The following is a 72089-nucleotide window of genomic DNA, read 5'->3' as shown; positions in this document are numbered from 1 at the left end:
ACAAAATGAATTGAAATGTCTTCAGTTTTTCACTGCACCTGAAGAAGTATAACACTAGGGAGAAAAACTTTCTCTAAAATATAGTACAAAAATACAGCATAAAAATATAGCAGCCACAGGAACTTGAATGAAGGCAGTTTCAGTCAAAACAAGTATGGTTCTCAAGGATCTTGCATGGTAAGAAACTAAGGAACCAGTCCTTTATTATTATTATAGCATATTTCTGTCACGACATAAAGCTTTGCCATCCTTCTTTGAATTATTTCAACTGGGTGTATTTATCCATGCACTAAAGGGCTCACCAAGCAGTATATATACAGCTGAAATGATAAAGCAATTATTTATTGGAATGCATCAAAAACATAAATAGGTTTAATGAGCTACTTATTAGGTTAAATATCAGTATGCTCACTACACCTGAGAAGGAACTAATAAATGTTCCCTGCCCAAACAAGCATCAATGTAGAGGGAAAGGATCAGCCTCAGCTGCTCCCTAGAATGTTAAATTGTTAAGTTTTTCTTTGGTGCTGCTTTATCACTGTTACTCAACTGCCCCCCACAATGATACCATGATATCAGCAGCAGACATTAAAAACATCAGCCAGTTCCTTGTTGCTTTGAATTTGTTTTATTGTTTTGGTGACAGCTGAGATTTTGTTTCCCATCTTAATATTTTCAGCTACTATGACTCCCTGTATCTTTAACTGCAACCCTACCTATAATTTCACCTTTCATGTCCTTCATGGCTCTACTGCTTCTGCTTTCTTAGAGGTTTTTCTCACAGCTTAGCAGTTTCCTCAAAAGTCTGAATGAAGCTTGCTGAGATACACTGGAACCAGGCCAGGGGTTATTATAGTGTAGATGGCTGAGCTGGGGAGGCAGGAGAGGAAACAGCAGAGCTTGGTGAGAGCAGCTTAGAAGGGGGAATTTCCATGGCTGTCCTGGACACATGCAGTTGAACTGATTACATGGCAACTTGGCTTCAGCCCACTTGGCTGTGACACGTAAGTTAGGTGCCTAATTACTGGAAGCTTCTATCCTGCCAGGAGAGACAGAGAAGCTTCTCCAGGCAGAGAATTAGACCTTAATGGGATAAATAAATATCTGTAGATGCCATTCTCTCTTCTAACTATCTCTCCCCAGAGGGGAGCTTTTCAGCAATTGAAGTTTAGTAAGGAATTAAGTAAAGAAACTATCTGTTCTGCTGAAACCAGGTATTTACTCACAATAATATCTTAATGAAACGAATATGTTTATGAAAATAAGTTTTTTCCAACATTTAATGATAAATTATTGATCTTCATACCTTTTTTTTTTTTTTTTTTTTTTTTTTTCCCCTCCTGACTATCTTTAAAATCATTCAGAAATCTTACAGAAGTACTTTATAAATGCATCCATATTATTTTTAACAAAGCTAAAACACATTGTGATTGCTCTGGGCTCAGAAACCAACACTGCTGCTCACATTTTGTAAGGCACAGAGCTGATCCAAGGTTTCTGAGAAGCATGGGCATGGTTAGGAGAGGAGTAAAGGGATTAACACTAAAAGAGTTAACACTATTTTGTTTTAACCCTGGCAGTCAGCCCAGTACCACAGAGCTGATCACTCATTGTCCACACAATGGGATGGGGATAACAATCTTATAGATAAAAAAGACATAGATCAAGATTAATAGATGAAGGGAAAAGTGTGTGAGCAAACAAAGTAAAGTGAGGAATTTATTTGCTGCTACCGATCAACAGACATATGTTCTGTCATTTCCAGGAAAGCAGAGCTCATCATATATAATGGTTAAGCGAGAACATAAATGTGACACCTAAATTTCCTCTCCTCCACCTTTCCCACAGCTTTTATTACTACCTGCAACACCATTCAGCATGGGATCCTTCATTCAGTCCAGATGAGCTATTCTTGGTGAGTCCCCTCTTAGCTTCTCTTGCACCACTGACCTCCTCACTGGCAGTTCAATATGAGAAGCAGCAAAGGGCAGGAGTGTGCAAGTGCTCCTTAACAAACATTGGTGTGCTACCAACAGTCACCCAAATTCAAAACGCAGAACTATGCTACTGAGAAGAAAACTACACCCCAAACCAGTAGAGACTGAAAATTCTTTCCAGCATTTATAGTAGCAAGGATTTTTAATATTTATTTTTGGAACTTTATGAACTGCTTCTCTTTTAACTTGCAACTCACTATGGTGTAGTTAACAAAATACGGAAGAGGTATCCCTCGATCTGAAAGACATTACACACCTGATAGATTGTGCAGAGCAACGGGAATTGAAATCACTCCTCACTTTAAATGCATTAGAAATCCTGACAGCATCAAGCCTTCTCTTTCCTCATGTAACAAATCTGATGTGCATGGTGCTTAAGCCAGTGCAGTATGCATTGTGGGCATCAGAATGGTTTCTCTTCAGGGACAGGTGGCCAGATTGAGGCCTGGAGAACAAGCAGTTCCATATAGCTGGTTTGTGAGAGCAATGCTCTCAAAGCCTGAGACATCTGCCTTGATATTGAACAAATGTTTGTCATTTTTGAGGTGCATTCCAACAGGTACCTAAGACAATGTTGGTATATATTGGGAAAGGTTGTGTTTGTACAAGGATCTTTGTAATTTCATACTCATAGTGCCACTAGAGCTATCAGCAATCACTCTAATCTCTAACCTCACTGTCTATAACTTTACTAGTATTGTAGGATGTGGCTTTAATTAGTGTCGGTGACATCACATCAGTTCTTGCAGGATAATTATACGGTGATTAAAGACCTATCACCTACTCCAAGTGGGATGAATCTCGTTTTGGCTTACCAAGGAAGGACATTGGTAAGGAAGCTTTTGCAACATGATGACCTGCACCAGTTGCTGAAACGTGTAAGAGATAATGGACAGAAAACCTTGATCACCATTCACCATGACACAGAAGAGATACATCGTGTCCTAGAGAGAGTAAAGAAGGACGGAGAACACCACTGATGGGAAGTGCTTCTGGGATGGTCCACCAAAGCAACGAGAATGTTTAAATCTGTTTAACTCTATTCGTTATTCAGTTATAGTTGTATTAGGTATAATATTAATACGCTTTACACTTATAGTCATATTATATATATAGGCATATAGGTATATTACATTTATGAGTATGGTTTAAGACATTAGGGTAGGATTATTTGGCGAATCGCGATGTAACGGGGCAAAAGGCTTAACCAAGAGGACAATGGCATGTATAGGCGCAATGCGGGGATTTCGGGGTGTACGCGGTTAGGGTCCTCTCGAGTTGTAGTAGATTTGCTTGAGCTTAGGGAGGGGGAGATGTAGTTAACAAAATACGCAAGTTAGAGGTGTAGTCAACGAAATACGTAAAGTGGGGGCTGTCAAGGTCACCAGGCGTAACCAGGCGTAATCTGTGTGGGCCCCTTGCGTGGTTAGTTAATACGTGAAAGGGGGGCTGTAACAGTCATCAGGCTCTGCGGGGGCTCCTTGACTCATGAGAAACCATGATGAGACATGGCAAGACAAGACATGCCACATGTCTATTGGACACAGATAACCGTAGCAAGGGTGATTGGTAGCACTGTGATATAAGGGACAACTATAAGAAGAGTGTGTTGCTTGCAATAAGTGCCATTTGCCGCTCACCACATTGGTGTCATAAAGCGTGTGATTTGGCCGGGGCTGTCTGAGCACTTCACGACGGGACATTAATCAGAGGTTGCCGAAGCAAAGGCAACACTATGGTTTAGAAGCACTTGGAATAAACCACATCTTTCACCCCCAACAGAAAAGGAAACCCAGCCAAGCCCCATGTACAAATAGTGGAATCCCTGCTTGGTGGGCCAAGAATGGTTGTGGCAAGCAGAAGGACGCTGACCCTGTGCTGCCTTCACCCATGGGTCCATGGGTGGCCCATCTGCTGCATTTTTCACTATTTACTTGAGGAAGTAAAGGATATAGTACATACAGGAATTTCCTTCTATTTTGTGCATGTCTTGAAGGAAGACATATCATGCTTCATCCCTACTACTTTTTTGCAGGCCTCTGGCTGTGTCAAATCCCAGGACTGAGCCTCCATGAGCAGCTTCGGTATACTCAGGGAAGGATGGATACCCTGAGAATACTCTGTTTGGTGTCTCTTCCTTTGGAGTCTGCAGCCCACGCGTGCTTTTTTCCCCTCCTTGTCTCATCAGTTGTCTCTCCTTGTTTGCTTTTTGTTTGTTAGGTTCTTTTGTTTATTCTTTTACCATCTCAGGGAAATGTTTTGTTAAAATTTATCTCTAAAATCTCTACTAAAATTTTGTTAAAAATTAATTCTGAATGCATTAGAGCTACCCTGCTTTGGCTGAGCTCTGGCACAAAGCATACCTGAACCCACTTTGCTACAACCAGGCTTCACAGAATCACAGAACTGCCTTGTTTACTCTTGGCTGCCCCTACCTAGCTATGTTACAATCAGTTTTTTTAAGCCTTTGCTGAGTATTTGTTTATAAGCTTCATTTACTGCTGAATAGGCATACTCTTTGTAAATCTTAGTCATGAAAAAGGTTTGAATGATTGTAAGTAAAAATTAGGTGAATGAGTAAGGTTTGCAGGATCAGACCATTAATTAATGAATGTCAGTAAAGTACTTATGATGAAAGATGTTGTGGGAGTACAGCATATTCTAATTAAAATGTTAAATTTATTTCTGCAATTTAGTCATGGACTGTATAAAATGTCAGTATTTCCAGAACTTTAGAAACTTGGTATATGTATATTTTTTTCACATAAACTTTAAAATACATGGAAAATTTCTGACCTGTATATTAAGCACAGGTAAAGCAAACTTCCAAAACAATGTTAACTAGCTTAAGGTTGCCTGAAGGAAATGTATTTGCATTCTATCATTTTATATTGCAATTTACTGTACACTGTGCCAAAATCCACTTATTTCTGACTCATAGGAGATTCAAAGTAGTGATCAGTGCCATAAAAGCTCTAAAAATTAGTAAAAGTAAAAAACTTTCTATCCAATGAAATATTTATTAATGATAGATTTTTAGGGAAAATATACCTTAAAGATAAAGTGATCACATCTGATTTCTAATATATGCACTTAACTACTGAAACACAAAAAAGGGAAAAGAATTTTTTTCTCTTGCTCTTGGTAGCAATTACTCAGGTGTGATTTCTGCGTGTGCTGGCATAAAAACAGAAAGTAAGAGGATCGTGGTTTAAGTATTCCCCCTGGATAAAAAATAAAATGTTATTTTGTCACAAAATCACACCATTTGCAAAATATTAGGCTTGGTGAAATATTCAGATTCCCAGAAGAGTATTTTAAATGCTTTTGTAAAATATGCTTTCCTCTTCTCTCCCAGCATTAGGAAGAGAGATTGTCAGATTAACAAAAGAGAAGGAGGAGGAGTACTGTATACATTTTTTTCTGATGCTAAGAAATCACTACACTTTGGTTGTTTTTTTTTTTGGTCACCGGAAAAGCAGTTTGTTTACGCAATATTTTAGAAACTTTATATCTATGCACATTATAACATATATCTTTGTAGAGCAGCTCTCCAATTTATACATTTTTATGGTCATTTTCTATTTTTTCTTCTTTTTCCTATTTTAAATAAATAATCTGAAACTCACACCCAGTAGTACTTCATGAACAGTGACACCACTATCAGCAGGTCTGTTTTAAGAATGAAGTACCACTTAAGAATCTAAGTTGAAGAACGTTTTTTGTTGTTGTTTTGTTTTGTTTTGTTTTGTTTTAAAGCAGAAAAATAATATCTGCATGTCAAGTGAGGTTTTAGAGTCTTTCATGGCTTTATTCTACATTTCTCATTATACAAGCATAGTTCCCATGGTAACTATGACATCACTTGGCACACATCTACCTGAGAAAAACAGAACAATTCAATAAAGAAACATATTCACCATTGTGCAATGTGGATTGATTTACTTACATCCTAATTATGTTTCCTAAAAACAGGTGACTATTTCAGTTTTCATTGTCAGCATGACCACTTGCCTGTCAGGATTAACATTTTTGCTCCCAGTTCATTGCAGCTCCAACTATTCTCTTCCATCCACTTATAAATCTTGACACTGCACTACAACTGTAGAAAAAAGTAAACCTCCTACTCTACCTCTGCCATCTCTTCCTGCATGCTTAAGTTCTCTACTGGAGTTTTCTATTGAAATAAATAAGGAAAATAATTTATGCAGACATCTTAGAGGTGATTTGCTTAGAGATGGTTTTGCTAAGAGCGTCTGCTTTAAAATTATTTTCATATACCTATTTATTTCCTTGCTTGACAATTTATTTTATAGGATGCAAAGGACAACCACTTTTGGTGTGCATACCTTCTTATATGTTATTTTCACAAAATCTATACATATAGTACCAAGGAGTAAAACATCAAAGATGTGTAAGCAAGGGCAGATGTTATCCAATGGCCATCTTCTCCTATTGGTCACTTTATTTTCTTCTCTTCTTCCTGATTTTGAAGTTCAATGTGTTTTCATTTAATTTCTCCTTATAAAACTGGAATCTCTCCTGAGTACCAGTCTCAGTTCCATGGAATTTTAAAAACCTCTTTCTTCCTTTCCTAACAATTAATTATTATCACCTATTATCTATGCCTAACCTTGAAGCAATTCTCTTGACTCCTTTTTTCTTAATTTTTTTGTTGCAGTATGAGACTCTGCTTTTTGATAAAACAAGAAAATCCTTCTGTCCTTTTGATTTATAATTTCTCTAGTGGTTATTTGAATTCTGACTTTATTTTACTAAATAAAGTTGGGACTATATTAGGATATGCTGGTACTTGCCAGTGTGGAACAAAAGTAGTGGAGCTATCTGTGTTAACCTTCATAACTCAAGCAAAAAGGATATATTTTTCTTCAAATTAGACCAAGACACGCTAATTCTAAAGATTTAAACCACAGTTTTGGATCATTAAAATGAATACACATTGTGCATACAAACAATTATTCCTTAACAACACTGCACCTATTCCACTACTGTCTCCTTAAGATAAACGCTTTTTAAATTCATTTATTCCCTGGGAAATGATTTTCTGATCTATCAAGGTAAATAGGTACTGAGGGATGTAAAAATTAATCAAGAAAAGGGAAATGAGGTCTTTTTATGTTGCTTTCTATCAAAGAAGTCTCTCATTATTACAGCAGACTAAAGTGAAGTCAAGTGGCCACAGATAAGCAAGGGAACAGAACTTAGAAGCAACGAGAAAAGGACTTGGTTGGATAGCTCTTTAAGAAAATGGAAGAGAGAATATTCTCTTGTGGAGGACTGAATTTCACAAACATAAATGATACACTCTGCAGAATGTTCTTTTCTGTTTGTTTTACATATTGGAATTGATAAGGAAATTGACTGGAAAAAAAAAAAAAACCAAAGCAAAACAAACAAACAAAAAAAAGCACAAAGGTAGCTCCTTCACTCTTCAGAGAGAGAGATCTTCTGGTACATTGAAATTCTTCAATCCTAGCACAGATCAGTTTTCCAAAACTGCCACTTACATAAATTTGTTTCAATCTGTGTATGATGGTGTACTAGAAAATGTCCAGTCAGATTCTGCTTTCTGATTATTGCAAATCCTTTACATTGCACTTAAGTTTTAGAAAAGGTAAAGACTTAATTTTAAAAGCTTTTATTTCCCTTGATATTTTTTAATATAATTGTTTAAGTTGGAAGACACCATAAAAGGTCACCTAGTCCAACTTCTCTGCAATTAACAGGACACCTACAGATAGATCACGTCTAAGTTTCTCTCTTTTAGTTTGAAATCATTTTCCCTTGTCCTGTCAGAGCAGACTGCTAAAGAATCTATCCCTTCTTTCTTATAGCCCCCTTTTGATAGTGAAAGTCTGCTCCCAGGTCTCCCCAGAACCTTCTCTTCTTCAGGCTGAACAGCCCTAGCTCTTTCAGCCTTTTTTCTATAGTTAAAAACAATTGGACATCTTTTTCAATTTCATAGGGAAGTTTATAGGAATATAGTATGTTAAAATACTCTTTGTTTTGCTGTTTAATTGCTTGTATTTCACAATGCTTATTTGTGACTTTTCAATCTGGAGAGAAATTACACCTAAACAGACCAGCTCCTCAATCTTCGGAGAAGCATTTCCTCTCAGAATTGAAGTGAAAAGAAAGTTAAGTGGAGGTACCTGAAGATTTTCATTACTTTTATAGGTCTTCAAATCTGAAGTGCTTTCTTAATGAAAAAGGATTTTCCTTATAGAGGTTTCTCTGCTGAAATTCCTGGTCATGCACTCATGTGCCTGTAGTGGCACTCTTTCTCTTCAAATAAAAAGATCCATTTGCTATTTAGGAAGACAGCTTAACTCTGCTGTTATTATCCTACTATGCATGCTGATACTTGACAGCATGACTTTGTCACAGGCACTGAATATTTTGATGTTTATTTTTTCCTCTGGTTCTAGCACTGGGACCTGTGGATTCTTGCATCTTACGAGAGGATTTAAACAGGGAATGTGCCTGTGAGATCTCCTTAGTCTGAGTGTAAACCCATAAATGTGTGTCTCTACAACCACCGTGTGATGGACAAGGCAATAGGATGCTGACCCCACGACTATTCTGTCACTCTAATCCACCATAAATCTGTACTGCATTTGAAAGAAACAGTTTGATTCTCATACCCACACAGAGTAGGAGCATTCTTCCAACCAGATGGCCAAACAAACATATCATGTTACTGATCTCCTGCAAAACTGCTTCTTTGGTTTGTCGTTTGGTTTTCTTTTCTGTATGTCTGCTTGCCTTAATCACATAAAGTAGATCAACTGCAATCGCTATATTAAAGCTTTTGCTGATAAATGGGAGTGTGTGGCTGGGTGCAAGGAGAATAGTGTGACCATCCTTATGAATAGTAGAATGAATTTGTCAGTTAAAAATGGCTAGGTGCTTCTACCCTCTCTGTGACCTGAAAGGGCAAAGCTTCTAATTGTCATCCCATAGACTGTATGAAATCACATCTATTTAACATAAACCACTGTTTATATTCATCCAAAGATTAGTGAGAACAATTAAAGAGCACTCAGTAACACTGTCCTCCTTAAGTTTCTGTCACCCAAGATACTGCTCTGAATACTACACAAGAGTTAGTAAACTGAACTCATACTTCAATTTAAAAGAGTTAGCAAAAATCTAAAGTGAAATTCAATGTGCAAAACATTCAATCAAAAACTAAATTGCAATCTCAATTGTGGAGCAATTCCAAGAAAATGCAAGTCAGTCTGATAACAAGAATGCAGAGTGATACAGGCTCAACAATTTATTTTTCTTCTTGAGGGATAAATGAAAATTATGTTCTCAGTGCCAGGCACATTCTGTTACAAGCATAATTAAGACATTGATTCTGACTGAAATTTGGAAAATAAAAATAAGGAAAAGTGAAGAATAGGAGATTTGCCTTTGACTTCACTACAGTAAGTAATTAATTCTTATTTTTTAATTATTATTATTATTATTTTTTATTATTTCCTTTGGTGGGACCACGGTGTGAGATGGGGAAGAGTAGTGGTACAATACCCTTTCTCCCACAGTCCTAAAGTACAAGAGATGCAAGCATTTTAAGGTGAATTCAAACACAGTCAGAAGTACTGAAGAAGTGCATAAGCCTCCATCACCCCTTTGGTGCATGGGATTCAGTAATATTTCCTATATCTGTGTCCCCTACACCTTCTGTCATAAATGTGACTGCATGCTGGAATGAATCAAAGGCAAACAGTAGTCATCCAAAACATCCTAAAGAAAAGTCTGTCTAGAGGGACAAGGCTGAAGCGTGCTTCAACAGACTTCAGGTGGACAGACCTGCACACTTCCTATGCAGAGGAGATACCTATGTGAGACAAACTTTAAACTAATGCGGAACTTAGTCTGTGAATCGTGGAATCATAGAACTACAGAATTGTTTGAGTTGGAAGGGACACTTAAAGATCATCTAGTCCAACTCCTTTTACAGTGAAAAGGGGTATCTACAGCTAGATCAGTTTGCTCAAAGCCTAGTCCAGCTCAACCTTAAACATCCCCAGGGATGGAGCATTCATCACCCCTGTTCCAGTGCCTCACCAATCTTTTTTTTTTAAAAAAAAAACAACTCTGCCCTAGGGAGACTGACTGTACAGACTTTCCTTTTCTGGTTGATGTACCTATAGTGGTCTTTCTTATTCTTCTTTACACCCTGTCAACGGTTTATGGGCTGGTCCGGCCCAGTTCCGTGACCAGCGGGGCGGAGGGATCTGCGGATCCGCGCCTCTGGGAAAGGGGAAGCAGGGGACCCCAAAATACTTGAAAACAACAGCACTGATCTGAGGTGAAACAAATGATTTTACTAAATATAGTATTAGTAAAATACAATGAGAGAGAGAGAGAGAGAGAGAGAGTCTGTTTGAATTGTATAGACCTCACCACAATGCTGGGGTGAGAAGTGCAGTCCAGTTGAGTGACTGAAGTACAGACGGCGAAGCGCAGGCGGCGAAGCGCAGGCGGCGAAGCGCAGATAGCGAAGCGCAGACAGCGAAGAGCAGATAGCGAAGAAGAAGGATCAGGTGACCTTGCTTGGAGTTATATCCCCTTGCTGACCGCAAAGTCTCCTGGGGAAAAGTAGTTCTTCTCTGACGGACGAACATTCGGCAGATATCAAACCCCACCCCCAATGCATTACATGATGTTATGGTGTGGAATACTGATGACCAAAAATCATAAAACCATGACACACCCCTTGCCAAATCCTGTTGCAGCTGGACCTTAGCCTTCCTGACCCCATTCCTAAAGATTCTAGCAGCAGCATCATAATCTTCTCAGGCTACCAGAAATATCAGGAGCAGGTAATAATTAAAGACCACACCAGTCTAGGGAGCTTCCTAGTAATGTCCCTGTACGAAAACTTCTGAACCACAGCCTGAACCTCTGACTGACCCCCTGAGGCAAGCAATGAGTCAGCCCTGGGAGCACAGGTGAAGACAATTCTCCTGTGCTACTGGAAGGGGCAGAGCCTGGCTCCACCTTTCCTAGACTCCATTTAAGAGCTGACTACCACTGAGGAAGGATCTTTCTTGGAGATTGCTCTTCCTGGGGTCTTTTCAGTGAGCCCAGGACAAGGGTAAGCTTTCCATCCATTCTTCTTTAGCATGATAGCCTGTTTAGCCTAATTTTCCTGTATATTTCTTAATTGTAACATCTGTATATTCACTGATTATACAGTCTCTTACCTGGGTCTCATGAAAGCAGTAAACTTCCCTTTGAGTAGGGTCTGGTTTTCAAATTGGGCTCTCAGTCTTGCTCAGAAGAGAGACTCCTCTGAAAATCACTCTTCTTTTGTACTTGACAGAGTCTGTCTGGAGACAAGGTAACAACTGCCTTGCTCTAGACAGACTGCCTTGCTCTACAGAGCTGTCTTGAAGGGCTATCTTCTGTTTTTTAATTTAGCTGTCCTTGTGTCCCAGGGCCTCATACCTCCTATGCAATGACAGCTGAGAAAGTAAAGTAGGTCAGGAGACAGGTCACCCTCCACACTGAGCAGGATCTGTCTCCATTCCTCCTTGCTTCCCAGGTTCCTTCCCTTTGCCTGGTTACAAGAGGGTGATCAGCTACTACTTCTGCTGTGTCCCTTCACTGCCTCTCTTGCAAGAATGCCAGGGAATAGCTCCATCAGTCAATCTCCTTTTCACACTCCCTGATACCTCTTTGTTTCTCTTTCCTCATTCAGTTACACTACCAGAGCAGATAACTTATCTACTCACACTGCAGGCAAGTGATATGCCCACTACCCTCAGTACTTGTGCCAGTCTAAGGCACTCTCTGCTGCCAGAGACCTGGACAATCTCAGAGTATCACATTCCATAGGTTTGCAGAGAAGCATGGGGATCATGTGAACTCAGTGAGTCTCCTTCACCTACCTCTACTGTTAAATCCTCTCTTGTAATCACAACCACAATTACTTCTATCTCTTTTTTGATTTTTTTTTTCAGCACAACAAATATTTAAGTCTTAAAGAACTTTCATTCATCTGTCTGCAACAAAAACCCTATATCTTTCTTCTGATAGAGTTTTTAGACTTGAATTCAGTTGAATTTCCCATTTTACTTGCTATTCAAGCAAAATTAAGCATCCACAAAACATAGTATTGACACTAAAGCATAAAGAATAAAAGAAACAACTATGTAAATATTTATTTCCATTATTTCATGGACTTTCTCTGTCCATGATCTCTGTTCTTATGTATTTGCTTTCCATGTTCATTTGTGCAACTGTTTTTATTGGAACAAATCCTCACAGAAAATAAAGTTAAAAGTCATGAGTATTTACAGAGACCAAACACTTAATTCAGACAAAAATACTTATGGCAAAAATACTTCCAGATTCATTGTGTGAGAGATCACAGTAAGACATACAAAAGAACCACAAAAAAAAAAAAACAAAAAACCAAAGAATATTAGACTATTTTAAATTCCAAATAGTAACCACACTTAAAAGAATGTATGGTCAAAGATGTTAGATTTACTTCTTTATGTTTTCAGTCATGCAGATCATAACGTTCACTGATGTATGGCACTTCCTTAGGAGAAATGGGATTAGCCAAAATCTTCAGTTGAAACTAACTTTAGAGGTAAAACTGCATTTTGAACTTAGTTTTTGTTGTTTAGCTTTTTTTTTTTTTTTTTCCTTTGTTAGTCAGTAGCTGTTTTGGGCGAACCTTGAAATGTTTCAGGATGTGAATTGTTTAGATGCTGTGAACGCTTAAAAATTAAAATTGCTGCATCTGTTAGCTGCCATATTCATGGCAAGATAACATTTTGATTTTTGGAATGGAAAAATCTTGTAGAGTATTCATATTTAAGTTTGATATTTTCCTCAGTGAGGAAAAGTGATCAAGTAGTCCTAATTAGATATGAGAGGAAAATTCTTTACAGCTGTTATCTCACTATCTTCCCCAGTACTCTTATAAGCAGACCAAGCTTCTCTTATTGCCAAGCTTTTCTTTCACCTGGAATATCTGATGAGTATTGATTCACTTTATAAATACAGGTTTGTGGTGCTGAAAAATTAAGCTTTGTCATTTAGTACAATCCAATTCTGTGATGTATTTTTTTAAGCTTTTTTTCAGAAGAAGAGCTTTACTCTGAAACAGTTCAGACAAAATCTAAATCTTTCCTCCTAGCAAGAAAGGGATCATAATAAAAATAGTAAAAAAAAAAAAAAGCTTTTTGTTAGTTTTACATTACATTAAAATATTTTTTGTACGTATTTTCTTCATGGCCTTCTATACTTCAAGGTCTTCTTGTGTATATTTTTTTTAGAGAAATGCACATACAGAAACAATACATATGCAAAAACTGGAGGAAAAAAAAACACAAACAGTAATTAGATCTGATTCCTGCGAACTCTCCTTTCCCCCTTTCTAAGAGTTGAAAACTCAGCCTCGTGAACTGGCAAGGTAATTGACACATGGAAAGACTAGCTGGTTAACTATATGCCTGCATAAAACAACTATCTGTAATTCAAGCTTTTTCGTTGTTGTTGTTGTCCTTCTTATATCTGTCTCTTTAATTATTTATTTAGTATTACTGTATTAACACAGTAGTACTGTTTTAGGTCTATAACAAATCTTCTGCCAGCAGAAAGTGTAAGGCCAGTACAGTACAGATACCATGCATACTATGTAAAATAGCACTGTAAGCAGACAAATTAGATTACTTTGAACTTGCTGATTTAATTAGAGAGGTACCAGCAGGAATTTAAATTCTGCACCTTCCTATCAGTTATCTTAAATAGCTTAATACAGGAGTTCAGTATTGAGATGTGACAGTGTTTCTTTGAATTACGGTATTTGCTTCAGTGACGTAAGATTTGTTAGAATGTTCCAGTGATTTGATACATTTATTGCTCTTGTCTCTCACTGAGCACCTGCAATATGTAACTGGAATACATGTTTTGAACTTTTTCTATATCTTAAAATTGGATTATCTGATTATTTACTACTGATATATTTGCTTTTTAAGGAGTTTTTTTCCTTTTGTTTTGGTCATTTTCTATGGCCTCCCGAAGACTGTGTTACGCTAACAACTAATCTCCTGCAATTCAGATCCTGAGCATCTAAAACAGGGCACACTCACAGGGTAGAAATCCACATCTTTAAGAAGTGGTGCCCTAGGAACAGTAATTAGATGTGCATGATTACCTCCTAACCTGCTAAATGGCTGGTTCAGATCTCCTGCTGTCAGTAAACAACCAGGGGCTGATTAAAAATCTTGTTATCGTTCCAAAACCCTTTGATGTATTCATGTGCCAGTTTTGACCTCTTTTTTTTTTTTCCCCAATTCTGTGTGTTCCTCGAGTAGGTTACCAATTTCAATAGTGAGAAGAAAATAGCAGTTCAGTATTCCTGACCTACAATGGAATATCCCAGTTGAATACAAAAGACACAATGTCTTATCAGACATTATTTCATATCCCCTTTCTCAACTCCCACAGCATACTCACTTTCAAGTTTTCACATGGAGATATAATGAAAGTTTTTTTTATGGTTCGCTTAAACAATATAAGTATTTACAAGAATAAACTGTCATGGTCAAACAATCCATAATACTGTAATGAAAATGTTTTATGTTCTCTACTTATTTAACTCCACTCTTAGCTGAGTTGCACTGTGAAGTAGACATCAGTCCAGTTCTAATAATTTTGTAGCTAGGCAACTTTTATGATACGTATATCTTGTCCCTCATGAAGTAAATGGGAATGTTCAGTTCACATATCCCAAAGAGCATATAGTTTGTAAAGTTTCTAGTTTCTAACAACACAGAGTAGAAACTATGACCTACATGGATTATTTTCCAGGTTTAATATCAGTTTCCTACACTTGTTGGTCTGATAATAACCTTTTGCTTAGTGATAATCTGATGAAAACACATGTCGGGAAACTGTTGTTCTTATTACTCTTATTGGATTTTGAGATAAGAAGTTAACAGCACAGAATAATATTTACTTAAAATTTCCAAAGCAACTTGCACAGAGAAAGCAAGAATCCTTTTTCTTAAACTGCAAAATGGTTTATATATGATAAATCCTATTGATTTTTTTTGTGAAAGGCAGGTATTCTGGCAATTCTGCATCCAAAAAGCATTGCAGCTTTGGTAAGATCACGCCTTTACTGTCATACTTAATTCAAGCCCTGCTCAGATTCATCTAATGCTTAGAAATGATCCTAAGGACATAAGAAATGTCCTGCTGGGTGAGGCTAGCTCAGGTTCATCCAGGATATGTTCTTCAGGGAAAGCATGAAAGTGTAGCCTTGTTTTTGAAGTCCAATATCCTTTTACCTCCTCAGTGTGAAGAGTGCTTATATTAGAGATGCTATAGTACATCCCATGCTAAGTTCTTTTAACATCCATCAACACATCTTCTGCCTGTGAACTTACCTAATCCCTTCCTGAACATCCTAATGTTCTTTGTTTCCCCAGCTCCCCATGGTAGACTCTCCAGAAGTTTAATGCTGTGTATGTGTTTTAAACTAACATCCTGCCACCTTTAGAAAATATCACCTGATTTGTTACTGTAAGTCTGTGGTAAAGATATCAAAGTTAGAAATGGTTAAACTCGGGCATAAATCACTTGAATTTCCATCTGGAAAAGGAATGCTGTGCACTGAACTGCCTAAGTTAAAATCTGCAGACTCAAGAAGTAGAGTGATAGCTGTAGAGAGGGCTATCCATCTGCTACAAGACAATGTGAAGAACAATAGTTACCCTCTATGGCAGCCTGTGTGTGACCATGGAAGTGACCACTGAAGGTGAGAGGTGAAATTTCCTAAAAGGAAAGCAGAAGAGTTCTCAGAACTCTGCCCAGAGCCACAGCATGCAGCTATGTCTCTGCAGGAAAACAGTTTAGGAAAACAGGTTAATGCATTCTCATATCATTACTACATCAGGCCTGCCTCTTAGTCTATACTATACAAGGAAATTTAAGCCAGGTGAAAGATTTTTCCTATTAATCAAACAAGCAAGCCACAGACCATAATTCAGAATGCTGAAAGCAAAATAAAAAGAACCCTGGCCAACTCCTTTCCCCCTTACTCAAACTTAAGAATTGGAATTTGTGATTGTCCTATTATGGTGAAAATCTTCATAATCAGATTGAAAATACACCTGTGCAGAAAACAGTTCTTCAAGTTCTCTAGGGCTAAAGTCAGAGCAGCAAAAATTCTCACAAAAACAGATGATCTTTATGGTTTTGAATGCAGGGCACATTTATTTAACCTTGCCATCTTTAAACAGTAGCAGTATTTAAATGTTAAGGGAAAAAGGTTAAAGTAGGCAAATAACTTCAAAAACAAGATACTTCATGACACATGCTATTCACACAGGAGAGAAGATGAAAGAACAATCTACCTGATTGATGTTAGTCAAGTGTTTGATGTTAGTCAAGATGCTCAGATAAGATGACAAGTACAGTATAAGAATTCATTTAAAATCAAATACATATGGAGTCTGGTGTAGTAGATGTAATGACATGTTTCCATTCACCACAAACATAGAACAGATAAAAACTTGGAACAGACCTGCAATTCAGAAACCCAGGGGCTCCTACAGCATAGCTTGATAGCCAACAGGAAGTTTCCTCACAGCAATACTCTTGGTTATGCATTCAAACAGTTTAGTCGTTAAGTTCAGTTTAGATTTAAAACAACATTGACAAAGATGCTTTATACCTCTTTCACCGATTCATTTCTCTTCACTGATTTCTCACATTCCAACTTTCTAATTTCTTCTCTTTGCTCAGTTAAAAAGAACTGTTACAAGTTTATAGTAAACATTTCTCAGTATCTTGTTTCCAGTAATTAATTAATCACCTCCAGCCATTAGAAATTCTGCAAATAATCTTTTTAATGTACTTTTGGTTTGTTTGTTTGTTTTCTTTAAACCTGCTATTCACTCTCTATTTCAAACTGACAGTTGTGCCTTCAGAATTCCTGTTCTTTGACTTGAAGGGGGAAAATTACTTTCCACTGTGTATAATCAATGAATATACAGATGTTATAATTATGAACTAAACCAGATAGTTTGGCAAAGCAGATTATAATAACAAGGAAAATAGAATGCTTACCCACATCCTGGGCTCACTGCAAAACTCCAGAGTAGGGATCTCCAGAAGATATCAAATTGCCTTCACCTGTGCTCCTGTGGCTGACTCATTGCTCACCTCAGGTGATCAGTCAGAGGTTCAGGCCATGATTCAGCAGTTTCCATACACACTGGATTGCAGTTTGTGCAGCTCTGTGCTTAGAGGAAAAAGAAATAAAAAAAGGCACAACTAATTGTTATTTAGAGGCTGTAGTAGTACATTCTGAGGTCCAAAGCACAATGTGGCGCCCATGAAGTGAGTCAAATGGGGCACCCAGGAACAAAATAAATGGCAATGAGAAGATACTAATGAAATACCTGTGTTGGAAGGTGACTGTATTCTCTGCTATAAATAGGACATTAAAAAAAAAAAAAGCTTTGTAGCCACATTGTGATAAACATGAATTCCTTTTAGACAATTTCAGTAACTTTAAAAATATTTCCACACGATTCTTACTTAATCTAATTATTTAAAAATTAACTTCTGAAATGGAATTTGAGGTGAATACTGTTTTCTTTCACTACAAAGAGGTTTCCTTTTTTTCAAAACACAAAGTTAGAAATATTACTCAAGAGCTCTGAAAACTGAGTCAACAGAAAAGAGTCACCAACTTTTCTGTGTTTGTCACCGCTGAAACACACTGGTCTCCTGAGAAGATCATCAATACACATTTATAATTAGAAAATTAATATTCAGGGAGAGATATTGACAGTTTGAGAAGGAACACTGAAAGTTAGCAAAGAACTTGTAAGTGCTTGTAGAAAAAAAGACAACAGTTGAATCCTAAGAAAATACTATGGGTTCAAAAAAATATTATGGAAGACCGACCACATTCTAAAAAGAAAATAAAAAGAAACAAGTGTAAATGATGGTAGGAAAGCAGGCCAGAATTTTCTAGATGGCATAGTGGTAAACTCTCAACAGGGAAATACATGTGATGGTCTTACAACAGGTTATTTTTTACCTTATTAAACCAAAATTGAACAAGATAGACATACTACAACATAATTTCGCTGGTGGTCCTCTGCATGCAGGAAAGAAAGGCTGGAAATTTTTGATTTATTTGTTGTTGCTCCCTAAGTAATGTTCAATTTAAGTTTATGGTAAAAGGAAAGCGTACAAAAAGAAATTAAAGTAAATTATTTAAAACAAAGTTTATTCGTGCCATCTAGAAATGTGATGAATAACAAAGAAATTTGAAAGAAAAAAATAAGAAATTGAGAAGGAAGACAGAAGGCGAAGGATACTATACTCCAAAACCAGCAGTTTTGGAGTTAATAGTTCAAGACTTTTATCTTTTACACCTGTGTGGCCTGTACATGAACCATCTGTCCCCTGATCTGTATCAATGCAACTGAGCTAAGAATTGAGATGGACATACAAACATTTTTATATTCATATTCTGTTGCTGCTGATACCTCTTACAGAATTTTGGCCAGAAACAGCACGTATGATGGCCCATCACTGTCCTAAATGTTAACTCACAGATTAAACATAGCATTGAGCTGTTCATTTCTATGAATTTTTATGAGTAAAAAAATTTTCCTAGGTCAAAGTTTGGTCATGTCTTGCTGTTTTTATTATTTTGTAATAAGCTATGTAGCTTAAGTTACAACTGAGAACATAATTATGCTATATAGACACACTAATGTTAACATTTAATATGGCTGTCCAGAATGTATGGCACCGGCTTCCTTGATGTGAACCCCAACTGTAAAATCAGAACTTCACTGTCATAGTTTTCAAAAGTAACCTCTGCGTTTTAGCAGATACCTAGGACAATGTATTAAGTTTATTTTTCACTCTCTGAATATTGTTCATTCTGAATTTAAAGTTCTTTACATTTCCTCAAGCCAGTTTCCCTGAACTGTCAGCTGCCTTTTAAAACCCACTTTGGCCCCACTCTCAGTAGACACTCACTAAGATCAGGTTACCATTAATCTTTGTAGCTTCATGTACACAAATTAAAATTGGTATGACCTAGTTCTTAAAAAATGTGACATTTGGGATTTATACCCCTCTGCAGAGTACCTCTGTACAGAAGAACAGCAGACCCAAGATGGATTATATATTTGCCAGGAAATTTTTCCAACTGTAAACCATTTGGGGAGGATTATTTCTTTTCATTATTTTGTATTTTATTTTATGCAATTCTATTCCTGTTATTATCTTTTAATATCATTTAGAAAAAAAATCAGACCAATCACAAGCTAAAAATGCTACTTGACTCATTCATTCTGTGCAGTAATGTCATTAGGGACTGAAATGCCTGCTGTAACAAATCTTTGTTGCCTCCTGACACTGAGCCACACTACACCTGCCAGTCTCCCAGTTGTCATTTTTCTAGATTTTTTTTTAAACTAAGCTGAAGCACCTAATTAAGTTTAAAATAGAATAGCCCTGGGAAGAACTCTTCTGAAAGCTGCCGTAGAAATAGGACCTCATCTTCACTGGAGGCTAAGACTTGCAATACTCTGTTCTTTCATGAAATCATGAGAGCTTTCCACAAACAAAAGTAAGACTTCTGCAATTTCAGCTGGCACAAAGCAGCTATGTAACTAGAGAAAAAAAAAAAAACGAAAAAAAAAAACAAAAAAAAACTAATCCATAGAGGAAAATTAACTTGGGAAAGAATGAGTGCCAGATGAAATGCAAATAGATGAGCAGTATTTTTGCTGATATGGAGTTTCCAGGTCTGTTCGGCACTGATATAGTTAGAAGGAGAAAAAAAAAAACCTGGTTAACCAGAGTTCAGCATCAGGTTCTGAAAAATTCAGCTTGGCTTAACAGCAAAATCTTTGTTGCAGTTATCACAGTATACGTAAAACCTCAGACCTTTGTTTCAAGGAAGTCCTCTGCATCAGAAGCTGTTAGGTGCCTCAAGAATGAGCTGAAATGAGGAACTGTGGTTTAATTTTTGAATGCCTATGAACTACTAAAACTAGTTTCAACTGCATTTAGAAAGCCTGACTCAGATGCCTCTAGCATCAGCTGAATTAAATTCACTCAATAAGTCAGTGAGGGTAAAATTCAGATTCCGAGGTACAGTCCAAAACAATAAGCAGTATGAGAACTACAGTAGCTAAAAAAGCCCAAGCAGTGCACATCTCTTTTCCCCAACACTTTCTCATACCTAGTGAAAGAAAAGCACAATTTACTTGTGCTTTATATTGTTGTCTTTGTGCTTCCTCAACTATGCTAACTAAATACAGAAGTGGAGAGGGCTAAAGTCGTGACCCTTACTATCTCTCTAAGTCAACCGTAAGAAGCAAAAAGACATAGTCTGTTCTTGTACATGAAAATTCTACATTATTTTTCTAGCAGTGCACAGGAGCACTTCTTTTCTTTAAGATATTGCAATAAATATAGTCCAGCTTACAGCCTAATCCCCCCTCCCCCCAAGCAAGGAGTGAACATACAGATGTTATAACTAAAAAATAAACAAGAAAGTTAGGCTAAGCAGGTTATCATGCTAAAGAAGAATGGATGAAACGCTTACCCTTGTCTGGGGCTCCCTGAAAAGACTCCAAGAGGAACAACCTCCAAAAGAGATCCTTCTTCAGTGGTAGTCAGCTCTTAAATGGGGTCTAGGAGAGGTGGAGCCAGGCTCCACCCCTTCCAGTAGCACAGGAGAATTGTCTTCACCTGTGCTCCCAGGGCTGACTCATTGCTTGCCTCAGGTGGTCAGTCAGAGTTTCAGGCCATGATTCAGCAGTTCCTACACCACCCCTTCACAGCATGAACCAATGATCAAGTTGACTAAATGTTCCATGGAGGACCATAATCTTGTGTTTAACAGAATATCTGATCTGTTCAACCAAACCATACAGCATGCTGCCATTAACCAGTCTATTATCGAATGGTTCGTTATACTGAACAGCAGCATACAGTCTCAGCCTGAGGGCAGAGTGCACCATCACGGTGGCCAATTTTGATACTTGTGGCCCATTAACCATGACTTCTGTCCCTAAATTACATAATCTAAATAACCACATTGATACACTCTCTTTTGGCTTCTGCTAAAATCGCTGCACCATATCCAGTAGCTCTGTTAGTGTGTATGGTCCAGCCATTATACGTAAATGTGTTTGGGCAGGGGGCCATTGCTCAGGGGGCACCCCTGCCAGTCTACGTTGTAGCCTCTTTGTCTTTGGGGTTATAATAGGATGGAGTTCCAAGGAATCTCCCATAAGTGGAACCTCTAGATCTTACTTAGGGCTTTTGTTTTCCTGTTCAAGCAGGTCCATTTTTTCAAAGGTATGGTCATTATCTATTGAAATACTGCAGACCTGACCTATCAGGAAATGTGAAGTTGGTCTTTTCCCTGTTAACACACTGAGTTACTGTTCCAGTTTTTCAGTGCGATCTTTCAATGACTGGTTTTTACTTTCCAAGGTGTCAGCTCTTATCTCAGCTTGATTTAAGGCATTTAACAGTGGCCATGCCACTGTAGAGGCAGCTAACTGCCATCCTTTTATATAAGAGATGTCTTTGTCTAAACCTTGGAAATATTCCATCATATAGAATGGGGAAATATTCCCCATAATACATAAGGGACCCCATTTCTCAACTATGGGTGCTAATTGGTAGCACGGAGAACCCAGAAACCCTGGGATCTGCCAGGGTTTGTTTTATCTAAGGGGGTGATGTTCTCCCCCCTGACCCATTTATAGATATCCCACATTATATCTATTTTAGCCTGCCTAGCTCACTAAATGTGTAATCAATGAATATAGAGATGTTATAATTAAGAAATATACAGGAAAATTAGGCTAAACAGGCTATCACACTAAAGAAGAAAGGACAGCTAAATTAAGAAACAGAAGATAGCCCTTCAAGACAGCTGTCTAGAGCAAGGCAGTCTGTCTAGAACAAGGCAGTAGTTACCCTGTCTCCAGACAGGCTCTGTCGAGTACAAAAGAAGAGCGATTTTCAGAGGAGTCTCTCTTCTGAGCAAGACTGAGAGCCCAGTTTGAAAACCAGACCCTACTCAAAGGGAAGTTTACTGCTTTCATGAGACCCAGGTAAGAAACTGAATAATCAATGACTATACAGATGTTATAATTAAGAAATATACAGGAAAATTAGGCTAAACAGGCTATCATGCTAAAGAAGAATGGATGGAAAGTTTACACTCATCCTGGGCTCACTAAAAAGACTTCAGGAAGAGCAATCTCCAAGAAAGATCCTTCCTCAGTGGTAGTCAGCTCTTAAATGGGGTCTAGGAGAGGTGGAGGCAGGCTACGCCCGTTCCAGTAGCACAGGAGAATTGTCTTCACCTGTGCTCCCAGGGCTGACTCATTGCTTGCCTCAGGTGGTCAGTCAGAGGTTCAGGCTGTGATTCAGCAGTTTTTATACACCCCCAAATGACACATTCAGTCATTCACATTCATAACGTGTAAAAATTGAAGTTAATTCTGCAAAACTTAATTTATAATGAACAAATAGATTCTACCTTCTACTCTGAAAATTATACCCTTGTAATAAGTTTTAAACATACAATTTATACTTAACATTTTATTACTCATTCAAATTTCTTGACTCCTAAAAGTATAGAGTTAAATTTTCATAATACGAAGACACTAGAAAAGAAATACTACTTTCTGAGAAACTTTCAAGAACACTATCCTTGAATTCTTGTTTAGAAGACTTATCCACTAAAATGCCGACTTTCTTGGAAGCACCAGGCTTACAATTTTTGGTGTTTTTATTTTGCTTTCATTTCCTTTGCTTTGTTTTTATTTACAGGTGTTTGAGTTTTTATTTGAGTGCTTGGTTTTGTTGGCTTTTTGTTTGTTTGGTTGGTTTTTGTTCCATTTTGTTTTGCTTTCACAGCTAGAGATATTGAACTAAATCAGTAGGTGTTTACAGAAATCCTTGAAAGGTAAAGCCAATTTATTTCTCTTTGCAATATTATATGAAATATTTTTTCCCCCTGAAATTGAATCTGATGTACTGAAAATTTATTTATTAGTAAGCAAAGAAAGTATATGATCAAAATATCTACAATGATATTTGATCAGTTTCTCTAAGTTTCAGAGTTTATTAATGTGATGTGTTGTTTTATATTGTTTCGTGCAGTTAACATCTCTAAATATATTGACATACTTAGTAGTTTTGTGGTCTGTTGCTTGCAGAAGAGCACTGGACCTGCTCCAATCTCTTGCTTAGGTTCTTGAGGTTACTTCTTTAAAAATTAAAGTATTTTACTTTCGTATTTCATAACTACATTAACAATATATTCAGTATTCAGAGCATTCAGAGAACGTGGAGGAGACAACAAAAAAAGAAGCTGCTGAACTATGGGCATACAGTGAGAAGGATAGAAAACTGGATGAACAGCCAGGTCCAGAGGCTAGTGGTCAGGCTCATGCACAAAGTGTAGTTGGAGGCCAATAATGAGCAGAGCACCTCAGGGATCAGTACTGGTCTCAGGCCTGTTTAAAATCTTCCTTGATGCACTGAACTATGGGTAGAGTTTACTATTGATTAATCCGGGACTAGGGGAAATGGTTTTAAGTTGAAGGAGGGAAGATTTAGGTTGAATGTTAGGGGGAAGTTCTTTACTAGGAGAGTGGTTAGGCCCTGGAACGGGCTGCCCAGGGAGGTTGTGGATGCCCCATCCTTGGACGTGTTTAAGGCCAGGTTGGACGGGGTCCTGGGCAACCTGATCTGAATGTGTATGTTTGGTGGCCCTGCTAGGCAGGGGGGTTGGAACTACATGATCCTTGGGGTCCCTTCCAACCCGGGTGATTCTGTGATTCTGTGTGATTCTGTGATTCTGTGACATGAAACTGGAGGGAGTGTCTAATTCACCGACGGACTATGCAGCCATACAGAGGAACCTGGACAGACTGAAGAGGTGGATTTAAAAAAAAAGAAAAAATCACATTATTTTCATCAAGGAGAAGTGTCAGTAGTCTTCTTGCACCTGGGGAGGAACATCCACAGGATATGCTTGAACAGGACTGGAGCAGATGACCTCCAGAGGTCCCTTCAAACCTCAACCATTCTGTAGTTTTGAATAAGCTGGTCAGCTTTACTCATTTTCTGTCCAGTGTTATACTCGTAAAAGACAGTAGAGACTGAATTTGAAAATATTTTTCCAAGATAAGCATATTTTTGAAAATTTACAGGAGGATGATCTACCAGCAAATGACACACAGAACCTGTCTGTAAAACTTCTATTAAAAAGACAGTTGTCTTACATATGTACTGCAGATATCAGATTTGCAGAAAAGAATAATTTCATTTTAAATGTTTTCAGAGTAACATTAAAATTTCATAGGAAATGTGTATGGAATATGAGAATATTAAAGCGAAATTTCCCCAGTATACAGTTTTGTCTTTAACACAATGCTAAGATTTGAGCACTGAAGTACTTCACTTATACGAAGCTGTTGAATATAATTGGTAGTGTTTCTGAGGAAATAATATTTGGAATTATAAAGTTACTGAGATATGTTGCTTTAAATCTCAGACTGTATGGCTTTGACATTCAGAATTCAAAAGGTTTAAAACTTGGAAATTATTGCCCACATATAAAGAATGATTTGCTGCATGTCTTCCCCAAATATTCTTTCCTGATATTTCTTTCTCCCTAATGGCTAGAGAGTTGTGATTAGCTTTCTCCCCTGTATTGGTGATTGACAGTGGAGACAGCAGTGTTCCCAGAGACAACATATTCTTAGTTTGCTGTTCAAACTTCCTTTTTTTTTTTTTTTTCTTTTTCTTTTTTTTTTTTTTTTCATATGGGAAGACTTGGAAATGGGAGAAGGAAAGAATAACATACATAACATAACAACTGCACATTCTATTCTCCTTACATCTACTCGTTTCTTACAGCAACATCATATTTTTCTCAGCACTAGCAAAACCACAACATTTCTTTTTTATAATTCCGCTCTCCAGAGGGAAATTATGAGGGAAATATTATGAGGGCTCTTCCTCTCCCCCCCTTTTTTTTTTCCAAAAAGTGCGTATAAACTCCAGAATTATGTTTAGCAAATATGCTCTCATAACACCATTAACAACCAGTGCTGGGTCTTCTGAAAGAAAAATTGTGTGGTAACCATTTCCAGAGCCAGCTGTTAAAGGTGTTATATAAAAAGCTGTCTGACCTGTAGAGCTTCCGAATGAAGTTTATATATACATATTTATATATATAACTAACAAGGATTATTCTCCTATAGAAAACACAAATGTTATGTAATATTAGCATGGAAAATTATTTTATTTTTCATTTTCTGTTTTCCTCCTTTTTTTGTAGCTGCAGCTTTTTTAGAAATAACTTCCTATGTAGAAGTTCCTCTTCACTATACTCATGGAATACTTCACTGCATGAGGATCTGCTTCTGATCAGCCAGGTGCTGCCCTAGATAGCAGTCTTTCCCTGTGGGCACTCCCTTGTTTGCAATGTAGTCATGCAGCCTCCTTTAGAAATTACCATCCACATGCACAAACAAACTCATACAGAGTTGGCCTTTTCTTCACTGGAAGCAGGACTATAAGGAAACACCCTGTCTGAGGAATTCACATTTCAATTTCATAATTAACTTAACAGGGGAGCCTATAATTTGACTTATGACTTCTCTCTCATGATCAGTAATGTTTTCTTTTCTAAACAATGACCATTCTGTGATTTTTATTTAATAATCAAACTTCTACTTCACTGAGCTATTTCTTATTCTGAACTGTCCAAGAGGTAACACAGTTCAGCTTTGTAGGAAAATTATATGAATGTGAAAAGGAAAACATTTTAAAACCACATGTGCAGCAACCCCTAAATAAAGGAGAGTTCTCCTTTATTTAGAAATATGAGTGGAGAGGGGAAAAGAAATGCAACTGTGAAAAGCTAAAGTAGAATTTGAGCCCAGATTGCAAAGTGTATGTAGTCAGCAATAATCTAATAACAAAGTAAGTTTGATCCTTCATGTTACTATATGCTGTGAAACTCCTTACAGAAGTCACAGGGAATTACAGCAGCTCAGAGTCCTAACATTAGGTTTCAGAATAAAAGTCAGACTTAAGCTGCACTGTCACTCAGCAAAGGGTCTGCAGAAAGACATTAGCATAAGCAGGACATAGGTAGTGTATAGACCTTCAGTACTTCTGACCTCCCTACAAAGCAGTAAATTTCTTTTTACATCCTTAATCCTATGCAATCCAAATCTCTGTAACAATGTCAACTTTATTGTTTTGATCATTTTCTTGGCAGCAGCGTTAGAGCTAGTTATCTGCAAATTATTCTGTCTGAGCATCCAAACATGAATATGTTTGTGAATTATAAATTATGTTCAAAGGCATGTCATTCCTGCCTTTCCAACATTATACAAAGAAGTCCATTAAAATGTATATAATATGGGCTTAATACTATTTTTCTTGATGTCAGTAGAGAAAAAGGCTGACCATGAACTTAGTGTACTGGATAGGATTTTGATGAGTGTGCTTAATATGACTGCTAATGCATCTTCCTGTGCAATCCGGGAAAAGTCAGTAAGCAAAATAGCATACAGATGTATAAATCCTGAATCCCAAAAATATCCATGTTTGGGGCAGTTAGGTTAAATTTGTAAGTTCATTCTAGACAGGGTTCTGAATCCATTCTCCCATGTTTTAACAAATGCATTTCATTATAAGGGAATAGGGGGCATTGCCCTTTCTATCTGCACATAAAAGGAGAGTTGCAAACCACCATATTGCAAATGTATTAGCCACTTAAGATTCTGATGTCTTATTACAAGTCTTTGTTTCCCAATATCTCTGAAAGAAATGCCTGAACTCTGGAGAAACATGAGACAGAATGGGACCAGTGGGTGGAATTTACTTCAGCTAGCTTAGTCTGACGTCTTCACTACTAACTTTACAAGCTATAGAGAAAAAATAGACATTTTCAGATATGATTCATCTAATTCATTGCATGTGTTCTTTAGGACACTAAATTTTTATCTGCATTTAATGCAGATAAGGACACATATTTCCATAGAAGGCTAGTTCAGATATAGCTAATTGCAGATATTTACATTCAGTCACAAGGACCATACCCAGTGTGATTCCTAGCACATCTGCTTGCATAGATAGATAGTTCTTCATTCATTCAACTCATGTTGCAGATTTCTGCTCCTAACTTTTAACCCATGAGTAGACAACCATGGCACTCAGTGTTCTGAACTCTGACAAAAGATGTGGAAAGTGACCAGACACCTATGATGTTGATGGGTCTTCTACCATTATAGCCTCTAAAGGTAAATGTATACTGCTTTCTTAAATCATTATTTAAGATCACACTTGATTTGTAACTCTGATCATCAGGACTGCCTGAAGATTAGATCCAGACATTTGTAGCTCTTAGTTAGAAGTCTGGCATCAAAGCTATTTTAAAATTAAATTATTTTACAGCTTGTAGTTTTTCAACAGAGACCATGAAATGCTGAACCACCCTCCCCCCCACCCTTCAAATCAATGATCTGCTCTGGCCTTGGAGCCTACCTGAGCTATCTTGTCTTACCAGCTTTGCATTTTACTTCACTCAGTCTGCTAGTATTTCAATGTATTTTTAATGCAAGTTTCAACTTTATGTGCATACTCTATTCCTAGCATTTGCAAAGCATTTATGAATTCTAAAAATTATTCTATGATGGCAAAGAACTGCTATTTATCTGATATCTTTGTATATCCTTCTAGCTACCATCTGCTTGTGTATTGTTTTATTTCCAAAATAAAAGATAAACAGATGATATTGTTACTTCAGCAATGTTTGTTTACATAGGTGGATCTTTCATTATAAAACTGAATACCACGAACATCCTGTAATGCACACAAAGCTTGATGCTCGCTGCCAAGTCTGACTATGAATCGTCCTACGAAACTAAAGTTACATTAAAATAAAATATTTAGCAGATGATTTTAAATACCAAATATCCTGAATGTCTTGAAGTTTCACAGCAGGACTCAGTGCTATTAAAAAGTGTGTAAATTGGTTATTTGCACACAAAAACATGCATAGTCAGCTGCTGATGTTCTCAGCTGCAGGACCACAAAGGCATATTTAATACATATTTATGACATGTTGTCTGAAATTAAACTGATATGTAAGTATTCAATATTTAGATTCCAATCTAGCTATGCATAAATGTGTCATGTGCTCAAGCAAGTTTCTTAGATCTTGGGTATGTATATACTTGGACAGTGTATTTCTTTGAATTGTATTTAGAATTGTATGAGTTGGAAGGGACCCTTAAAGGTCCCCTAGTCCAACTCCCCTGAATGGGATATCCTTAGTTAGATCAAGTTGCTCAGAGCCTGATTCAGCCTGACCTTGAATGTCCAGAGATGGAGCATTCAACACTTCTCTGGGCAACTTTTTTGTAAGAAATGTCTTCCTTATATCCAATCTAAATCTCCCCTCTTCTAGTTTGAAACTACTTTCCCTTGTCCTTATAACAACACACCCTGCTGAAGTATCTGTCCCCTTTCCTCTTATAGCCTCACTATAAGCCTTGCAGATACTGACAGGCTACTCCCAGGACACTTCGGAGATTCATCTTCTCAAGGATGAACAGCCCCAGCTCTCAGCCTGTCCTCATTGTGAAAATGTTCCATTTTGTGGATCATTTTTGTGGCTCTCCTCTGGACACACTCCAACAGGTCCATCTTTCTTGTACTGAGGACTCCAGATCAGAATGCAATATTCTAGATGGTTTGTGCAGATACCAGTGCAGAGTAGATGGATGGGATTACATCCTTTTCCCTGCTGATCATGTTTCTTTTGATGTAGCCCAAAATTCATTTGGCTTTCTGGGCTGTGAAGGCACATTGCTGGCTCATGTCCAGTTTGCCATTCACTGGTATCCCGAGGTCCTCTTTTGCAGGGCTGTGCTCTCTTTCATCCACATGCTTGTGTTGATAATGGGGGTTGGTGTAGCTATGCAATTCTGTATAGAAATTCACAATCATAGCATTGTGTAGTTCTGGATATCATGTGAGCTAATTTCTACAGATCCACAAATGGCTTTTAAAAACAGCAAGTTTATCATATTGTAAAGCAATGTATGTATGCAGACAGAGTTTCTAAAGGCATGTGCCCTTACACTAGGAAATCTGTAGAGACTGGAAGAAAACTGAAAACTATTATTTTAATTGGTAGCATAAATAAGTAACTTTTCTGGAGGAAAATTCAGAGTAAATCAAGAAGGGGTCACTGACATCTGATGGGGGACATCTGTGCTTCCAGAAGATAAATAAATTTTACTACAATATCCATTAAACTGTACATTATAATTAAAACTGTAATATTGAACATGATTTTTAAAAAATGACATACAGTGAATACATATGTTAGTTGTATTTAAGATACAGAGTAGCTTTCATTAGTATTATTGTCTTCAAATTTTAAAATATTGCTTAAATGGATACACTGCAAAAATATTAGTTTCAACTGCAACTCTTCAACAGCTTTCATAATTCTCTAGCCCAAATTATAACTCCATCAAACATTTTGAGGCTGTTTACCTTCCTTTGGCTTTCAAATATTAACAATGTACCTTTTGCTCATTCCTTCAAATAATCACATCTCAGTTTTTGTATGCTTATTTACATAGTGCCATAGTGCTACAAACTGTGAGCTTACAGATTGTTCACATTTCAAAGTGCAATTTCATTTCCATCATCATCTATGTTCAGATTCAGACTCATATTATTAATTTATTGTATGGTATTTATTATCAGTGAATGGTTAGAAAACAATCAGTCCACACTGCTTAGACTGCTTCCACACACGCGTTGTTTATGCCAATTGCTTTTGATCTGGAACCTAATAAAAAGATTTCTATGAAGATAGTACCCATTGACACAGTATTACTTCAGGCACAAACCATCAAATACTGTGGATTATTTCAGTAGTTTGGTAACTATTTGTAACTCAAGATCCTCTAGAGTCACAGAGCACTTCTCAGCTATTGTCTGGAAAATACTATAAAATACTGTGGCTGTAAAATATCTCATCTTTGGCATTCCATTCTGAGGACAACATCTAACCTGTGAGTTAACATTTTTATCATTTTTATTATTTATTTTATGTAATACTAGCTAAATAACATAATTGTCCACATCTGCAATCTAGCCATAATGTGCAGGTCTGCCAGCTGACAAACATAAAAATCAATAAATTAGAAATAGTAGTCAGGCTTATCTTTTTAATACCAGAACTGCATATTCACCCTTATCTTATCACACAAACACTAGGGAGGAATTGAAGTATGGTTTTTTTTTTTTTTTTTTTCCAGATACATTAATGAACAGTGTGTTCTCTACTCCTTCATGGTGAAGTGCAACAACATACTGTTAAGTAGCAATTGTCTCAGAGGTGGCCTTTTTTCAACAAATGAAGTGAATCTAGCTTACGGCTTCTGTGAAAGCCTGTTAATAGTTAAAACTGAAGTTTTAACTCATCAAAATGAAAGACACGTGAAATCAATAGCAATAACCTCATTGACATAAGTGATGTCAACCACTATGCAATGCTAAATGGCTTTCATTAAAGAGACAATAATTATAAGGCTGTTGGTGATTGCAAGTCCTAAATTCTTTTATTGAGTTAGTTTGAAATCTAAATAATGACCTTATAAGACTAAGTACTTCAGGGTTTGGACTAACAATAAAAATAAAATACAGTGACAAGTAATATGCTGCATTTATGTTTATACTTGCAGACTTTAGCCACAGGCTACTATAAGAGTAAGAGCCAAAAGGAGCAGCTTAATATCTGATATTCTTGTTAGCCTAGTGAAAAAAGAAACAAATAGAAGTCCAGATTAATTTTCCAGCCAACAGACATTTGTTAAGCGTGCATCCTTATTCCAGTGTGCAGAGTTTCAGAACAGACCCCTGGAGGGCATTTTGAAAGTCAAACAGACCTGGTGGAATGTCTGATAGAACTGTACAGAAACCAGCAGGAGATCCATATTTTGGAATAACTCTAGGACTTCTGCTCTGAGGGACAATGGAGCTTAGGAACATGGCAATTAATACCTTTTACCTGGAGGGATACATGAAATGGATGAAAACAAAACATTATTTTTCTTTTCTTTTGGTTATGACTCTGGGATTATATACCAGCACAGTAGTTATTGCTTTATCTTTGGTTTTGATTTCACTTATTTGCTACCACACGCAGACAAAAGAGCATTCCTTCTTTCAGAATTAGGACTATTTATATTCAGGTGTGTAAATCTCTAGATATGTTTACTTGAAGATGCTGACATTCTCACTTCTTTAAGGACCTAACTGCAATCTGCAATCACATTGTCTCCTCCATACATGCTACTTACTACACTACAGAATGAATTGGATAGTTAATATACTGAGGAGTTATCAAAATGCCTTTTTTTTTTTCTTTTTTTTTTCCCCTCTGGACCTTCAAATTCCTCCTTAAAAGTGATTGCGATGGGAATGCATATAAAACCCCTGCATTCCAATAATGGCTAAGCAGGTGGTGACTTGTAATTACTGTGATTACTGTTATTGACTAGCTACAAATTGTGCTCACAGTGTGTCTGTGCTAAAACATCCTATTATTCTTCTTATCCCTTCCTCTTGACATCCCACACTTGTTCTTTTTTTAATCTTCCTATAATGGTCATGTCTTTAAAATTTTAATGTCTATAAAGTGAAGATTTTTCTTACACATAAATCAGCAAGTACAATACAATTCTGGTACCAAGTAATACCCTCTCCCAGAAGATCAGATGCAGTGGAACCCCTTCTTAAATAATGGCTTCTCAGTAAATTTAAAGATGCCCCCTTCTGTTTTATATATGAATATGTTATATACATAACTATGTTTATATATGTGTATATGCACATGCATATTAGAGTCAACAAAGCTGTTTCTTTCAAACAAAAGCTGAAAATGATAATGATAATTTCACATTCAGTCAGAACTGACTTTCAAAATAAAACTATTTTGAAAGTATGTACTGAAAGAATGAATTCTCAGAATTAATTCCAGCTTTTCCCAACCAGAAAACCTGACTAAAATCAAATGAGATTATATGTGTTTCCTGATAAAGAACTTCTCCTCTTAAGTTGAAATCTTTTTATTTCCATTGGCAAGAAGTCACAAATATGAGTATTTTCCATGTAATCAGTAGGAATAGGCAGCTCACAGTATGGCTCAAACTACACTATATTCTTTTCATTTCTGTTCTCCCATATCTTCACACTGTGATACGTCCAGTAGCAGAAAAACACTGCATAATTAGTCATGACTTAATGAAACTGCTTGGAAAACAATAAAGTAGAATGAAGCATACTAGAAATAACTTCATCCCTTAAGCTATTGCTAACGTTTACTTGTGGCATACGACTAGCAGAATTGGAGTAAAATATTAATTTTCCTTCTGTATTTTTGCAGAATAAAAGAGACTGCAATAATCTATATTCAGATAAGACAAAGGGATAAATTCTTTGGTTGTGTATCTCTGTGTATGCGAGTTAAATTTCAGTCAGAGCTGCAAGCAGTGTAAGAAGTTGTGTCAAGGTGTAAAAACTATTTCAAATTACCACATACTCCTTTCTAAAAAATAACTTTACAATCATTATTTGATAAATGTCATATTTCTGTCTAGATTGTGTTCTCTCCACTTCTCCTCTCTTCCTGCCTTTCTTTTTTTAAGAAACATTTGCAAAATGTGATGGCTTTCTTCTGAAATGCACTATAAAGACATATCTTAAGTTCTGTTGCCCTGTCGCTCTCCCAAATTTTACTTCAAGATTTTCAATTAAAGTACATTGATTCTGAGTTAAACTTACTGTAAGGTGATTAATTTCATCTGATTTTATGATGAATATTGATTTTTATTTGGTGTCTACTATGTAGTTTCAATAAAAATAGTAATGAATGTTTTTGATGCACATTATTTAGCATTTGATCTCACTTCTACAGCTTTAGGACTTTCTTGAAGGCACGTGCTATGTTAACAAGAATCCTGACCTGCTCATCCATGTTGATTGTCACATATCAAAATACACCCATTACTAACAGAGTAGTTTGAAGGTTTTATCTTTAAACTGGAGAGTGCAGGTACTTTATGATAGAATGTTTGATTATCTTCTGCTCTATCACCTCAGACTGACTATTTCCAGTGATATATTCATCCTCTACATCTATTTAGTTTGTTTTTGATTTAACGTATGATTCAACAGTCAGAATATTTTGCACGCCTTTTTGCCACATAGACCAAGACTGAAGGAAGATGTATATCTGCAAGATCTACCTGCTCAATATCCTTCAGACTGAATTTGCAGACATCCAGCTGCTAGGAGGAAAATCTGAGGAAATAAAAAGTACCTTCTTGTTAAGTTTTTATGAGACAAGTAGCAAAGCACCTCACAACCATTTGCTTATTCCCCGCACCCTGAGAGGGAGAGAACTGGGGGACAAAAAGTAAAACTTGTGAGTGGAGACAAACACAGTTTAATAGGAAAGGGGAAAAAAAAAATAAAAAGGAATACACAAAACAAATAAGCAATTGCTCACAACCAGCAGACTGATGAACAGCCATCCCCTGAACAATGGCAAATGGTAGCCCTCTGGATCATTCCCTGCAATTTTATTGCAGTGCATAATGCCATATGGTGTCTAATATCCCTTTAGTCAGTTGGGTCAGCTGTCCTATGTCTTGTCCCAGTTTCTTGTCCAACCCCAGCCTCCTCATTGGCAGGACAGTATAAGCAGCAGAGAAGTCCTGGACTCTGAATATGCTCTTCTCAGCAACAACTAAAAAAACCATGTATTGACAATATTATTTTCCTTTTGATCCAAAACATGGTACCATCCCAGCTATTAATTAACTCAATCCCAGATGAAGCCAGGATACATCTGTAGTTTTCTCCTAGATGCACACTCTGTTTTCCCATCTGCTGGCATTTCATATCAAGTACACTAAAGGACCAGAGATCTTTCCTGCAAGATGCTAACATTATCTGCTTCAGAGAGATAGGCAATCTATTCAAAACAGAATACTCATAGAGGGAATATATAGAATAACATCTCAGGAGGTCCTTGGATTTTTGAATGCTCCTGAACTCTGCAGCAGAAACTCTAGCAGAAATTCACACAAGTTTATGTCAAACAAAATTCTGCTTTCTGCATTTTAGTGTTAATCACGGTTTCAGTGAAATGTTAGTCCAACTGATAAATGTGATTAACGCATACTTTTAACTCAAAATCTGTTCATTAACTATTTTTTGGGGAGGAAAAAAAAAAGACAAACTGTTGTTAATAAGTTGTGATTAAGTATAAGCTGTTCTGGTTCAATGTTCATATCAATTATTCAAAAATTATTATCTCTATTTATTTATTTGAACCATGATTAGTCACAAACTATAAATCACAAAATACTCTCTCTCCAAATGTAATATTTACTTTGTTAGACACAGAACATCAAAAGCTGAAAATATGATTTCCCAAGTAAAAATATTTATAAGGATTCAAAATTTCATTTTTTTCCTGAAAGCGTCATTGGTATAAGATGATGGAAGAATCAAAGTAAACCTTTTAGAAAATCCATTATAAGTCATATTGAAACATTTCTCCAACTTAGCTTAATGATTTAATCACCCTATTAATTTATGGCTAAATGCACGATTCTGTAACTTTTATAAAACTGTATTGCTACAATCTGCATTAGAAGTATTAAGAATTAAATAAAACCCTACCAGTGGATATAAAGAAATAAATTTGAAAGACAAAGGTGAGATTAATCTCTCCAGATTACCGTTAGTAAAACAAATGAGGATTTTTTTTTTCCCTTTATTTTTTAAAAAACTCGTTGACCTAATGGTCATTTTTTAAAATTATTTGTCTCAGAGGATATTTCCTCATTTTGAAGTCTCACTGTTTAGAATCTAGAGTTTCAGAGGTCAAAAAATCATAGAATCATTTGAGTTGAAAGGGATCTTTAGATATCGTCTTGTCCAACTTCCCTGCAATAAATAAGGTCATTTAAATCTGAATCAGGTTGCTAAGAGCCTGGACCAGCCTGACCTTGAATGTCTTCAAGGCTGGGGCATTCACCACATCTCTGGGCAACCTGTTCCAGTGCTTCACTATACTTACTGTTACGAATATCTTCTTTATATCCAGTCTAAATTTCCCCTTCCTTAGTATGAAACCGTTTCCCATAGCCCTATCACAGAAGAGTCCTGCTAAAGTGTGTGTCTCTTTCTTTCTTCTAGCTCCCCTTTAGATACTGAAAATTTGCTATTAGACACCCCTATGAGCCTTCTCTTCTCCAGGCTGAACAAACACAGCTTGGATCATTTTCATGGCCTTCCTATGGATGCACTCTAACAGGTTTGTATCTCTCCTGTACTTGAGAATTCATCTGGACGCAATACTCCATGTGAGGTCTCATCAGCAGAGAATAGATCCAGGATCACCTCCGTCAAACTGCTGACCACCTTCTAAACCATCTGCTTGACAGCCATGTGTAGAGTAGTTTCAAATGAAGACTGAGGTAAAAAAATAATTGTTAAGTGCCTCATCCTTCTTGCTCATTACATGTGTTACACCCTCCTCTACTTTCCTTTACCAGTTGATGTACCTACACTGTGCCCCTTGCCAAGTCCTGTTCCAGTTGGGCCTTGGCCTTCCTGACCCCATCTCTACACAGCCTAGGTCACTTCCATTGAAAGAATCTTTGAACATCCCTTATCTGCAGGCACTGAAAGATTACAGTTGTCATTTCCAGAAGTACATATTGACAGAAAAAAATGCTATTTTTAAGTCTAATTTTGTTTTGAGAAACTTTAATACAGCTCTGTCCATCAAGTGAGCATAGAAAGACTAAATATGACAAATAATTTGAAAGCATTCAGTGTCAGTTCAATGTCACCCACAGATCTCAGTATATGAAAGAATTTGAATGACATATGTTCATTTTTTATCAAGAAATATGCAGTAAATAGAAGTATATATCTGATGAATACTTTTAGCCTCATTTTCTAAGAAAAGATTTATTTAAAGATTTATTTTTGTATGTATACACGTGTTCATATGTTTGCATGTTTTTATGTCATCTATAACAAAAATATTTTTGAACTTGCTTCTGGATATGAACAGGAACAAAATGGCAAAAAGATAACAAAGTTTCCTGAAGTTTTGTGAAAATAGACAGTGGGATAAAGAAAAGAAATTCAGTGAGTTAGTTCTTCAGGTTAATAAACACAGAACCAAACTTTGGGTATCTACAATCTGGAATGGAATATCACCCCTTACAGATTCGTAGAATTCACTGTACTTTTAGGTTTCAGCATCACAACCTCAAAGAAATGGTATTGATTTTTATCATTTATGTCATTTTTGATAAAAAGCTAATACCATATTAATAAATATTTACCTCAGACTAGTTCACTAGTGTGTTGTGATTCATTGCCCTGTTTTAGATCATAAAATTATAGACGTCTGTTGTAAGCTAATCACAGTAATGGCAAGAAGTACTTGAAAAATGCTATTCATCTAATGAAAAGCATTGTCTGTACTAAAGTGAAATGAACTGTGCCTTAGAGCAGTTCTCTTTATATCAATGAACTTTACATAAGGTGGACAACTCATCTAAGACATCTAAGGAATGTCTGATGGATATTACATAAAGCATTTTGTTACTCTTCAATGACTTGTATGTGCCCCTATCCTAATCATTTTATGTTCAAAATGTGGGTGCCTAAGTCAACTGTGGTTCTCAGTGTTCAGATAATGGATTTTAAAAGGAATTAGAGCCCTAGTTTAAAATTACTGGTGACTATGCAAAATCACAAAATGGTTGCAGTTGGAAGGGACCTCTGGTACGTGAGGAGTCAGAAGTAGCCACTCTGCCGCTTTCCCCTCCTCTTTATCTAGTGAAGATGTATCAAGCTGTAGCCCAATATGTAGTATGATCATTTAGTCCAACCACCTACTCAAACAGAGACGTCTATAGCAGGTTACTTAGGCCTAAATCCAAGCAGATCCTTCCAAACAGGGAGACTCCACAGATTGTCTGGTAACCTGTTCCCTTACTCCATCACCCACACAATAAAAAATGTTTCCTGACATTAAATAGTACCTTCTGTGTTTCAGTTTGTGCACACTGCCTCATGCAAAGTGTCATAAAGTGACTTAAAATGTTATAATGCTTAGGGACAGACCTCTTTGGAACTGACAAGAGAAAGCTATGGAGTAAATGCAAGTCCTTGGTACCTCAAAGTATACAATATTTTTGTTATCTAATTTCGTGGAAAATTTGTGAATTCCTGCAGTACTCTCTTTGTCTATCCCTGGAGGTTTAGACATTAGCTAGACAAGTGTGGATATAAACTAGTTGATAACTACTTGGCTTCCAGGAGAGAGGCTGGTCTTTGACTCCTTTATTAAGCAGTGTAGGAAACGAGCCCTTTGTGACTTTAATCCATTGCTTTTTAATATAGGTTAGGCCATTAGTACAACAGTGGCTTCTACCAATTTTTATGAGCTGAATGTCTCCAGGGAAAAAGACTGAAAATAATCTTACAATCTTTTAACAGTTACAGAAGGTTATACTTACAAAATATTCATATAATAGCACAAAACATGAGATTCTAATTCTTCATTCTCTTTTACTGATGACTTTACCGGATAACGTTGCTAGCTTCTGGGGATTCTTTTCTCAGCAAATTTCATCAGCTTATTTGTGAGTATGAAAAAAGATGGAATGGCATATGGATTGAAAATAAATTAAAAGAAAAAAAAATTCAGATTTGTTTAGGGTTTTACATTCAGCATGTGCACCCTAATTCTGTAGATGTATTTCAAAGTTGTTTTCTCATCATTGTGAGCTTTTAAGTAGCAATTTTGCTATGACAATTCTAAGTCACTTCTTCAGTTTAAACGAAATCTGATTGTGATTACCTTTCGTTTTCTGATTCTGAAGTTATATTAGTATTCCAAGATCTACACTTTCCAAAGTAATCACCTCATGGAAACCACCTTCTGAAAAAAAAAAAAATTAATTTATTAATACAACTATAAGAGGCATCAACTTTGTATTTGCATGTAGGCTGCTCCTTAAGTAATGCTTCCTATTTATTTCCATGAAAACTGCAACAGATACAAAGAGCACAATAACACAACTTGATGCAGCAAATTCTCAGATACAAAACACTATTTAAACACTATTTTTCAACATATTCACCAGCATTAGCTTTGCATTTTCATTAGCAAGATGGGAGGCTGTGTACTGTGCTCATGAAAATCTGTACAAGCAGAAACTTCAGGAAATCTGAGCACAAATAAAGTTCAAAAGAAAAGCGAGAGATTATAATGGAAGTAGGAAGTGTGAAAGGATTATTGGGAGAATCCTTTGCTTCCTGGTATCATAGGATTCTACTGATCAGGTAGTAGACATATTTAGCAAGCATTGTCAAAGCATCAAAAGAAGTTCCTAATACACTAATGTCCCACTTGCAGATTATTTGGAGCTGAATATCTCCAGGGTCTCTTGACAATTCTGTAGATAAAACTGAATATAAGGAAATAATAAAATAAGGATAAAATAATAAAACTGAAATAAGGAAGTAGCAGGAGGAAAACAGCATTTTGGCTTCTGGTTTCCCAAAAGAGAGAGAATTTCCTGAAAAAAAAAGTATTTTGTTACAAACACATCTTTCTCTAGGCAAAGAACTGGAGAAGATAATTACCACACATACACGTCTTTCTCATTTCTGAATTAAAATTCTTCTGGTGTCCAGACAGCTTCTATGCTACTTTATCTTTTGTGTCCAGATGTGGAGTCTGCAGTATATAAATCCATATATAGAGTACGTATGTTCTCCATGTAAGGAGAAGAGACGTGGGCCTGTTGCAACGTGTCCAGAGGAGGGCCATAAAAATAATCCAAGGGATAGAATATCTTCCTTCAAGGTCAGACTGAGAGAGCTGGGGCTGTTCAGACTGGAAAAGAGAAGACTCCAGGGAGACCGGAAAGCAACATTTCATATCTGAATCAGGGCTGTAAGAAAGAAACAGACTCTTTTGTAGGGTCTGTTGTGATAGGACAAGGGGAAATGTTTTCAAACTAAAAGAGAGGAGATTTAGACTGGATGTAAAAATTTGTTTGTTTGTTTATAAGGGTGGTGAAGCACTGGAACAGGTTGCCCAGAGAGGTGGCAGATGCCCTGTCCCTGAAGCCATTCAAAGTCAGGCTGAATGGTGCTTTGAGCAACCTGATCTAGCTTCAAATGTCTATGTTCACTGCAGTGGAGTTGGGCTAGATGACATCTAAAGGTCCCAAGGTGACTCTATCTGTGACGTGAATGGGCTGCTCTGCACAGTCCAGTTTCTCAAAAGTAACAGCTTAAGTCTCAGTTTACCAAGATTTTGTTCTTCAGTCATCAGTTCAGTTCTAGTTCATCTCATGTTCATTCCACAGAAACATACAAATCAATTTTATAATCATCTTTTAACTGTTCCAGGCAGAAATTTTCAGATTTGAGTTTTTGTATAGTACAGTTAGAGTGGGTAGTGTTGCTTTCTTGAAGAGATCAGAACACTCTTTTAGGTCAAGAAAGACAAGGTAGAAGTCTTCCTATCTGTGTGCTTCTTAAAATATATTTTCAATGATGTCCACAATGAAAATGTTCTTAATATTGAACTGTAAAGCAGTTGTCTTTTTTTTAACTTCCCTCCCCCCTTTCCACCCCTTCAATTAGTCTGCTTAAAGTAAAACAATTATAACTAGAGAAAGAATAACTTTACATTCCTCTGTAACTTCAAGGATTTTCTTTTGGAGGTATGGTTTATATAAACAAAGGAAGAACCGTAATATGAATTACCAGTATCAGTCCTGAATCTGCTCTATCTGTTAGGCTATGAGTCCAGAGGAAGATACTATATCCTCTTTCTGTCATAGTCTAGAAAATAAACTGTGATAAGTGCCCAATTCAAGGATAATAGTCAAGGTTACAAATGCAGTAGAACCCCTAATAAATTTAGAGAGTCTGAGACTTAACTGTATTTTTATCAGCAATTCATATTTCTTGTATTAGGTGACATGTACTTCTTTATATTGTGTTTTGTATGTCTCATTCTAAAGCACTCAAATTTTATGGAGACCTTGAGTTTGGTGTAGTGAAATCAACAGACAAATATTGAAAGTTTGGCTTATTGTTCAACTCCACTTATATTTTAATTCTAAGAAACTAATGATGCATAAGTTGTTGTTAAAGGAACTACATAATATGACTAGCAATCATTCATAAAGGTTTCTTCATACGTACTAAGAAAATATCATGTTTCAGCCTCATTGAGTAAATATGCACTCCACATTCATTTTCATGAACTTTCTTTTCCATTCATTATTGATTTAGCAAAATGCAAGATGCCTCTTCACAATTACAGGTGTCTGTTTCATTTTTGCTAGATGTTATAATTAATATATAAATCTTTTTCTGCAGGAGAGAAGTGCATTGGTATTTTAAAGAGTAATATTTTAAAGAGCAGTGGGACAGTGGGACAGTAAGAAGAGTTCATTTGTGTAAGTGGTGAAGAAAGTAAATTACAAACGTCACTGTGCCTTACTACTAACAAAATTCTGCAAAGTTATGCATCAGGAGGCAGCTTCAGAAATAACAGAAATTGAGGTGAAAATTACTATTGGACAAGGGAAAAAGTAAATAAATGGCTGTCATGTAAACAGGAACAGTAAAATCATTCTGGGGGTTCTGGTGGACAGCAGGATGACCATGAGCCAGCACTGGCCCTTGTGTCCAAGAAGGCCAATGGCATCCTAAGGTGTATTGGAAGAGGTTTGGTTAGTAGGTTGTGAGGTTCTCCTCCCCCTCTACCCTGCCCTGGAGAGACTGCATCTGGAATATTTTGTCCAGTTCTGGCCCCTCAGTTTGAGAACAGGGAACTGCTTGAGAGTTCATGCTGTATCAAAAGCATGGAGCCAGGCTCTTCTCAGTGACATCCAATGATTGGACAAGAGGCAATGGATACAAGCTGGGACATAAAAGATTGTCAACGTTTTACGGGCTGGTTCGGCCCAGTTCCGTGACCAGCGGGGCGGAGGGATTTTGCAAAATCTATGCCTCCGGAAAAGGGAACAGGGGACCCCAAAATAATTAAAAACAGCAGCAAAGGTCTGAGGAGAAACAAACTAATTTACTAAATATAGTATCGGAATGCAAGATAACACACTATAATACAATATAATTCAAATTGAAGCTAATAAATCAAATATAATGAGAGAGAGAATGTCCGAAAGGTGGATAGGCCTCACCATAATGCTAAGGTGAGATGTGCAGTCCAGTTGAGCAGCAGGGAGATGGGAGGAGAGCTGACGAAGAAGAGCGCATCAGGTGACCTTGCCAGGAGTTATATCTCCTCTCTGTGACTGCAAAGTCCCCTGGGGAATGTAGTTCTTCTTCTCTACCAGGCAGGTACCCAGAACTTGAGCATTAACAATTAAACTCCCTGTGCCCCATGTGATGTTATAATGTGGAATACTGAAAACCAAAAATCACAAAACCGTGACAGAGATTCCACATAAATATGAGGAAAAAAAAAAACCAACCTTCTTCACAGTAAAGGTAACAAAACACTGGAACAGGCTGCCCAGAGATATGTTGGAATCTCCTTCTCTGGAGACATTAAAAACCTACCTGGATGCATTCCTGTATGACCTAATCCTGCTGTTCCTGCAGGGGGATTGGACTAGATGATCTTTTCGAGGTCCATGCCAACTTGCTGACATTCTGTGATTCTGTGATACAAAAGAGAGAGAGGGAAAAAGAAAAAAAAGAAAAAAAAAAAAATTTCAATTCCAGAAATGGAATTTGTTCTGAGCTCTTTTTATATAGTTTTATTCATCAAGAATAAAAGTAGTTTAACTATTTTGGGTGGAATAGAGACTAAATAGTAGGAGGAGAGTTTGAAACAGTAAGAGGGAAATTCTTCATGCCCATGACTGTAGAATAACAGCAATTTTGTCTGTTCTAACTTTTTTCTACTCTTTCACAACTTCAGTGAAGCTCCACTTGAGAATCCTCAAAGTAATATAGAGTAAGAAAAATAATGTTGTAACAAATATTGCCCCTTTTTTTTTTCCTTTCTAGGAGAGTTCACTTTAGCTTTTATCCAAGAGCTAATTAGACAGTTGTCACTGCAGCATACACAATAGCTGCTTTGAAAGTAATGCCTCCTATTTTATTATGCTGAACCACAATATCAGAGGTGAATGTTGGTGGTATGGCAGTAGTGGATGAACTTTCCGGCCAATATTCTATTAAATGTTGTTTTTGTGTAACAGATGGCAGCAGAGGGGAAGTCCGACAAAATACATATGACATGGAAGTGCATATGAAACAAAAGTATGGAATTCCATGGAATTCCATGTACCCACTGACATTCATCTACACTTGCTGAACGTTTATGAAGATCAAACAGTGGATGTGAGCACAATGAGGGGTATGTTGTGCATTTTGGCAGTGGCAGCAGAGACAATGAGTCACTTTCACTGGTGCAGATTTTCACAAGTGCAGCATACAGGTTCTTGTTCAACACTGATGACAATTCATAGCTAATGGTGGTGACTATCCTCCAAAACAGAGTGTTGTAGCTGAGAATATGATGTATCTAATAGTGTTATTGTGCTCTTTGTATCTGTCATGGTTTATGTGGAAAGAAATAGGAAGCATTACTTTTCAAGTGACATATGGAGGTTATATTTTTATGTGATTCAACTCTGCTTTCCCAGGTGGCAAAAATAATGCACCCTTCTTACTGTTGAAACAGTAAGAGTTGGCAGTACCACTCTCATTTTGTTTGACATTTTAGTCCATCTAGACATGATGATTTAAAATCTATTCTTTCCTGCTCCTGATGGACTTCCAATGGCTTCACTGGGGCTCTTCAGGGCTATGAGTTCACCCCACTCAGAAAGTTGAAGACTATCACTTAGACTAGTAGAGGACATTAACTATTAAAAGAGAATTAAAATTTGAATTACTTTCTGAACTCTGAGTTTTGGGGTTTGAGGATATGTATGATTCTGCAATTTATCACTTGTGGAATCACACATATCAAGTTATCACTTGAACATTATTTTCCCTGACACTTTCTTTTATACTTGCTCTCTTAATAATCTGAACACAAAACTACAGGACTTTTTCTTAAGTATCCCAATTGTACAAGTTTTTAAAAAATACTTCTGAGTGTCATACAACTGTTAGTCTTTCAGTCAAACCTGATACATGAGTGCTGCACATTTCAGTCTTTTATAAATGCATTGTGCTGAGACAGATGAAGTTTCATGCCTCTAGTCTGCAAAAAGCTCCATTTAGTTGGGCTTCTGTGCCATCATAAACCCAAAGGTCTGATCAAAGTCTTGGTTAGGGAAATTGCCGTGAAGCTCAGGGAAATTGAATTGTTCATACAAAAGACTGTTTATGAGGACTTTCTTTTAGCAACTTGGGCCTGTCAGGGTTAGCTATCAGAGATATCAAGTTTATGTTTTTATGTGAAATAAGACATATACATGACTGAAGCTTTCAGATATTTTTTTTCAACAGCAATCCTATTTATACAAATATAACCATGTTCTTTAGAATAAAATAATATCTTCTAGTTATGAAGATTTACTTGGGGCTCAGAGCAATGCCAAAGACCTTGTCACAAAACAAAAACAAAACAAGACAAAACTTATAATTGTTACTAGAGAACACTTATTTGACCTTTTGTCTATCAACTTTTCTCGTGGAGTGTGCAGTTTCAATGGATGCATATGCTGTTCCTCTTTGAATACCTGAGATACATCTTAAGGAGCTGGAGCAGTTGTAAGGGTTCCACTGCTCTCTCTGCTTATTTGTCAAATCCTCCGGGTGGATGATTTTGCTGTTATTGGTTACCCCTCTGCAAATAAATGCACCAAAAGAACTGCTGAGTTGGGAATGTAAACTGTCAGGAATATAGACTTACCTTGGCTCTAACAGTAATAAAATGTAGATGAGTAGATAGTGCAAAGAATCAGACACCCATCTATGATATTTCCACCATCCATTTTCCTACCCTTCACTGTTTGCAGCAGAGGAATTCCTTGACCCAAAAAGCAGTTTTCATGTCTTCAGTAATTCTCAGGGGATTTCTTTTCTATGACCTTATTAGATCTCTCTTGAAATACATGAAAACTATTAACGTCTTGTGGCAGGGAATTTTATACTTCAGTTGTACATTTTGTAAAGAACCTAGCAACTCTTAACACAGACCAGGCTGAAATAAGTAAACAGCATTAAAAAAAACAATTTGTAAGAAAAGAGTACTGTGATATTTTCTACACATCACAGTAGCAAAATAGAAGAATGAGTGAAAAAATGAAGCTACTAGGGTAAAGTTTAACAGGAAAACCCTTATCCACTTAGATGATAAAAGCCTTTCTTCAGACAAAACTTTCATAAATATTTTTCATAAATATTTTTCTTATGAAGTGTAGAGAGATAAACTTTCCTTTTTAATGCCTCTCCAGGTGTCTGTCACACACACACACATTTAACTTTTTTCTCCCAAACAAGTTCGTTTCTTAACTTTCTGAGAGAAAGTCTACTCATTCTTGATTAAAATAGGCACTAGTTCAATTCCTTGATCACTTAGAAAGGTGGATGTCTCCTTAGAGATGTCATCTCCTCACCTGACAAACCAGTTAGCTTCAGATTATAAAGCTACTCCCTGTATGTCATGACTTAATGTATGTGTTCCAGTACAATTCTGAATCTTATTCGATCTTCTCAAAGAGAGCGTTACACATTTTATTGCTGATCTTCATATGACATTAGAAAAAAATGAGTATCTGTGTTAAATGCATCATTCTTCAAACTTGATGTAGCATAATTTAAAATGGATCATTCGGGAGACTTTAATATCTAGATATTGTGACTGCTTTATTTCTCTGTTATGAGACTCTGAAAGCCTATAGATTCTGTCATTTGAATACAAATTCTCCCAACTACCATTTGTAAATCTTACTGTATGTTAATATCATCCAAGGTTCTAGTTTCACATCTAAATTTTCAGTTTTCAGGTGGTGTATAATAACTGAAGTACATTTTGCCCCTTGAAAAGCAACAGCAGAACTTTTCCCCTTCTTCCTATTAGAACTTTGTAATATCTATCTACTCATATGTATCTTTCACCTCTTCTACCTCAGAGAAGTCCAATAAAGTGAAATATATTAAACAGACCTTTCAGGATTTGTTGGTATTTGCTTAGTTTTACATCTTCTTTTCATTTACTTTTCAATGTTTCTATAAATATTAATTTATTAACAACTTCAGTTTCCATCTATAAACACTACTCTGTGCAGCTGGAACCCATGTAGACCTGGCTCAGCGGACCTGGAGCTTTATGCAAATCTTGAGTTTAATGTTAAGGATGAATTTATGTGCATAATTTGTGCTCCTCTTGAATCAATAAGGGTATAAATTGGCTGTCACAGCTGTCTGGTGAAGTCTCTGGTGACTGGAAAAAGGGAAACATTAGTCACATTTTTAAGAAAGGAAGAAAGGGAGACCCGGGGAACTACAGACCGGTGGTCCTCACCTCTGTGCCTGGGAAGATCATGGTCCAGATCCTCCTTGAAGCTATGTTAAGGTACATATGACATAAAGAGATGATTTGAGACAGCCAACATGGCTTCACCAAGGGCAGATCATGCCTGACCAACTTGGTGGCCTTCAATGATGGAGTGACGACTTCTGTGGATGGGGGAAGGGCGATGGATGTAATCTACCTGGACTTCTGCAAGGCTTTTGACATGGTCTGTCACCACATCCTTCTCTCTAAATTGGAGAGGTGTGGAGTTGAAGGATGGACTGTTCGATGGATTAGGAATTGGCTGGCTGGTCACAACCAAAGGGTTGTGATAAATAGATCCACAACAGGGTGGAGGCCAGTCACAAGTGGTGTCCCTCAGGGGTCAGTCTTGGGACGAACGCTTTTCAACATCTTCATCAATGACATAGATGATGGCATCGAGTGCACCCTCAGCAAATTTGAGGATGACACCAAGCTGAGCGGTGCGGTCAATACATTGGAAGGAAGGGAAGCCATCCAGAAGGACCTGGACAGGCTGGAGAAGAGGGCCCATGAAAACCTAATGAGGTTCAATAACGCCAGGTGCAGAGTGCTGTACTTAGGTTGGGGCAATCCTAGGTATTTATACAAACTGGGGAAAGACCTCCTTGAAAGCAGCCCTGTGGAGAAGGACTTGAGAGTTCTGGTGGACAAGAAGCTGTACATGAGCCAGCAGTGTGCACTTGCAGCCTGGAAGGCCAACTGTGTTCTGGGCTGCATAAAGAAACATGTGGCCAGCAGGGAGAGAGGGCGATTGTCCCGCTCTAGTCAGCTCCTGTGAGGCCCCATCTGGAGTACTGCATCCAGGCCTGAGGCTCCCAGTACAGGAAGGATATGGAGATCTTGGAACAGGTCCAGAGGAAGGGCACTAAAATGATCAGGGGCTGGAGCACCTCTCTTATGAGGAAAGGTTGAGGGAACTGGCATTGTTTAGCTTGGAGAAGAAATTCATTGTGGCCTTCCAGTACTTGAAGGGACCTTATAAACAGGAAGGGGAACTGCCGTTTATGAGGGTGGATAGTGATAGGACAAGGGGGAATGGTTTTAAACTGAAACAGGGGAGGTTTAGGTTAGATATTAGGAAGAAGATTTTCACACAGAGGATGGTGACACACTGGAACAGGTTGCCCAAGGAGATTGTGGATGCCCCATCCCTGGAGGCATTCAAGGCCAGGCTGGATGTGACTCTGGGAAGCCTGGTCAGGTGGTTGGTGACCCTGCACATAACAGGGGGGATGAAACTAGATCATCATTGTGATCCTTTTCAATGCAGACCATTCTATGATTCTATGATTCTATGATAAGTGCTTTGCAGATTGCTACTACTGAACATATATAAGTGTATATGTATTTCCAATAGATCTATAAAACTACTTAATATCAGGTAAATATTTTCACCACATATATGAAATTTAGAAGTATCTATTAGAACAGAAATTCATAAATAATTTTTCAAAGATCTGAAATATAATTTAGAATGTCTATTATAACATCAAAAAGCACACCTGAAAAGTATGCCAGTGAAATTTGGAGGATCTTAAACTGATATTCTACTGTCATTCATATGGATAATAAGAACAACAATAGTTGTTTTTATGCCTGGGGCATTCCAGAATAAATTGTTTTTAAATGGAAAGCAACATATTTTAGGGTATGAAATAAATACTTGCTGATGTAGTTAAGAAAAAATAAAAGTAAAACAATCAGTATGCCATAATTTCATTACACAAAAAAAGGACTACATTTTCAAAAACACAATTTCAATAGTTGCAATTGCGGGTAATTTTTCCAAGATCCTTCTTTCTTCCTCTCTCTCTTACACATGCAGAATTGAATATCAAGACTTGCAGGTGTGTCTGTGTTTTTCTCTCAATGAGCATGTTAATAAAAGAGACCTGAGCATGTTTTGCATGTTCTTCTGCATTGTTAAACAGCCTCATTAAGTGTTTTGATGAATTAAGTGAAATTTAGCATATATATAGTTTAAATCAGACTCTGGATACACACTGATCAATATGAGAATTACAGAAATGTTAGAATGGAATTACATTAATTTTTATCAAAGAATGAATAATTAAGTGATTGTAAAGCTCTCACACATACTTAAGCTTGAACTTACCTTGGCCACAATAACACCATGCAGCACTATAGGCTTGAGGCTGAGTGGCTGGATGACTGTGAAGAGGAAAGGGACCGGGTGGTGTTGGTTGATGCTTGGCTGAACACGAGCCAATAGTGTGGCCAAGATGGGCAAGCTAAGCCTGTCCTGTGTTAGAAATAGTGTGGCCAGCAGGAGCAGGGAGGTAATTATCCCCTGTACTCAGCATTGGTGAGGCTACACCTCAAGTACTGTGTTCCATTTTTGGCCCCTCACTACAAGAAAGACATTGAGACTTGTCCAGAGAAGGGCAACAGAACAGGTGAGGGGTCTGGAGCACAAGTCTTACTGTTTGGCTGAGGGAACTGGGATTGTTCAGTCTGGAGAAGAGGAAGCGCAGGGGTGACCTCAATGCACTCTACAACTTCCTGAAATGAGGTTGTGATGAGGAGGGGTTTGTCCTCTTCTTCTAGGCAACAAACAGGACCCGAGGAAATGGCTTCTGTAACAGAGGAGGTTTCAATTAGACATAAGGAAAAACTTTTTCTCTCAGAGAGTGGCCAGGCACTGGAATGGCCTGGCCCAGGGACGTGGTGGAGTCACCATCTCTGGCAGTGTTCAAGAGTCATTTGGATGAGGAGCTACAAGGTATGGTTTAGTAGCTTGTGTTAGCAATGGTAATGGGAGGGAGGTTGGGCTAGATGATCTTGTAGGTCCTTTCCAAACTTTCCAAACTTGTAATTCTATGATTCTGTGAAAGGAAACAGTGATGGAAAGCAAGTCTAGTCAGTCACAATAATATATAAGAGCATGTGAGAATGTAAAAATGTTTCCATTTTTTTCCAGAAACTTCCAGAAATTTCCAAAATTCCAGAAGGGTTATCTGAAGACTTCTAAGTTTAGAGACAATGACAAGAAACAAACTTGTCAAGTCATACTAGCTGGTAGGCTATCTAGTTACAGATGCCACTGGCATGAACATCAACCTGGACTTTTCAGCTGATAAAATTGTGAATGTGAAGGCATTGGCTTGGTGCAAAAATTACAGAGCTTGGCAAACTCGAAAGGACATAAAGGGGGAAAAGGGAGCGGGAGGAACAAAGGGAGTTTAGGTAGAAAATAGTGTAAAAGAACTAGTCAAATACAAAACGAGGCCGGTCAGTATGTTTGGCTGGCTAAGCCTCACTTGATCACCAAAGTCTTCCTTATCGTCTCATATCTTCTCATGAAATCTTTTCTTAGCTCACTTGTGTCTATATGTGCTGGGAGAACTACGTGTCAGCTGCTACTGGGAAGACCTGTATAAGTGAAGGTTGGTGAAAACTACCAGTCATGTTGAGGGAGTGGGCTCCTCTGACTTGTAGCACTAGCTACTGTAGCAAATGAGAGTCTAGTGTCATAGTTGGAGGGTTGTCTCTGAACCTAAGTGTCCACATACTGAACCACATACTTTGAGTCCAGACTGCCAGCTACTGAATGAGGGATAGTGAGGTGAGTGCAGGGATCTCAACAAGTAGCTGGAGCAAGTTCACAGCACATGTGCCTGCTGCCAGCTGCTGGGGGTAGTGTCTTTAACTTCTCCAAACACAGTGTGTGTGGTCTGTTCATGTGCTTTCGTTTGCAAACTTTAAGCTCAACTATCTGTTCACTAGCGGGGCTCTAGGACCAGGACATAAGGAGGGAACTGGGACCATTGCAAGGACTTGCAAATGTGATGTGCATGTGCATGAGCAACCAGTGTGTGAGTGTTGAGTGCTTGCAGTGAACTTCCAACTGGACCAGCTGGCAAGCAGATGACCTGTGAAACAGGTTAGGGGTCCAGGATCCGGCTGGAGGTTGCTGGACAGACAGATCAGCTATGCCAGTACTTCAAGGACAGTAATTCTGGGCAGATGGGGAAGCTGTGACATTACTGGAGGGATCTGTGAATGCATATGTGCTTACGAACCTGGACAGTGCTGTTTGTATGCTTGCATGAGTGTACTTCTGTCTTCATGAGCCAGAGAGGAGAAATGGGACTTGACTGTATTCTGAGTCTAGTATGTAAGTACAGTTGAAGGCAGTTTTTGACCAGGGTAGCCTTTGTAGCCGGTTGTGTCAATGCATCCTGCCTCTGCCTGTGTGTCTCTGGGCTATGTTCTGAGTTTGTTACTAGTTGAACCAGCAAAGGAGGAAAGGAGCAGATGCATCCCCCAACCTGGGCAGAGACCACAGGACCCCAAGCACTGGGCTGGGCCTCAGCACCTGCACTGGAGTGGTCTTGCATCAGAGGCTGGAGGAGATGGCAACATTCTTCCTGTCACTACCTTGCTTAAAAATTTAGTATATAATTATTATAATATTTCAAATACATCTGGATTCAAATACACTGGAATTACTCAGTAAAATAACAAATAAAATATGAATAAATTTTCAGCACAATAGCAGAATACAACACAGAGAAAAAAAAAATAAAACAAAATTGTATTTTGAGTAAATGAAGTTTTCCATCAAAAATATTTTATTTTTCCTACCATCTTCCCCAAAGGAGGATTTGTAATCTCATCTCTCTAAAATGTGGACTAGAAGGATTTACAAAGTAGATGTGAGATTGTGTGTGTGTTTGTGTGTGTGTGTGTGTGTGAAATAAATCATAATTTTCAGCTATCAGCTGCTTACAATTAATTGATTGCATAGTATTTTTTTTTTTTTTTAAATTCAGGCTAACTCTTTATATTATTAAAGACAAATCTAGTATATTAATTGCAGACACTTATTCCTGAAGATATGCTCTCAGATTTCAACAATGTTAGAACAATGTTAGAATTCAATGTTAGAACAATGTATGAATTATATTTACTTAAAATGTGTAGACAAAGCTCCTAAGCAATTTTTAATGCATATATTCAAAGAGATGTTAGGACATCTTCCTTAAGATGAACAGAACTAAACGTATGTAAAAATGAATGATGACATTCAATTTGTCTAAAATTCACAGAAGTACTAATAGGTTCAGATTCCTTACAAGACCAAGTAATGTGTTCTACTGCTGTCTAAGGACAAACATCTAATAGAAGCAGGGCAAGGATAAAGGAGTTGTGCCCAATGAATTACACAATTTCTAGAGCATATACCTTACTATTTGAACTCTTGGCAGTCTGTATATGACCTGTATGAACTCTGTCTAAGTCAAGGTGAGCTTGAAATCACCTCCTCTAAAGGATTGTTGCCCATGCTGTCATTTGATATCTTAAAGGAAAGAATCTGACTTTCTGCTGGAGCTGAACTACAAGATGGCAAGAAGATAGTCCACTAAAGAGTGAACTTTACCAGACTATAGTGGTGATATTCTTCCTCTTTGCCTGTTCCTGCTGTTTTAAATACAGAAATATCCTACCACAAAACGCAGATATAGTCATAGAATAATATCCAGAACACAAAATCTGCTTTTTATGCTTCTCAGTCACATTTCCTCTCACTGTCTTCTCATTTTTTCTAACTTTTATGCATGTGGTTATTGTAACCTCAAGAAATTTTGCATTAGTTTTGTCAAAGGTGTGTATTTATTTCGTCATTAAAATGTTCTTCTCAAACGTGCGCTGAACCTCCTCAGTACTGACAGGAACGTGGAAATCTATCTTCTAATTCCCAGAAATCAGAAGTCATTTACACAAAAAATGAACTGGTATTTTCCCAGACTGGATTACTAGAGTTCAAATCGTAAAGCATCACATATATCTTACTAGTTTACTTTATTAAAAGTAAATAACTGGTGATTCTGTAATAAAAGACTACCGGGCATGATGCTTATGACACTCTATAGATGAGTAAAGACAAGTCTTTTTGTCTGTGGCAAATTAAAAACCCTAAAGCAACCTCTTCCTACTATTACTCATAACTTATTTCCAGAGAAGCACCACTTGATCTGCTGCACTAGTGAAACTGTCAGGGGAGAATCACAGATCAAACAGGATGGGGAAGTGAATCACATAAGGAGTAATGAAGCTGTCTCCATGAGAGAGCAATGCTGGAAAAAGGAAGACTTATGCCATCACTGAGATGCTGTTATATATATGTTGCGTATATCAAATGAATAATGTATATATTTTGTATCATAATATGTAACATACAATATTATAATTGGTAATAAATTAAATTTTCCCAATTTGAGTCTGCTTTGCCCACGTCAGTAATTAGTAAGCAATCTCCCTTCCTCTATCCTGAACTTTCTCATTGTATTTTCTCCACCCGTAATGCTGACATGGGGAAGCAAGTGAGCAGCTGGATGGTAGTTTAGCTATTGACAAAAACTAACCCACAATAGTTTCCTTGTACTTGTATTTTTTTTCACAGTGACGAACAAAAGGAGTATCTGTGTGCTCTTATTTTTCTTTTACATTTTCTGTTATTTTGATTCATATAAAAATGTTCTGGTATTTCATTTTATATTACTAATGTTCATTTTCAAGTCATCCTTCTGGAAGCTTAACTCTAAAATGTATGTACAGAAAAGTCCTTACAGAGTTGCATAAATGTAAATTGGAAACATTTCAACAGTTTTAAAACTCTTATGTTCCTTATATTAAAGGTGGACTGACAACACTATGCAAATTCTGAAACAAAACTCTTTTCCAAGCTCCTTTCTGTACAACACTGTATAAAGATATATTCATATGAACTTAACAGACTAAAACTATTTTATTGCCTTTAAGATAGTAATAATTGCATAAAAAGTTCCTGAGCTGAAAATCATACACTTTGTGTACAAACAAGAGTACAATTTCTATTTTATTGGACAATGGTGCCCTCAAAGCACCCTTGTAGCATCATGGTACTCTTTAGGATCTGTCTTGAATCTAATTCCTAGTGCAAAATCATAAAAAAATACAAAAATACATTTTAAAAATGATGAAAAAGAAGAGTCAATTTCCTAATCAGTTGTTATTGGAAGGAGTATAAAGAAGAAATACGACATCAGGGAAAAGGAAATTGAACACACCGACTAAGAACTAATATGAACATTCCCTTCAAGACGACTTCTGTGTAGACAGAGGAAGAGAAAAGACCCCAGGGAAAATCTTTTTGTATTTTTATTTTTTTCATATTAAAAGAGTCACTATAAGATCAAGCTAATTGCAGGAATCCAGAAACTGTAGAACTGGCTACAACAGATATGGAGAACATTGAGGTATTCAGTGAGTTCTTTGCCTTAGTATTCAATGGGAGCCAGGATTCTCATGTCTGTCATATTCCTGAACCTTGCATTCCTAAACCTCATGTTCCTGAACCTCTAGGTGGGAAGTGGGAGAGAAAAATCCCTTCCACTGGCCTCATGTTAGCTGAGTCAATCAACACAGTCTGGCCAGGGAGGTAAGAGTGTTTCCCTGGCTTATCAGCCACTGGATCATGACTCACAGGGATAACTGGCAAGAGTGGTGAGGCCTTTGGCAGAAGGTGTTAAATTGAGGATCTTGTTTCCCTTTGTTGTGAGCTTTCTAATGCATCCACCCTTCACCGCCCCCACCCTGCTCACTTGGGAGGGGCGAAGACATCAGTTTTCTAATGGCTTGGATAGCTGCTTAGGTTCCCTGGGAGAGACCCTAGGACCTGGGGTTTTGCTTTCCTCGAGATTCTGGAGCTTTTGTTCTGGCCACCAGTTAACTAATTTCTCTAACCTGACAGTGGGTAATCCATTCATCAAATCTCGTGGAACACCCTTTTGCCAGCCCAGTGTCCAGAGACAATTACGTTTATGATCAATATTTCGCCTACCTATTTTTACTGACAGTGAGACCCTTCCAGTCCCACTGAGCTTTGGGCTAGGTGGCCTGGGGGCAAGGCTGACTGCTGCACGTCTTACTTCCCTTAGTTCAAATTTAGGAGGAAGCAATCACCGGCCCATATTTTCTTCCATAGTTAATTAATTCTTGGGCAACCTCCCCCCATATCCATACTTTGTTTCCTGACTGCAGATGGTTGGGTGTTACAGTTCCTTCTAACACTGGCTGGGTTCTCTCTCCCTGAGACATAGCCTCTGTTTTTCCTTGCAGTTGTATCCCTATAGGTTTTAACGACTCTGGAAGCCCCCTTATTAGAGGGGTCATTCTTTCAGGATCAACAGGCATCATCACAGGTGATTCATGGTGTGGCTGCAGCTTTATATCATACATCATTTGGAGAGAAGAGCCTTTTGAACACTCTCTACTAACTGATCAGTTCTTCCAGTAATGGCAAAAGGGTCTCCCCTTTCTAAAGGGTTGAGACCACCTGCCCAATAGGCAGCCCTCTGTGTTAAGGACCAGGGAGCACGACTGTTGCCAGCAGTTAAAAATACTCCTGGTCCCCAATAACCTTGTGCTTCCTTTTCTGTTAACTGAATCTGGTCGCCACCAGTGAGGCTAACCCTCCACACATACTCTGTTTCAGATTCCTTTGAAGAGCGGCTAAAATCCTTTTTCAATTTTGCCAGTTCAGTGGCTGAGAAGGGAATTTCCTTAACATTCATTTGAGGATCTAGTTCCTCGCTGTTATCGAATGTGGATTCAGTTTTTATCAAAGGACGCTATCAAATGGGGCTATTGGAGTTTCTAATTTATCTAGCCTTTCCTTCATTCCTTGTAGTTCCTCCTGAGGAAAAGTTTTTTCTTGAGGCAAACTATGGGTGACGGTATTCCTGGCATGCTTACACATTAACTGTTCCTTAAAAGCCATTTGCAACAAAGCCGAATTACGTTTCTCTCTTTCTAGTTGTTCCTCAAGGTTCCCTATTTGATTCTGCAGTTTTCACCAATTCTTGTGTTACTTTAACCAATTCTTCAACCAAGTGCTTGTATAGTTTGGGTTTCTGCTGAATGCTTTTCATCTCAGAACTCCACGGCTGCTTTTAAAGTAGCCCCAAGTACGGCACAAATAAATGACTTTCCTTTTCCAGCTCGTGTACGAGCATTCTTTTGCAGAACACTAATACAGTCTGAAACACTCTGCAAGTTATACCAGTTTTGTCGTGCCCAATCCATACCTGATAAAGAGGGTCGAGCACCATGTTTTTCTAAAAGATCAAATAATACATCTTCACTTTTCATGGTGTCACTCATTTTTCAATACAGTGAAAAATCTACACTAAGGCAGGTGGAGGTGTACTTATTCAAAAGCTCAGGTAACTCCTTACCTCCTCCCAGGGAGGCACACAACAGCTATTAAACAAATGCAAATGGTCCAATCACTCTTCCCTTTTTCTGAGGGAAGCACACAAAAAGGTTCGAATTTCACACTTAAGTTACAAGATCCTTAAATCACAAAATGCAGAGAGGTCTTCCCGAGGAGGCACACAGAATGGTAATCAAAGGTAATCAAAATTAATTCATACGTCCCCGAGAGGTATGCACATAAACAGCAAAGTTTCAGAATGTGGAGCGGTCTTCCTGGAGAAGGACTCACGTCTAAGTTTTCAAAAATATTGCTCCATGCAACTCCAGGAGGTGCACACAAAGAGAGTTTCAGACTACATCTGGAAGGACAACACTCTCACAGTGGGTATCCTGCCGACTATGCCATTAAATAAATGTCTCACTCCAATTTATAGGAGGGAGAGGAGGTTCTTTTATTATCTATATACCCAGCGTGAGATTAAGACACAACGGTTCAAATGTTGGTCCAACCGGTTTATTACAAATCTTAATCAGGGGAAATGGGGAAGGGGAGGACGGACACTATTATGAATTAGGGTAATGGGGAAGGGAAGGAGGGCGATAGAAAAGATAGAAAAGAAGAAGCAAGGAGTCTTTATAGGAAGCAAGAGGGAGATAGTCACCACCATGGATTCAGTGTGGTTCGTAGTTTGGTCTCTGATCTTCAGTAGTGGTGGGTTGTCGGGCATTGTTCTATTGACCACGACAATGACCATGGTGATGATGGCCCCTTTTCAATGGTTTCAGAGTGGTCGAATCAGCTCTCTTTTGAGTGACAGCTCAAACCCAAGGTGGTTGAGTCAGCTCTCCTTTGAGTGACAGCTTCTGGCTCTGGGACCTCAGCAGGAAATTCCTTTGTTCCCATCTTCCTGGCCTTGCCAGCAGAGAAGAGGAAGCAGGGAGGCACCAACTTGTATCTTGCCTTAGCAGGATACAATGGCATCATCCCCCAGCCTTCCATACCAAGCTGGAGCGGTTTAGTCACAGACCAGATCTTCCGCCAGTGAACACTCCTGAGCACTCTCTTCCGCTCTTCTACAGAGCAAGCAGCTCTGGAGGAAGGGGCTTTCAAATGTTCCCAAAGCGAAATCGATTGTCACACGGTTAGCACCCATCACTTACATCCTCAACAAATCATTCAGTCTTATCACAAGAAAAACATCAGAAAAAGCAAGCTTTGAGCCAAAAAAAAAAACAAAGAAGGATTCTCACACCACTGTAAAAGCAGAGCAAGTTTGAGAGTGCCTCGTATGACCGAATGTCTGTAAGTCTATGGGGCTGAATGACATGCATCCCAGGGTCCTGAGGGAGCTGGCTGATGTGGTTGCCAAGCCACTCTCCATCATAATTGAGAAGTCATGGCTGTCAGGCAAAGTTCCTGGTGACTGGAAAAAGGGAAACATTACAGATGTGCTTACAGACTGGGAGAAGAACTTGAGAGTAGCCCTGCTGAGATAGATTCAGAGGTCCTGGTAGATGAAAAAAACATGAGCCAGCAGTGTGCTCATGTTGCAGCCCAGAAGGCCAACAGTATCCTGGGCTGATTCAAAAATGAGGTCTCCAGCATTGTGAGGGAGGTGATTGTACCTCTCTTCTCTGCCCTTGTGAGGCCCCATCTAGAGTACAGCATCCAGGCCTAGGGCCCCCAAGTCAGGAAAGATGTGGAGCTGTTAGAGAGACAGGAGTAGGGACAGAGGGATGATCAGAGGGCTGGAGCACCTATTCTATAATGACTGAGTTCAGTCTCAGTTCAGGAGAGATAGCTCAAGGGAAACCTCATTACAACCTTCCAATATTGAAATATTTACAAACAGGAAGGTAATCAACTGTTTTTGCTGGGAGACAGTGGCAGGACAAGGCAAAATGTTTTTAAACTAAAGAAGGGGAGATTTAGCTTAGATGTAGGGGAATATTTTAAAGAAAGGATGGTGAGGTGCTGGAACAGGCTGTCCAGAGAAGTTAGGATGCCCCATTTCTGGATGTGTTAGGTTGGATGGGGTCCTCGACTTGAACTAGGTGTTGGCACTCCTGCCTGTGGAAGGGAGTTATAACTAGATTATCTTTGAGGCTCTTTCCAAAAAAGCCATTCTATGATGCTATGATGTTATCGTAAGAGTAACTCTAACCATCACTGTAGTGAGGTTCTGGAGGAGCTTTCCACCGTAACTAAATAACTGAGTAAATAGCTAAATAAATATAAGTTAGAATTATATATGTCTGGTTTGTAAAAATATATGCATGAAATATATGCATGAAAGAAGATAAGTTATCAATACCCATAAAAAACATGAAGGGAGTGTGCAAAAAGAACTGAGCCAGGTTTGTTTCAGTGATGTTCAGTGCCAGAACAAGAGGCAGTTGGGCACGGAATAGAACACATCTAAACATGTCTAAACATCAGAAAACACTCCTTTTCTGTGAGGGTGACTGAGCACTGGAACAGGTTGACAAGAGTGTTGATGGAGTTTCCCTCCTGGGAGATATTCAAAGATCAACTGGACATGGTGAGCAGCTATAGTTGTCTGCACTTGAACAAGGTCTCAACCAGATGACTTTCTTAGATCTGATTAAGCATTCTGGATTCTGTGATTTTGTAATATCTGAGAAAGACAACAAAACATAGAATCAATGACCCTTTCTTTTCAATTCCTGTTTGGTTTATTCTGAAAATCTGTTGTTTTTCATGTACACTGACAATCTAGTAAACGTGATTCCCAAGTGAAAGGGTTCATAGTCTGTCCTTAATTCATGTTTGAAGCAGATTATTACATCATTAGAAAAGGTTGCTATCCATTCTATCTCAGATCACTATGCAAGCTGTATTACACTTTTTTTTTTTCTTCTTTAAATCACAATGCCTTAATTTAGCTGAACTTCAAGACAGTAGATTTATTCTCTGGGAAAGAAGATGGATAATTAAATCTCCCTTGAAAATGATTAAATCTTGTTGAAAAATATATCTAGTGAGAAACACTTAATTGTAATTGACTGAAAAGCTGCTTCCTTGAGAGCAAATAGATCAAAACATTTGACATGTGCAACTAAGATGGCTCAACAAAAGAAAAGTCTAGTACTTAAGAGGCAGGCAGCCATACAAAATAAGTTACGTCCACTGTGTTTTCTGTCTTCAAGCATATGACAGCAAATGTTAGCAAATGGTTTTGAACTGAGAGAGGGGAGGTTTAGGTTAGGAAGGTTAGATTAGGAGGAAGTTTTTCACCCAGAGGATGGTGACACACTGGAACAGGTTGCCCAAGGAGGCTGTGGATGCCCCATCCCTGGATGTATTCAAGGCCAGGCTGGAAATGGCTCTGGGCAGCTGTTGGCAGCCCTGCCTGTGGCAGGGGGGTTGACACTAAATGATCTTTAGTCCTTTCCAACCCAGGCCATTGTATAATTGTATGATAAGGTATGGCTCCTATTAACATTTACCTTAAAACATCTAAAATAGGAGAAGAAAAAATGTTATCATTATAACTACAAAAATGACCCTCATTTTCTACAGTAATAATATACTGAGTCTGCTATACACATTTTTATCCTCTTCTTTGCCTTTGGTGTTGGACAGTGTCAGGCTACTGGTCTTCTGGGAATTAGCTCACAGAGGCTGTTTTATTGTTGTTCACTGAGCAACTTCCCACTGGGACCTTAAGTGCCACCTCACTAATGCAACTAGATGCATCCAGTCCAGTGCCTGAAATTCAACATTTATTTTTATCTTTGATTGGATTTCATTCTTTTGTTATGTCAAAGAATATTTGCAAAAGCTCAAGTTGAATTCTAATTTTATAATATTGCATATTCTGACATGCATCAATTAAAGTTTTGGTGGTGGGGAAGAAACTAGAGTCTCTGAGAAAAAAAAAAATAAATAAATAAATAAAAGAAAAAAGTACTTCGATTCCACTACGTTTACTTTAAATTCAACATTTATTTAGTAAAAATAATAGTGTGCAGACCTGTTCTAAATAAAGCAACAAGTTACAATGCCCAAGGCAAAAAGCATATCACTTTCCTGACTATAACACATTTGTGAGAGGGAAGCAGAGCTAAGGGAGGAGTAAAAGGTTTCTTTTCAATTTAATTTTGGGTACAATTTGTATCACTTTTATTTCAGCAAGCCTGGGAACCCAACATTGGATTAAAATCAGCCATTTATTCCACAGTAGAATAGTATGCATATTCTTATACAAGCTTTTGTATCAACTGCAATTAGTCTCTTGATCATGTCAGAAGGGAGATATTTGATTTGACTTTTATTTGGATACTGATATTTACACAAATCTACATCTGAATTAAAGATGACAAAATATTCTATTTCTCATGCATGCTATTAATTTGTGGTTCACAAATAGAAGATGCTTCACTGACAGAGAAGCTAGATCCTCATAGAAAGACAAATTAATCAAGTGATGTAAAAGATTTGTGACCTTACAATGTTGTTATTGTTGTTTGCTTGGTTTTGTTTTTTGTTGTTGTTGTTGTTGTTGTTTTTTATTTATTTGTTTGTTTTCCCCCACTTTGTGTTGTTTGCTTGTTTTAGATTAATTTGATTCCAAATCACTGTTATGTGACTGTGCTACACTGCACAGGACAACCAATGTTTACACACACATTATTCATTCCTTTCAATCATTAAGGAAATACTTCATTACAACATTATTTCATGCTGGCATTTCTGATATTTAGAATGTGTGATTCAGCAGTACACTTTTGTGACTTAATAGATACCAGGTTTTGACTTCCTTCCTCAGGTTGAGATAACCTTAATATGGCTATAACTTCAGTAACACAGTGGCAGCTTTGCAGGCACACCCCTATGCATTCGTCGTTTCAGAGGGGCAAATCAGCAGATGTTTTCATAGCTCATTTGAAACAGCTACATTATACTCTGATTACTAAACTACAGGACTTTCCCTTTTCCGACTGTATATCCAGGCACACATTAAAATCAAGCAGTACTATGGTTTTCTCTTGATCCTAACAAAGGACTAAAGCTGAACTAAAGCTGAAATGAAAATTAAGAGGGTAGAATAATTAAATGCATTCTTCCACATATCTAAAGTAAAGATTGAGGCAACCTCATCATCTTTTATATTTAGAAGAATACTCCCTAAGTTACCACTTCTACTATACCCGAAAGTAGAATTCATCTCAATTAACTTTAAACACCTATTGTATGAAGGCTTTGTGATCTTCATACGTAGCCCCCTCTTGCAGTTAAGGAAAAGGAACAGGCACTTCTAGGGTGCAGTTTATTTCACTCAAAAGTAGTTGGTTAAAGCAAGACAGACAACTCATGCCTTAGTGCCACCTGCTTCTCCATTTCTTTATTTTTGACTGTAAAGAGACTGACTCTTATGAGACTGACTCTTATATGAGAACTTCAACATCTAACCATTCCAGTTGAGAATAGAATAGAATAGAATTAGAGCAGACATACTTTTCTTCACTGAAGCCAGAAATAAATTCATAATTTCAAATATATAAACATTTCATCTTATGTTTCAGTGATGTACACAGTCATTTCCATAGTGAAATGATACTTACATAATAATGGGGTTTTACTGAGCATGTAGTCATTGACCAATTCTGTGTTTGAAACAAAAACAATACACTTATCCTCTTTACCTGTTTTCAAACTCTATAACAATTTAGCCTTATGCTGAAAATCTGCTTTTGAATTTTTTATTGCATTTGTGGTATCAAGAGTCAAACAGTCTTCAGAAATATTTATTACTCTGTTTTAGTGCAGACAAAAATGCTCATCTTCTATAGTTAGACTGAAAAGTCTTGCTGTGGAATTATAGGAACATAAATATATATATAGTGAGACAGAGAGAATAATGTACAGATGTTTTTTGTTCCTGTGTGGTAAAGAATACATTACTTCAGCCTTTTATTTGAAGGTCTAAAAGGTCACTTCTTTCCTTATGCATGCAAGTTTTTCATAAAGCTAACTTTTTTTTCTGAATTCCATTAACTTCTTTTTATCAAAGACCTGCAGGTGTTCTGATGTATTCAACAAAAGATCTATTTAGCAGTCATAGTGGCTGCAAATATTAGGAGGAATTGAGAACAAAATTACTGAAGATGTGCTTCAATGCATCCCTTTACTTCAATATATTCAGTGCTTAACTGTGTATATGTTGCTGTTTCAATCCACAGAAGTCTTAATTAACACCTAATGGATCTTTCACGTTATATGGAAACTTCACGTATGCTTGTACAATTTTACTTGCATAATAATGCATAAATTCATTTTACATTAACCTCAACAATAACCAAAATGTGATTTTTCATTTCCATTATGTCAAACCATGTATTTACTGAAAAAAATCCAGCACTACAGACTTAATTTATATGATTTATTTATTTATTGTACTGGGGACACCACTCCTTAGGAGATTTCCCAGCATATGACAGCTAGGACAGCCTGGTATCAATGTAATGTTTGTGATTTACTCTACAAACAAGTTAACATTTCTAAATAACTTCATTAAGTTACAACTTTATGCCAAATTTCAACACATCTAAACTCATTATTTTCTTTTTCTTTTATTGTTTTCCCGAATACATCAAATAAATTATGTTATATAAACACATAAGAAGCACAGTACTCAAAACGTGCCTGTTTAGAACCGTCTTCTCAGGTTCCCATAAACCTACTTATTATAGTCTGGTTCTTTCTAATTAACTCTTGAGAAGACTCAAAACCTTAACATGCACATTATAAAGGAATGTGCTGGTAATGAATAACATGCAATCTGTTTCAGCTCTGGCACTACACTGTAAAACCATGGGGTCACCTCACTTATGTTAGGAACATATACAGAAATATAATAGTACAGAGTTCTGGTAATAAAGAATGTGTGACTATGAAGATAATGTAAAAAATTTAATTTCTTTAAAATATAATTCAGATCATTTTAAAGCTTTATTTTGTTTCTGTTTTCATTTTCTAATGAATGCAGTTGATGTGCGTTAGGATGTATTTCTACATTCCACTGTTTCTCATGTACAACATTTTCAAAACACTGTATTTGAGTGATATGGCATCATACATTCTGTAGGCGGAAATACTTAATTTGATATTTTAAGAAATCTTAAAATTTCACCACGTCATTCTTTCAGGAACAGGCTTTTGTTTGAAATAGAGAATATTTACTGGAAATTGATCTTACACCACGTTTCCTCATAATCTGCTGTAATGATTAATCAGCCATTTCCAAAATCTGCAACTACTATAGTTCAAATTATTTTATTTAATCTCCTTCTTCAGCATATAGTACTGACTCAAGTTAAGCCTATGTTGCTATGTTAAAAGCCTTCTTGTATCGGGTATTGTTGTCCTTAAATAATATGATTAGGTCATACATTCATGTGCTTTTTGATTTCGTATATTTTTATATGATATTTTTATAGTTTCCTAAACTATCTTTTAAAAATTGTCTAAATTAACATAAAGTTGAATAAGGATATTTGAGATTACTGTGGAATCAATAATGATAAATGTATTATACAGAATATAATAAGGGAATGCATTTGGCTCTGAAGAAACTGAATTTGAGATTTGATACTGTTTACAGAATGGATCAGACTTCTCAAAACTGTGGTTTTGTTGTATTTGTTTTGGATTGCAGTGGGCTTTCTTTTGGTTGTTTTTTATTTGTTTGTTTGTTTAAAGAATTTTTTTCATTCATAATTACTGGCAGAAAAAGCAAGGGAATTCACCTTTAAGTCATTTGTTCTGCAGATATTTGCATGATATTTATTACATGTTTCTGCCTGATACTTGAGTCCTTTATTGTCTGTCTGATTGGATTATATTTCATAGGAGTACAAATTAATCTTGGCATCATTTTGTGAGGCAGATATAGTAAATCATGGGAGAAATAGTTTGACTTTATCGCTTGATAGGAGAGTAGGACCCAGAAAAGCTACATTTTAAACCATGATGCACCAGAGCTGTTAAATGACAGATAGACAATTTTATTTATTTTCTAATTATACTGTTTTTGCTGGAAAGAGCAATCCCCCCCTACTCATGATGGTAATTGGTTGAACACTCACGTATCCTTTTATATCTCTTTATATTTAAATAGTCACTGGGATAATACGCAAAAAGAATCCTGCGATTTGAGTAGTTCCACTAGCTTCTCATGCCAGGAGTAATGACTTAAATGCTTGATTGCAAAATAATGATGCTTAGGATTATAAATGGTTCTTATTTTACATAAATAAATTGATTATTAGTCTGTAGTAAATTTGACTAATTTGAGGAGATAAATTATGTCCTTTTCACTCTTAGAACAGATTTTGTAGAACTCCAGAATATGTTGTAAGAGATATAAAAGTTAACTTTGTCATTTCCTAGGTATATTCTGTATTCATTAGGCTTTCTATAAAGATATCATAATCTGCTATCTTTAAAAATAAGTTGACCAGTGCTGTGTTTTTCAGATGTCCACTCCAGGGCAGTTGTGGACATGCAGAAAATTTTTAGAATTTAAAGAACTTTGTGCCAGTGTTGTAGGTCTTTGGATATCAATAATTGTGGCATACCATATTATAACCATTTTAGACAATGCTTTGTCAAAATAAGTTTAAACTCCTGAATATTCAAGATCTTAAAAGGAGATAATGCTCGCGAGAAATTTAGTAGAAAAAACAAGTGATTTGATTTAGGTGTGTGCAAATAGTGCTTAAAGATATTTAAGATTCTGGCCTTCCTTAGCCACTTTAAATATATATTACTACTGTTATGTTGGTTTTATCTAGTATTATTTAATCCCAAAATGGCACCTCAGATAAATCTCAAATATATTAGCTATCTGGATGTGGACAACAAAAGTGTCTAACATTTAGATTGCTATATATTGATAATATTCTAAATATCTTTGCTACATATTGCAGTATTTAATAGAAAATATTTTCTTAAAAAGTAAGATGGAACTCTTAGGGTGAATTTGACAGCATTTTAGTATCAGAAGAAACATTATTTAGAGTAGGTTTTAATACACTATACCCTCTAAAATTCTGACATTAATCACAGAGAAAAGCTACTGTGAATTACTGTGCTTTGAATATGACTCACAAGCAAATATACATCAGAAACTCACTGTTGTGAGCTGTCACCTGGTTTTCAACACTTATGATAACAACTTTTAATTATGCTTCATGATATTTCACATGAACAGTGAAGTACTAGTTGTAACAAGCCTTGCTTGCTGTCTTAACTGATTTGAAGGATGACATTATCCAGGTTTATTATGTTTCAAAATACATGGATTTCTATTGCCTTCAGAAAGACACCAGTTGAAGAAAAAAAATAATATTTTTTCATTGTTTATTTTTTCAGTGATAATAGATTCATGTAGAGAATTTCAGAAACCTAAATGATTATACTGAAGACAAATACAAAATACGTGTATCTATACATACAGGAAAGCAGAAAAAAAGTTTTCATATTTCCCCACTTAACTATCAAAGCTTAGAAAGTGGGAATTAAGATATGAATTATTTTGAGTGTTTTAGATGGAAGGCTTCATTCTAATTCATCACTGTCTTAGAATCATAGAATCACTCAGGTTGGAAAAGATCATTGAGTCCAACTACAACCTAACCAAACTAGCCTAACTCTAACAGCCCTGTGCTAAATCCTGTCCCTGAGCACCACATTCAGTTTTTAAACACATCCAGGGATGGTGACTCAACCACCTCCCCAGGGAGCCTATTCCACTGCTTAACAACCCTTTAAATAAAGAAGATTTTCCTGATATCCAACCTAAACTTACCCTGGCACAACTTGAGGCCATTTCCCCTCATCCTGTCACCTGTCACCAGTGAGAAAAGACCGACTCCACTCTCTCTATAATCACCTTTCAGATACTGCAAGAGAGCAATAAAATCTTCCTTCAGCCTCCTCTTCCCCAGACTAAACAACCCCAGTTCCTTCAGTCACTCCTCATAGGGCATATTCTCCAAGCCCTTCACAAGCCTTGTTGCTCTTCTTTGGACCTGCTCCAGCACCTCAATATCCTTTCTGTACTGAGGTGCCCAAAACTGAACACAGTACTTGAAGTGGGGCCTCACCAGTGTCAAGTACAGGGGCAGTATTACTTCCTTAGTCCTGCTCACCACACCATTCCTGGTACAAGCCAGGATGCCATTGGTCTTCTTGGCCACCCGGGAACACTGCTGACTCATATTCAGCCAACTGTCCATCAGTACACCAAAGTCCCTTTCCATCAGGCAGCTTTCTAGCCACTCCTCCCCAGCCTGTAGATTTGCTTGGGGCTGTTGCGACCAAAACACTGGACTCAACACTTGTCCCTATTGAAACTCATATAGTTAACTATGGCCTATCAATCCAGGCTATCCAGGTCCCCCTGTAGTGCTTTTCTCCCCAGTGGCAGATCAATACTCCTCCCAACTTGGTGTCACCTGCAAACTTACTGAGAGTGCTCTCAATCCCCTTATCAAGATTCTTAATAAAGATATTAAATAGAAGCATCACTAATACCAAGCCCTGGGGGACACCACTCATGACCAGCCACCAACTGGATTTAACCCATTGACCACCACTCTTTGGGCCAAGCCTTTCAGTGTGTTTCACCCAGCAGAGCATACAAACGCCCATCCAAACCGTGAGCAGCCAGCTTCTCCATGAGAATGTTGTGGGGGAGGCTTTACTGGAGTCCAGGTAGAACACATTGACAGCCTTACCTTCATCCACTAAGCAGGTCAACTTGTCATAGATTGAAATCAGGTTTGTCAGACAGGGTCTACCATTCATAAACCCATGCTGACTGAGCCTTGTCCCTTGGTTGACCTTTAACTGGTTCATGATGGGTCCTGAGATTATCTGTTTCATAACTTTCCCTGGCACTGAGGTAAGACTGATAAGTCTGTAGCTACCAGGATCATCTTTACAGCCCTTTCTGAAGATACCAATCTCCAATCCGCTAGGACATCCCCAGTTAACCAGGACTGCCAAAGAATGATGGAGAGTAGCTTGGCAATGACATCTGCCAACTCCCTCAGCACTCTAGGGTGCAATCCATCTGGCTCCATGGACTTGTAACTATCCAGCTTTCAGAGCAGGTCCAAAACTACCTCATCATGGACCATGCAGGGTCTATTCTGTTCCCCATCCCTATCTACCAGTGCAGGGGGCTGTGTTCCCAAGGAGTAACAAGTCTTACTATTAAAGACTGAGACAAAGAAGGCATTATATACCTCAGCCTTACACTGATCCTTGGTCACCAAGTTGCCCTTATCATCCAACAGGGATGGTTCCTGGACCTCCTCTTGTTGTTGATGTATTTACAGAAATATTTATTGTTATCCTTTACCTTAGTGGCCAAGTTCAGTTCTAACTGTACTTTGGCTTTTCTAATTTTCTCCCGGCACAGCTTCACTGTAGTCATCATAAGTAGCTTTCCCACTCCTCCACAGACCATAAACTTTCCTTTTGCTCTTGAGTTCCAGCCAAAAGCTTCAGTTCAGCCAGTCTGGCCTCCTTGTCTGTCAGCTCATATTCCGTGACTTGGGGATGGTCAACTCTTGCAGCTTTAAAATTTCCAGCCTTCCTGGGCTCCCATGCTCTGCAAAACTACCTCCCAAGGGATCCTCTCAGCCACATTCCTAATAAGGTTAAAGTCTATCCTCCAGAAGTCCTAGGTGCCAGTTCTGCTAATTCGCATCTAATGACCACTATCCCCTAGACAGCCTTCAACCTTTACATCACCTGCAAGACCCTCACTGTTAATAAACAGCAGGTCCAGGTTTTGCTTCCCCTCATTGGCTCCTTTACCAGCTGTGTCAGGAAGTTATCTCCCATATACTCTGGGAACCTCTGGGACTGTTCCCTATCTGCTGTATCATAACTTCAGCAGATGTCTGGGAAGTTGAAGTCCCCCACAAGAATGAGGGGGAGTGACCTTGAGACCTCACCTAACTGTCTATAAAGTGTCTTGTTCACCTCTTCATCCTGATTGGGTGTAGCAGAATTGCAAGATAATGTTATTCTTATCAGCCTTCACTTTTAGTCTGACCCATAAGCTCTCAACCCTATCATCACCACCATCATTAATTTCCATACATTCACATTCTTTCTTAACACAGAGGGCTACACCAGTGCCTTTCCTGCCTTGCTTGTCTCTTTAGAAAAGTCAATAGTCATCCATCACAGCACTCAGCTGCATGAGTCATTCTACCACATTTCCATGATTGCAACTATAGCATAGCTTTCTTAATGCACAATGGGCTTCAGCTCCTGCTGTTTATTGACCATGCTGTGTGCATTCGTGGAGAAGCAGCTGAGCCTCCTTTTGAATGGCAGTAGCCCTAATACCCTCATTGACCATATTTGGGTGTTTCCATAGGCATCAACCTCTTATGTCTCAACAAGTGTGGATCTAGACTTAATGCAAATAGTGTTGTTCATTGTATGCACTAAGAATACACTAAGAATAAAGAAGCTAATATAAATTTAAAACTGGCTTTCACACACAACTATTTAGTAAAAAGTATACATACTTGTATGCATATGTCATGAGGAGGCAGGATGGAAGTTGATGCTGCTTCTGATACTATGTGAAATCAGAGTGAAAAATTGAGATAGTTATTAATATGAATACTGGATCACGGTGTCTTACATGGTTATGGGGAAAAAAAGACAATAACGGAAATTAATTTAAGACTTACCCTGAGTAGTGCTTATGTGGCTCAGTGCTGCAAGTTAGTGAAAGGATGATGGAAATCAAATTCAGATCAGAATTGCATTGAAACTGGCTTAGAAAACAAAGCAAGTTATGATGTTGGTCAGTTTATGTTTCTGAATAAAATATAAATGTAAGAAATATTTTCAGTTAAGTTCAGAGGGTAAAAGTATGTGGTTTTTTTTTTTTTTCCCCCCCCCCTTCGGTCCATGCTTTTCAGAAAGATGAGAAAGTTGATCTACACACATGGAGCAACATATTGCTATTAATAGATGAACACTGAACATGTTTGAGCAATTTTTTCTTGTGGCCTCTACAAAGTTTCATTTTAACAGAGAGCACAAAAAAAGATACACAAAGCTAGGGAATAACATATACATCAAAGTGTTAAAAAGCAAAAGAAAAAAATGAGGAGGATGAGAAGTACCATCTGTAGGTCACATATAACAACTGAGAGTTCAGAAAATCTTATTAAGGAGAGAAGAACATAAGAAATAAGTCATTTTGTAATCCACATCCTAGATATCCATGTAGTAAAAAGGTAGACTGGATGAAGCCTGGTGTTTCAAAAGCAGTTGCTTTTCTTTATGGTTAATAAGTTGTTCACTTGTTTCCAAAATTTGGTTTGTCCTCATTTCCAGTTCAACTGTCTTCAAGTAATTTTGAATACAGCGTCCATGATCCTGTCTCCTCAACATAATGGCTGTGGTATTTCAGTCCTAGTCTGAATTAGAGTGCAAATGAAACATTCCTAAATTCAACCCCAGGAGTCTTTTTCCACACTACATTGATCTTGGTTCCAATTGCAATAAAAGAAGTACAAAACTAAATGTCTGGAAGAATAAAAACTTGAGTGAAAAACAGACAAACATGAACATTTTTCAGTATGCATATCTATGCATCTATATACAAAATCATTTTCTGCAATTTCATTAGAACAGAATGTCATATACAGGTCATCTTAAGATCCAGAGTCATGACTGCAATGAACAAAAAAAAAACTCAGGTTGGTTTCTATTTGTTTGTTTACTTACTGTTTAAAATACCTTATGGTTTCTACAAAAAAAAAAAAAAAAAAAAAAAGATAAATAATGGATGTCAAAACTGTTAAGAAAGCGAAGTCATTTTTTCCAGCAAAAACATAAAAAACCCTCAAATGTACAGGAGATTAAGTTCCAGAAATGAAAATAGTTATTTATTACTGAGAATAATAATTATTATTTAACAAGAAAGATTTGAATTTCATTTTCCATCAGCTGAGTTTCACAAGAAACACTGAACAAAGACAGAAAGTGTTACCATAAAGATCACTTCCTTCCTCACTGTGAAGAGCGATTTAAAATGTCTAATTAAAACCATTTATCATTTTTCTGCTCTTTTTTCCACCCTTAACTGCAATGTAATCATGTTAGTGATTGATGCCTTCAAATTCACATTTAACTGTCATGTGACTAAAAATGAATTTAAAAATGAATTAAGTACTCACTGGATAAAAACACTCAACTGAATGTGAGAATATTATCATGTGATATATTATGCGCATTCTTTTAACTTTTTTTCTAAAAATACATTAAAATTTATCTTGAAACTGGGATAAGTCCGAATGTTAAATATTGGACAGACATGAATGTACTAAGCTGTACAGTACACTTACAAACAGCATATGTACTGACACACTCTTTTCAGCAGTGCCCAGCAGCAGGACAAGAGGCAACAGCTACAACTTGGAACACGGTAAGCTCTATATAGTCATGTGAAAAAAGCATTTTCTCTGAGGGTGACAGAGTACTGGAACAGGCTTTCCAGAGAGGTTATGGGGTCTCCTTCTCTGGAGATATTCAAAAGCCATCTTGACAGTTTTTGTAACCCTAATGAAAAATAGTGTTTTATAGCTAAGAAATTGCTCTATCAGATATTGTGTTCTTTGTGCTATGGAAACGAATAGGAGACATTACTTTTGTTATGATCTCTGCATTATACCAATTAACATTAACTCCATAATTCAAGATGTCTAATGTAAATGCAAGTATCTCCATAAGCATACCAGGTTTATTTCTGAAGTTGTTTGTTCAGCTGCTTTTCGTTGTTCTTCTCCTTTTCTGTTGTTTTTGTTGTTTGTTTCTTTCATGGTGGCTTTTCTTTTGATCAAGTACTCCATATGGAAGATTTGGAAATGCTTTCACTCCAGTGTTACGCCTATAACCTCTGTCTCTTACAGAGTTGAACAGATATCCATTACTTCTGTTCCAAGATACCATCTTCTAATTGCTGCATGCTGAGAAGTAGTTATAACAATAAGTTCTCATGATTCAGCAGCTTCTGTCCACCAAGTCCCTCTGTCTTTAACTGTTTCCACCTGAAGTGTGTGTGTGTGTGTGTGTGTTCCTACTACTCTCAAACCCAGCCTTCCAGGTCCCAGATCAGGAGCTAGAGAATTGAAAGCTTAAGTCATGAGGGAAAAAAAAAAAAAAAAAAAAAAAAAAAAAAAAACTTTTACTTTTTTCCCCCCTTGCTTACACTATAATATTGCATGTGCATGCCGTGTACTGAATTTAATTTTAAGGACATCAATATCATAAAGTATTTGATTCTTCCAGTCTTTAACTTTTTTTTTTTTAATTTTTAGTATTTGACACTCTAGTGCACTGTCAAAGATTAAAATTTTGCTGTCATTTTCTTGTTTAAGATATATCATTTTAGCATGAAGGAGAACATTTATAACTATGTCACAATAAGAAACTAGTAACAGCTTTAATGAGACACCAGACCTAAACTCAGCACTTAGCACATTGCTTATCTGCTTTCTATCTGCCATTTGAGTAGGAGTGAGTGATCTTCTTTGTTGTTTTTATTTTTTGTGAAATGATATGAAAGCTGCTCTGAGAGCTTTTTGAGCAACTGTATTTCCTGCAGAGCTTTGGAAATAATAGCTCAGCAATGAGGTCATAATACCTGCATTATTTTTGTGAACCTTTTCAAGTATTTATGCTTTTTTATAGAAATTTAAAAAAAAAAAATATTGGGAATTTCCAAAGAATTCCACCTTTCAGAGTTTAATTGTTTTAGTTTAGAAGTTTCCTATAAAAAATGATTCTTAAGTCTTCTATCACAAAATTATCAGTCTGCTAATTTTACTTTCACAACAACATTTTTGTTTCCCCCAGCAGAAAGTTGTATTGAAAGTAAGAAGTTCCTCAAGGATAAAGTTTAGTTTTAAGTCTAAGCAGATTTTTAACAAAATTTCTTGTATTATTCTCTCTCTTTCTATACAAAAATTAAAAATCCCCTAAGCAAGGCAAACAAATTAAAAAACAATAGTTGACCAGGTGGACATGTAGTGGTTGTTTTATAAATACAGACATGCATGTTATTTACCTCTGGAAAAACTAGGAGAATGTTTTTCATTTATTGGAAAGCAGAGAACATTCACTTCTGTGTGAGTTTTTCTTTTTCTTTTTTCTTTTTTACTATTTGATAATAATCAAAGGAAGTAGTTACTTGGAATTTACTCCTGTAAGTTTATAGATGTAGACACAAACATATTTTCATGAACAATATAAAGCAAGTTACAAACAAATTTCAGACACATGGATTTCTTGAGAAATATCTTTTTAAAAGAACAGAAACTATTCAAGAATACTTAAATTCAATAGAAAATCTTGGGAGAATAAGAGGGAACATAAGAGAAATATCAGAATATGTTCTTTTGGTATTTTCCTATAAAATATAGGAAAGATTGAATTCTAGACCTCTAAACATCAAAGAAAATCAATATGCCAAACCAAATGATTGAGGTTCACAGTTGCCAAGAATCCCTGCAATAACCAATAGATAAAATACAATTATTATTATTTTTTTAACCACTTGTACAATCAATGAATATACAGATGTTATAGTATAGCAGAGAGCTTAGCTACACAGTCGTTACACCAAAGCAGAAAACATAGGGATACTCACCCATATCCTGCACTTGCTTAGAAAACTCAAGCAGATTAGATCTCCAAAAAAGATCCTTCTCTACTCGGAGCCAGCTCTTAAATAGGACTAGAAGTGGAGCCTGACTCCACCCCTTTCGGCAGCACAGGTGAATTGCCTTCACCTCTGCTCCTATGGCTAACTCATTGCTCACCTCGGGTGATCAATCAGAGGTTCAGGCCATGATTCAGCAGTTCCATCCACCACTTCAGAAGCAGAAAGTCTGAAAGCTACAGGAGAAAATCCAGGAGCCCAGTCAGGACTAAAGGAACCGATAGTTACAACTTGTTCCTACTAAAGTTTGCAGAACTTTTTTAAATAACAGACCACGCACATTCAAAT

This window comes from Lagopus muta, chromosome 1 (genome assembly GCF_023343835.1).
Source record: "Lagopus muta isolate bLagMut1 chromosome 1, bLagMut1 primary, whole genome shotgun sequence".
Classification (NCBI taxonomy): domain Eukaryota; kingdom Metazoa; phylum Chordata; class Aves; order Galliformes; family Phasianidae; genus Lagopus; species Lagopus muta.
Note: the sequence above shows the minus strand (reverse complement) of the source record.